Source organism: Lottia gigantea (assembly GCF_000327385.1).
Source record: "Lottia gigantea unplaced genomic scaffold LOTGIsca_28, whole genome shotgun sequence".
Lineage (NCBI taxonomy): Eukaryota > Metazoa > Mollusca > Gastropoda > Lottiidae > Lottia > Lottia gigantea.
In genome coordinates, this window is record NW_008708898.1 from 1300162 (window position 1) to 1372250 (window position 72089).

Below are 72089 nucleotides of genomic sequence, written 5' to 3' on the forward strand. Positions count from 1 at the left end.
CTTTATATTGTGTTTATCGAGAAAATAATTGAATTACTGTTTAAAAGACAATATTGAATATAATATTAAAGTTTTATTTTTGTTATGATTGATAGTTTATAAGAGCAAATCAGAAGATTGACGCGTTTATACTAAGTCAAGGGCAATAACTCCGGCACAGTTCTTCCTATTGTTATCAAATGCGAACTTGACCAAGATCTCATCAATATAGACATGCATACCAAGTAACAAGAAATGTGAACGGACAGGGGCGACGGCAATATACGTCAACATTTCCATGTGTGCCTATAAAAAGAAAATTTGCAGCAAAGCAAAAGAAAAGAACATCTTTGCTTTTTCTGAATCCTGGTAACATATCAATATTGTCGAATCGCTGGATACATCGAAGGTTATATTATATAAATTTATTATGATAAGGTGGGTGTATGTTTGGACACTTCTCAAACCATTCGAAGTTTTATAGTGGAAATTATTTCAATTCAACACATCTTTCAGATATCTTGAGAGCCATTATCACCCTATCATTTAGTAATTTTCTTATTTTAAGTGGAGCAATTCTATTTAAAACAAACGAGGCGTTTAACATCTGGTTTCTCTCGAATAGAAAAATAAATCGTTTTTCTACGCATTCTGCTTAATATCAAATCTTTAATCTGAATCTAATCGATGGCTTTACCTTGACAACTGACGACTTGGACGATATAATTATATTCTTCAAATCATTGAGAGTTTACACTTGAACTAGTTTACTGTTTAAATGTTATTTTCCATTTAATATAATTCTATCTGCGTTTTGTATTAATCCGAACCTTTTTTTTTTTTTTTTTTTCTTTTGCAAGTCCCGTACACGTACAATTTCCATAAATCTCTTTGAAAAAGATCATTCTGAAGGTTAACGACCAACTAACTTAGATTATGTAAAGGGTAATGCCCCTAGGAGATCACCCGTATGATAATCAAATTAAGGTGCAAACTTTGGACTAGGTTACCCTTGTATGTCAGAAATATAGCACATTAAAACTACCGTTTTAGCTTTTGGGACACAACAGTTCATTTATGAGAATCAAGCAAAAACAGTTCAGACATGGTCGTTTTGAAATGGTAATAAATGAATGTAATCTTGTGTAACTCCTGAGAAAATTTATACCAATAGACATACTTGCAGACTCTAAACTGAATGAAGTATTTTAATCACAAAAATGAATCATAAACGGCATGTATGTCTCGATATGTGTGTCATTCCAAGGAAAAATCATTTTACGGGATTGTAAAGAGGTTTTTTTTTATTATTGATAATAGCATCAATTTGACCCTTTCTAATTTTCAATCGAACGTCTGTGGTTTCTGCAATTCCACTAAAACTGTGTTTGATAACGTCACTAATGTCAAATCTGCTCTCTCAGATAAGGACCTTTTCGTATCACCAGCTTGACATTTATTTATTTCTACCTTAGGCAGTGGATATGGCGATTTGGATGAGTCCCTCTTTTGCTATGTTACCTGTTAATTGTGCTTCGTCAAAGGTGTACGATTGTCTATTTTCTATAATGGTGCCCGAATTTTAATCCAAGTTTTACCATTTTATTTATGCGAAACAAACCCAGGGTTATTCAAACATTGAAATGACGTCAGAACAGAGTAGCTTCTTTTTGGCATACCTATCTCACTATTCCATATTTCATGGGCATATTAATGTTGTTATTAGTTCACACTTTGAAATCTAAAATATTTTGTTTTATTTGACAGCATTCCAACATATGTTAGGCTATTAAATATATAGTTTAGATAGATAAATTTTAGACACGTCAAAATTGTTAAAAAGTTATTTGATATTCTGTTGCCATTATTTAAAGACAAACGAAAGTATAAGTTCACACTTTCAAATCATTATGCTTTTATTCCACTTCCAGCTTCCCTCGTGTAGGTTCTCATGATTCGCACAAATATTCGATACATAATTCATAAAGTCATGACAAAAATAACTCAATTCAAATTCAAATTAATTATCCGAAAAGCAATGTCCTATAGTAAAAATTAAGAAACGTTGTCATTAACTGTTTTATTTATAAAAGATTAATATATATTTTACATTGTTTATACAATATCCCATCCTTCATCAGCCATAAACCATAAATATCTACATATCGCATGAAATAAATAAAAACTTTTCTTCACTATCATGAAAATGTATTCGTACAAAGTTTAGATTAAAAACAATTTTGAAATGTCACGTAAATTATCTCGTCAACATTCAAAAAATATCTATATGTGATTCTGAAATATTTTATTTACATTACATTTCTTGTCTCGAACATTTGAACCAATGATATATATTCTTCTACAATTTCTTTGAAAATTCAGAAGAATACTTTTCTCTTAAGGCTAGCGCACTCGAGAGCTCTCAGCTGAGCAAAATTTCATTCGTGCCTCTCAGCTCAGCTCGTAGCTCTCGTGTGCGCGGAGTTTACGTACGGTTTTTTTCATTCGAGGCGTTAAGGAAATTATCTGTCGTGTTTGCTAATTTTTTCCTCGAATAAAAAATACCTTACCGGGTACCCACTCGAAAACTCTTAGCTTTCAACTTTGAACTAGGGCGCATGCGCTAGCATGTGATCAAACAAAAATGGCAACGCCCATATCGAGTTTGTATCTGAAGCAATTATCGAAGACAAGTTGTTGGACGTATGGCCGGAATATCCGTGCCTGTACGCAACAACAAAAGAAGAATTAAAATTTCTTCATATTATGAATCATTCGAAGGGTTGTCGACGTCCGACATTTTGTTTAAGTCACGTGATCTAGTTATTTTTAGACGTCTATTACTCGACACCCCGTTTACGAAAGCTCTAAGCTTAGCGTGCGCGGGGAAACCGACGAAAGCTGCGAGCTGAGCTGGGAGACACGAATGAAATTTTGCTCAGCTGGGAGCTCTCGTGTGCGCTAGCCTTAACGTTTCTTAACAGCATAATAGTGTACACACAAAATCCACCAAAGCGTAACAACTTTTCTATAGTGAGCTAGCCATCACAAAAACTAATTCATGCCTTCATGGCGATAACTGATTCAAAATGAAACTGATTCATACGAAACACTGATCCTTGACAAACGTATTGTTTTCACAATTTCGAGTATGCATTAGGCTTTTGATCATTGCGCAATGTTTTTATTTGCAAAGCTTGCATTGGCTTTACAATCACTTTGCAATGCCTGATTTTATTCCTTTCTTAATGAAATTAAAGCTGGAAAATATGTTATATCTAATTACGATGAAACTTGAAGGCGGATATAAGGTGATTTTTTACTTCTTTCATGTTTAATTTTGTAATTTTAGTTTACCTGCCAGGTGGAATTACGATTAATTAGAGTAAAAAGTGAAATTTAATAGAACACGAGGCTGTTGTGGAATTAAAAGAGGATGATTAATCTTATCAAAATAAAGTTTTATTCCATCTTTACCGATTTCTGAAAATTCGGCAAATATGGATTGAAAAACACTCAGTTTAAGGCAGGGATTTCTCTAATTGTTTATACTTTATGTACTTTTAGCACGATTTTCATAGTATCTCTGTCAAAACAATACAGATTACTTTTTTATTTGATCTAAACGAAATAAAGTTATCTCTTCGGTTGTTTGGTTTGAAACAAAAACAATTTAAATTCAGTAATCTGTAAGAAAAAAACCAGAAGTGTACGACCCTTGTTCATAAATATAGGACCCTTGTTCATAAATATTGGACCCTTGTTCATAAATATAAGGCCCTGTTCATAAATATAGGGCCCTTGTTCATAAATATAGAACCCTTGTACATAAATATAGGACCCTTGTACACAAATATAGGACCCTTGTTCATAAATATAGGACCCTTGTTCATAAATATAGAACCCACGCTCATAAATATAGGACCCTTGTTCATAAATATAGGATCCTTGTTGGCAAATATAAGACCCCTGTTCATAAATATAGGACCTTTGTTAATAAATATAGAACCTTTGTTAATAAATATAGGACCTTGTACATAAATATAGGACCCTTGTTAAGTTATATAAACTAATATCCCATTGATAAATTTTTATATATATTATATACTGGACCGTTTTTGAGGCTATATTACCAAAAACTATCGATTTCGTTCTGTCTATAATCAAACAATTGCGGTCTGTAGGTCAATACCATATATTGGTAATTCTTATATTGAAGATGATTTAACAGTCACACAAACATTTTTCTCTTTTATTTCCCCTTGTAGTAAAGCAAGTTTAAAAGGAAGCCATTTGGCGGGTTTACTTTCTGTTGTTTGTTTATTTGTGCCAGGCAATGCCATTTTTTTTATTTGATACAAAGCAGTTTCACAGCGTTTGCCTCCGTTACATTTTGTTTTCCAGACATGGCACAGTTGGATATATTTCATTTCCGAAAAAGCGGAAAGCGGCTAGAAATTTTCAACGTTATTGACTAAAGCTGTCAACAAGTGTGCCGGGTATAATATTGATTGATCATGGCTCAATCATATCGCCATTATTACACAAGGTAGTTCAATATCTGACTTTAACATCTATCTGCTCAGCTTGTTACAAATCTGTAACATCTGTAAACAGTCTATCAATATGTATGAAAAAGATTTAACAATTATTGATGCTACGTCACAAAACAGTTTCTTCTGTAAAAGCAGGCTGGAAAAACGTGAAGCATATATCTCATTGAGATGCATCCTATTGAGGATAATTTCAATAGGTTTCATTCACTTAATAAACCATATCCACCAGAGATATCATAGTTCTCAAGTCATTTTTGCTCGTCTCCGAATCTCTTCAACATTGAAACGTGCATTTTTGGTCTATGGTGTTGCAGTGAATCGGAGAACCAGAACTATTCAGAGCAAAATAGTCACGAGAGAAAAATATTCCTTGGATATTACGCTGCAGGTAAATCTGGCAATTAACCAAACGTGATCCATGAGATTTTATAGCTGAAGATTCCATTAACAGGCAAAACAAAACTTAAAGAATGACAGTTCGCATATATTTAATTCTGAGTATATTTTAAGCATTTTAATTAGAACCCTTATCATCATTACCATCTTCAGGACGGAAATTTATGTCTCTCTTGTGAAGCAGATAGAAATAAAATAGAATTTAAATGAGAACTCGCTATCATTTGTCATCGGCATATCAACTGTTTTTATGCTATGCACTATTTATAATCATTTTAATGGAGATAAGGTTATCAATCTGAAGTAATAATTTAGAAAGAAGTTGAAATTCCTGCGTATAAAAAAGGTTTTTCTTGTTATTTCTAAACATTGGCTAATGATGTATTAAAAAACGCAGTAATATATTTTCATCAAAATGAATAGAGTTTGACACCTTACTGTTTTCAGTAGAGTAGTCAATCAAAGCCCAATGCATATGGCGTCACATAAGTGATCAAGCAGCTTTCTTGTCACTTTGCGCCTTGGTTTGTCAACCAATATTCTACATACTGGAGAAAATAATCTTGAGGTCATAAATAGCCAGCACCTTTTCTCTGGGAAGAAAGGTTAATTGATGCAGGGTATATTCACTGAGATCCCTCAGGAGTTTTTGTTTTAGAGATATTTTAATCTGTGTTCATTATTCTGAGCTCCGAGGTCTTTTCGTTATTGTTCGGTACTGAACTAAACCTGGAAGCGGTCAAGTTAATTTATGGAAATCCCATAAGTTAAAAAATATCTCCCTTAAATTTTCTATTGATATGCACCATGCAATTACTTCTACATTCAGTATTTATAAAAGATCAGCAAACCATAATGCGTGTGAACAGACAAATACTGTTCATTACCATGCTAAGAAGGCACAGATAATACAGGATTTACCCATCGATTCAGTGGACACCGAATATCAACTTTATCGATTCACGTAATCTTTTTTCTAGAACGGTACAACCAAAAGCACAGAATGATTATTTTTTATGGTCGTTTTTCAAATGATGACAATCCACACAGTTCAATATATTATTGGGTCTTAATTCCCTTTACCCATTGGTTTAGGTTTTAGCCACCTGTCATACGACTGTTGATTCCCCAATAAATATCATAAAACATAATTTGCCAATCTTTCATTTTTTACATCGATAAAACTGTATTGATGAGTTTGTCCAAGATCAATAAAAACATTTAGTATTAATGATCATTGTTTCTATTGTCTGTCTATTAATATAATAACCTCAATACATAACGTTTAACACTTTATCTCGATCGCAAATAACTCCCCATCAAACATCCATTACAATGGCCCGGTTATTCCCGTCGGTATACTCAATAATATTGATGTTATGTAGGTCGATGTTGCCTACAGTGTTGATTTTATCCAGTTCGATACATGAAGATTTTTTCAGTAACCAGTCCACAATGTCGCTAAGGATTTTAGGTTCACATATTCGAAGTTTCCAGGTTTCACGTCATTTCTCATATTGTCGAGGTTTCCAAGGTTCACAATGTAATCAATATCGAGGTTTTCAAAGTATACTCACTTCATTCGCGATGTCGAGGTTTTCAAGGTTCACATTACTACAATGTCGATGTTTTGAGGTTAATGTTACTCGCGATGTCGAAATTTTTATGGTTCAAATTCCTTACAATGTCGAGGTTTTTAAGGCTAACTTTGCAATATCGAGGTTTTAAAGGTTCATATTGCTCACATGTTTTAGGTCACATTGCTTGCTGTGTTGGGGTGTTCAAGGTTGACATTGCTTTGCAATGCAGTCTGTCTGTATGTACGCTAGTATTACTGACAACGCCAAGCTGATCATTATCGATAAATAACAATGTCAAATACCGGACTCTGTCTGAATGTACTTTAGGTATACTTATACCATGCAACTAGATGGGTTTACTAATTAAGGAAATCTGTGTATAACCTATCTTAGCACCTTCCCTGTTGTCACCTAATACCTAAATAAATCTACCCAAGATGTTACTTTTCAAGTACATGAAGGTGACGAAAGGGCAGTGTCAGATCGATCACTGGGGCTCTAAAAATATTAGATACCCCCCCCCCCCCCCCCCCCCTCCGTCCCCTGCTCCTTAACTAGGTAATTACTTACGGGGTGACATCTCTGATCTAGTATAAACTCATTAATTACAACTTTGTTTCAGGAGTAGGAGTTGCCTCTTTTCAGGCTATTTAAAACAATGCAAAAACAAAAATGCCAGAATGGTTTCTGATAGCCGATGTCAATTTTTAATCGATCGAAATCATATTTTCCATTCATCAGTAACAATACATTAACCGACTGGAATGTTGAATCAATTTGTAGAACTTACTTTATGATAGAGTTACCTCCCATTATCTCCTAACTAATTACAAACATCGGAATTTTTCTCAAATTTTCTATGAAGTTATTGAAACTAAACTATTGTTTTCAATATTTCTGATGATTATTGATAATAAAAAGTGACAATAGATTATATTTACCAATAGGAAAGATATCTATTTATGGATCTTCGTGAGAGTGAATTTTTCTATAGTAATATTATTGTTTATCTTCATGTAGATTTCTAGACAAGGAAGTTGATATGGATTTATATATATATATATATAAGTACCCATTGATTCTTGTGTACAATACCTGAACTGGTTTACCTTTATTCTTTGAACAGTTTATGTGTGTGTCTTAAAACTAGGTAGAATAGAAACGCAGATCACTTGCACTATTTAGCAACAGCATAGACTTCTTTAGGAAGATTAACAGATTCAGTGGCAGAGTGTATGGGCATGGTGTGCCGTGTTTGTGACACCCACCCCGATAGTTATGATAATGTAAAATTGAACATCTGTATTTCTACTTTATCTATCAAAAAATCTCCGTTTTTTTTATGTCTTGAATTTTTTGGCCCTTTATAAATTATACTTCGGAAGCCTTTGCTGCTGTCGATCGCTTTGGTATGTTTTATCTTGTATGAGTGAAGCAGAGTTTTGCATTCAGCTTTTACTTGTTATAGTTAGTTGACTTTCGATCTAGAAATATTATTGCTAACATTGATTATGTACCCTTAACTGAAAAGGCTATTCAGCCAGCTAAGGTACAACATAAAGACACAGTACTGAATAAACATATTGATAATATAAATAGAAAATGACAGAGAAAATAGATATTTTCGTCTTGGTTTAATTTAGCCTATTATTATAGTTAGTTGGGCGTGGAGGAATCGGAAATTTTACAATTATCAATAATATTTAATTAATAAAAGAGAGAAAGAACACGAATATATCGTGTTTGTGTACAATACTCTAGATTAGATACTGGTTTTTCTGTAATTTGAGAGGTTATTAACTGGCATGGAGCAGAATTTTAATTCATAGTGCTGTTGATATAATAAACATGCTGATAATGATAAGATCGGATAGTACGTCATGATCACAGGTAAGGTCGAGTTTGTTCAAATCTTTTAAAATTGTGAACGTTTAAGGATAACGCAGTTGGTACAGGACGTTCCAATACAGACTGCTACATTTTATTTGTATGTACAGATTTGAATTTAATTCACTGTTATTTCCATCAGTTATAATCGCTTTGGAAAGAACACCATCATAGGTAAGATTATTACTCAGGTCCTTTGAAATTGAGAACGTTTAAAGATTACAACGTATAAGAGATTAATGTACTGTCATTTATTTCAGTTACATTCACATAGGAAATAACAGGATCACATAGATAGAGTAAGATAGATTATTAATCAGGTCTTTTCAAACATGAAATCAAACCTTTCAAGATCATGTATGTTGTACTTGATTTAAATGAATTTTATGATATATTATACTGACCATGCATTTCGCGTCCAATTAATATTTAAACCAAATTTAGTGTCACCGATTCTTATTCTGAAGCTGGAAGGTCGGAACTGTGGATACTCTTTCGATATATAACGCGAATTTGGCATTTTCTCATCTGGTGGATCTAAGTCATTTGTACAGGTGATCATATTACTGTGCTAATGCTCAGTTTATATGCGTAGCTGGACTGGATTCGTGGAAAATAGTTTCTAATGTCAGTAACATGGAATGTAGAATAGTGACAGTCATGTAAGCTTAAAGTCAATCTACAGTGATGGAAGAGAATGAATTTGATTAAAAAAAAACGTCAATTACATTACAATAAGATAATTAGAAAGAAGGATACAGTTTATAACGTGATTCCCCACTATTATTCTACAAACATCACTATAAGTCTTAGTAAGGCAATTAACTGGCGTAATTTCATGTGATATATCCCATCCATCTTTTGCAACCTGATATTTTATGTGTCACTCTTGATTCTGTCATTTTAGGAATCAAAGAGAACAGACATTCTTTTGAACTTGAGAGTCGAAATCTAACATATTTATAAAGATTGGAGCTTCATTTATATTATCATAGAAATTATTATGTATTAAAAAATAACTCTTCCGAAGCATACATCTGATTGTGTATGTGAACATGGTGCTCCACAGACCACGTAGCAAGTGTTATACACAGATTTGTTCTATTTATTTTCAATGAAATTGCTCACAGTTGCAGATCGCAAAATTGATCGGGTTGGGTACGTCTGCAACTAATATTCGTTAGATTCTATCAAGAAATAAATCTCTATTTATTTATAGTTCTATTTGTATGAGTTTCTCGCAGCATTATGGATGACCTCCTTGTTCGCTGACAACTTCCACGTTGAATGTAAAAAGTTTTTGACACTGAAGCCATGGTTTCGTCGACAACAACACGCAAAGTATAGCGAGAGTTGCTTGACATCCTCAACCTTAAATAGAAAAAGAAATAAATAAATCAACATCTTTACTGGAATTTGATTTAAAAATCTAATGTTTAGCTATCGATTTTCCGCCATTGTTTTCATACTAACAAGGTAGATTTTTTAAACTTGTTCAACTGTCGGCATAATGTTTACTATGTTTTTGTTTCCTTAATGGAAATCTACTCCATGATTTGCAGCCATAAAAATTGTATTTTCAACAAAGTGACGATTAAGAGCTAATCAAAAATTATTGATACATGGTTTGGTATTTAACTTCTGCTATTCAAAACTATGACATAAAGAAATAAGACTTAAGGTCATGTATGATAATTTTAGGTGACGTCATACATCTGAAATGCCTTATTGGAAACACATCGACCCGAACTTAATGACTTTTCAAACTGCGGGAACAGATATATACTTACATGTTATATAGACATTATAGTCATTTTAACTTGCAATAGAATAAGTTTTCAAATGCATATCAGTTAATGTATCTACTTAAAATCTGTCGCAGTTCTTGGCAATTTATCCCTTACTCATATCAGAAATACCTATTCTGCAAATGCCAGAATGATGAGAAAAGCAATAAAATACAAGATAAGCTATTTAGTATTGAGCTGATTGTAATCTTAGTAATTAATTTCAAATTGCATCAGGTCTGAATGATAAATTGAATCTTATCCCCCAGATCGCGATTAGTGTACCTTGTGACACAGAATAGCGTGATGGTACGTAATATTGTATCAATTGTCTCACCACAGATATTAAAAACTCTACGTCGTTTTTCATTAAATGAATGTGATACATAACGAAAGTCTTAATGGAATTTCATGACTGCGATGCAGTTTATATGAGAAACTTACCTTGTAAGGTCAGGGTCGATTTGAATTAACCTCAATTCAGATGTATGGCGATAGACATGGGCGACCGAAAAATATCCCGATAACTGGTATAAAGTTATGTAAGGACATGGGCGACAAATCTTTCAACCCAAAACCTATCTTATGCTTTATATATGGTGCAATACTGTGTGGAATAATTTCAGTGAGAAACGTAGATAACATCAGGGGCGATAAATCTTGGTTTGATTGATAGATTGTCAATATTTCGTTTCTTCCCAGAAAATGTATTTATTTTTAATGCGCTGCTTTGTTTCATGATATCGTCGACTTATCTTGACGATCTATCTGGATAAGCTGATAATGAATTATTGTAATTTATCTTCTGATAGGTTCCAACTTTTTTTTTACATTTTAAAGATTATTGTTTCCTTATACAATATAATGAAAATCACGTTCATGTCATAAAAAATATTATTACCGATTTCGTACTTCTGAATTTCGCAATTCGTTTAAAGTAATGTCGTAATTTATCAGATACGATACATGATTATGATAAGAGATAAGGAGAGGAAATCAGAACTGTTTTCTAAGTAAATTGGCAATATAGGTGGAAAAACTTGATACACGTTAGTAGGTTGTAAATGACCATAGTGGCGCTTAATAAACAAATTCTTTAATCGCCTCCAATCAAATGGTTTACCTTCTTAATGTATAAATTTAAGAAATGTCGATTTGGTTTTCATATATGACTTTAATCTCAGAACTAGGTAGCCTCCATCTGAAATATGAAAACGAAATAGTATGTTTTGACTATTGCTTTAAAACCGACACCGAACTTTAGTTGTCCTTGATAACTAACAAGCATACTTTTAAAAATCAAACACCAATGACAATTCTGATTCCCATAAGATTATAGGACTTCGATGTCAAAAATTACCACTGTCGGTGTAAACAAATGAAAATATAGTAATTTTACTCAACGTAATTTAAACAGGAAACGAAAGAAAAAGTTAACCTTTGATTTGAAATTTGCCTTGCAGTTAGAGACAGTTTAATCTTTTAAAGAAACAGACGGAATCAGATGTTTTATTTGCTTTTTTTCTATATTTGAATACGTAGCGTTATATTCTTTATAAAATTTGTCTTCCTTTTGAACGTTTTCCAACCTACGTAGATTTTGTCTTTTAGCTCTATATAAATTCTTTTGAAATATACTGCAAGTATCAGTAGGCCTTCTTAATATTGTAAACTCTTTTTTATGGCGCCAACCTATATCTTTATTCGCACGAAAACTTATTGAATCTAAACGTTATTCATTCCCTCCACAGACAACTTATTGTAGACCAAATCGATCAGAGGGAGTTATTATGTATAAACTTTCAACTCATTAAATTTCAATATTTTTTTCCGCCGACAAAAACTAGATAAAACCATTCTTTCTTATTTCAATGTTACCTAGTTTGTTTTAAATCTCCCCGGAGACGCGGAGTAATTTATTTTCGTTCAATATAAAACAAATCAAAATGTCAGGTCTGGTATTACTTTCTCGTTCAACAAAAAACTCAATTCTATAAGCAAATCATAAAAATCTTATTTAGATACAGTTATACTGGCTGAAACTTTGAGACTTTTTGAATTATTAAGTTACATTACGAATTGACTGTGGTCTCCTATTTTGTAGGTCTCTTGAAGAGGTGGGGATATAAAATCCAGATTTGAGTTTAGAACATGCAATTGCTCTATTACATAATAAACTAGTTTAAGTAATTCATTTGAAATTGTCGAGAAATTGAATCTGCATGTTACATATTCTCTCTGAAGTTCAACAGATATCATAATTAGTCCCAAGAAATCCTTGGTTATCGATTATGTCACGGACACTGCCGTCACCAAATCAGTAAGTAACTGTTGTTACCTAAAGTCACATATGAGCAAAATTCTCTTTTTCTTCTAAGAAAATCTAAGACAATAGATTATCCAAGATGGAAGAAAAGTATCAATTTAGTCAAGTTTTCAACTACTTACTTTACTACTACTATTGTATTTCTCTTGTAATAAATCTTTCTTCTTTCTAAAATTGCAATCATATAAATTAATCACTAAAACTGAAATATTATTTTACTGAAAGTTTAAAAATGGTAGAAATGGTGTTTCAGGAACCTGCCATTTCTAGGTCAGTAATGATGTGTGGGTATAGACCTACTAAAGTGATATCTTTTATTCAACCTCGTGTGGGAATATGCTAAAAGACTATGCCAAAGATTTCAAACGCATACCAGTTAATAAAAATAGCTTACTCATTCGCCTACATTTTATAACTGGAAGTTCCGGGAAATAAAACGTTTAAAACCTATAATGCAGGGTTTGTCACTGTCAGTAACAATTTATCAAACCAAATATATCAGCAGATAAGTTTGTTTGAAACTTGCTAAGTAATCTTGTCTTTCGGTGATATAATTTTATTTGCCGCGGTGGTGGTGTTTCCTCTTATTTCTGAGACGTGTAATAAAATTGTAGCCGTAAAAGATATTGACAAAGTGTAAAATTTGATGTTCTTACCGAACTGTATATATCATGTTTTAATACTGTACGATCAATGTTCAGTGTATTAGTTAATCCCCATTTATTACCATCTCATCTCGCTTCTCATTGATTTCTTTTCCAGCTCAACTCTACACTTGAATTAAATACACACCACGATGTCGGGAACTCCACCGAAGAAGGACTCACATATTCCAAGAGTTCCGCTTATCCAAGCGGACAGTGATTCGTCGATAGATGAAGAAGACTCGTCGGACGATTCACATAAACTCTTCACCCCGATGTCATCACCATTGTTTCGTCGTGCCGGCAGTGTGACAGACATATCTCAAGGACAGTACTCTACATCTACAGTGAAAGACGAAATACCATCATGCAAGAAAAGTTCTGCAACAAACCTTAGTGCCTCGACAGTGCCAGACAAATATTCCACGTTAGCATCGCCGAATCTCCAAAGGTCTGATTCTGTGAAATATTGTAAACCAGCCAATGGGAGCGCTCACCGATCGGCTGCTCATCCAATGGGGCACTCGACACCGCCTAGAGCTTCTCGCCGCGTGCCAAGTTTAAAACTAAAGAGACTAAACTTATCAACGAAACAGGACAGCTGTACAGAAACGACTATGCCGTGTTTGCAATCCGGAACGGCTAATCCGTCTATCACAATAACTTTAGATTCGGATAGTGATTCGGTGTACAGTGATTATCTCAGTCCGGAGATTAATTATAAAAATGACGTTCGTGTACAGTTCATAGGTGACGATACAAGTTTATATGGAACGCCTAAAGAGGAGCTTCTCCCGCCTTCTCAAGAAACGAACAATGCTGTTGAAATTAAGCCAAGTCCAACCAGTTATTTAAAGGACCAAATTTTATATTTCTTTCAACCATCTGATAATAAACTAGCAATGAAGTTATTTGGAAATAAGAATGCATTACTTAAAGAGAAAATGCGACATAAAAGGGTTGGAAATTGGGTTATACATCCGTGTAGTAATTTCAGGTAAGGCTGTTTTATTACTTCTAGAACAGGTCTGAGTTTATTTTATATGTTTATATTATAAAGTTTTAACATTACCTATCTGATATATTACATTCCAACACCACCTATATATGATACACACCATACTGCTTCTATTCTTTACTTTCAGTTTAGTTTTTAAGTCTCACTTAACATCTATCCCCAAGATAACTTCGTATTGCTTTAATATTTTCAAAACTTCACTACACTCTGATATGCATTTCAAATTCCATTCAGAATCATAGAATTCGAATTCTCAACATCAATTTGGAATAGTACACATGCAAAGTCCTCAACCTAACATACTAAAAACCGCTTGCTCACAGAACAACCATAACGAAAAACGTGTGAAGATATCTCCTCTATAAACATCTTAACTGAAGAAGGCAAAATTTTAACTATTTCTTAGCAACGTTGTCAATGCATTACCTTTATTGAACGACGGAAATTAAGAAGACGACATCATGCAAGTCAATGTAATCAAACAATATTTACTTTATAAAAACAGGATGTGTTACTTCAAAATAACAAACACAGGCTTAGCAACATCAATATAGTTTTTAAAGGCATATAAATTAAATCAACATGTGTATTAACAATGTTATCGTGTACATTTGTACAGTTTGGAGGAATTAAACATCCGTATGACTTTTTATATTAAATTGTCAACTAGAAGTCTAACAAGCTAATTGGAATTCAGATGTCAGCACACTTTAAATCTTACTTATTAATACCAATTACCCAACAAGCTCTAAAAGTAAGGAATTCCAAGATAGCATAACGCTCACCCTTAGTAATTGCTGCCGAATGAAGAGTTCTATCTCTAAGAAATAATTTACTACAAGTAATTAAACGACACACAGTCAATAATTGATACAGGTCCTAAAAGTGCACGTCATTTCGGTGTTAATGGTTATGGAAATGTCGACTTGGCTAATTAATCGTATTCCGAAATATGTACATTATTATGCTATTCTTCGCAATTAAAACGTAATCATGCAATTATTATCTAATTTCAAGATATTGAGAAAACTTACTCATGCACCTCGAGATGAAAACACATATCTGATAAAATATGTTGGTGATTTGAGTGCTCCCATCGAGTCCAGATTTGTCGATGTGTTTCGACTCATTGCGTTTAAGTAGCTTCTAAGTACACATTCAAATTCTTTAGATTTGCCATGGATAGATTTCTGTAAAAATAGATTTTATATCTTATAAATATTGATATTTAGTTCTCGACCAAATGGTCATCTACATATATGATTGGAAATAAGGTATTAGTGTCTTGAACTTGAATTCGTAATCTGTAGTACGCCATATCGTAGCCTGGGACCTTGTTCATAACTGTCCACCAAAACGTTAGAATGACGTACTAGGTTTGAGATAGTTAATGCAATCAAGGCACAAATGGCGAGTTGTTCATTCAAGCAGAATTTGTTTTATCATAAACATCACTTCTAAATAAAAAGTAAAAACTGGACAGTAAACTGGATAATGAAAAGGTTAAATACATATATTATAGTTATTAAAAAAAAATATTATATAAAATAATTCCTAAATTATGATAGTCTGCATATTTCAACTCGAAAAGTTTACCGTAATGACTCATTATTATGGTCTAATGAATATACAAATGGAGATCGAACGAGATGGTTCTGTCCTGCTCCGTTAGCCTTTGGCGATATATTCATATCGGATATTTAAAACTTCCTGAGCATTTTCAGACTAGTGTTATCTAACTAAGGAACCAAAATGTACGCCACTCACATAACGAAATACAAATGATATAGTTTGAATAAAACATGTCTATAAATTCTGATCAGTTCACTCTTCATTTCCTGATCTACGTATCTTACATTAACTATCACGTGACTCGTCTGACCAACAATCTAAGACATTTGACATTCTGTTATTCCATGTTGCTCTTAATTAAAGATAATGGCCAATCAAACATTTGCTTGACCATGGACTGACAGGCTGAGATACAGAGGAGATCTATAAAAACTTCTTGTTTAATACATGACGTACATGACGACAGTTGTATAGTGTAAAATGTCAATATCGCAGACAACATAAATCGCGGTCTCTCAAAACGTCTTTGGTACGAACACGTGATATTGTGTGATTTGTGTTCTTTTGGATTCATGGCTTAATTACCTCTTAAAGATGGGTTCCCTTATTTTCATTAATGAAAATGAAAATGTTAATACTTATATGAATAGAAAGTAGTGGTGTTCTAATGGTTTAGAAAAATAAACTAAATTAGTAAAGAATTACGAGCAGATATTTTCTTGTATCCACGTTATAGGGTTTTTCCGTCACTCTTACTGATGATGACCCAGGTTCTACAAATTGATCAGTCCCCCAGGAGAATAGTCATCCAGAATCGTCCCTCTACCATCATTATCTAAATCGTTTGTACTTATCTGTTGAATGAGTTTTTTTACGTTAAGAAAAGTATAATGTGTGGCACATGAAACGTAACAAAGAAATAAGTCGAACAATAATTATTTATTTAAAGTGATAAAGAATAAACAAATAATACAAACAATCTTCCTTACAATATGACACAACCACAAATAATACAGAAATGCTTCCAGCAAAGTCCTATCTAAAAAGTCCCCCTGCCAGCCTAGGGCATGGGTTCAAGAATTTTCTACAAAACAATAGTTACTTCTTTATTTGTATGGAATGTTCCAGAGTAGACCCGTATGATCTATGTTAGTTACTTAAATAGGTATAAATGTATTACATAACTATAGGTGTATACAGTAACTCATAATAGTTTAAAATTTCCTCGTTAAGTCTTATTTCCTAGTGCACTATATCCCTCATCAGTATCGTACCCAGGTTATTATAATACCTACACACCCTCTGCACCCTCACAATGTGTGATCTTTAAATTTGCACCATCATATCCCCTTTCTCTGTATACCAAATAATTTTCATGCTCATAAAATTCCCCGTCGTATTGTGACTTGTGATTAATGTGAGTTTGAAGTTCCGCCATCATACCGCCTCCCTCTGCAACATGGTTTACCCTATCTTACACCTTTTGTGATATAGTTTCCCTATCATCTCCCCTATACAGCATGAATTACAAGTTTCCATTATCTATTGTATCTATTGAAAGTATATAACTAGCTCTAATCTATATTAAGTTCTGAATGGATAGTTAAAGGTTAACATGTAGCAATCAATATTTTATGATATAAAAACAGCACAAGCTTTTAAATCTACAATATCACTGTCTATTCATATAACATAAGTTTTCTTGTAGAACAATGGCGATGTGTTCGACACGTTATTCTAGAATGGAGTGGTTTAATTTTAACTATTCCAGAAACACTCACGCCATACATTCCGAAATATGAAGCTTACAGAAATATTAAGGGTTAACAATGAGGGCGGAGGTCGTTATAATGCGTACAATTTCTGCATGAACACTGATGATGTGTTCTTTGGTCAATTTAATTGTTGTTTTATTGGTTTATGAACACAGACCAGTGCTGAAAATTGTGCTCCTTTTTTGATTTTTGACGTGCATAACCTGTTACTCACGGAGCCTAGTGACGCAAACGACTGGACGCCTTCCGAAACCCTTATCTCGACCTATACCAGGATCGAACCCAGGAAAGCGAACATGCAAGCATTTACCTGAGCAAGTAAATTGTCCTTTGTGCTCTATTTGGAACCATGATAATGTAATCATAAGTATAGAAATGGTTTCACAATTTACATTCAGATGTGTGTCTACACTACTTATTGTTTTTGTGTTTGATTTCCATGTTCTAAATTCTCAAGTATTAAAATTTCAAGATATGGAATGACTCCGAGGTATGAGATGTCTTGGCAAAACAAACATTAAATTTTTAATGAGATTTTTTTTCTTTTAATAAAATGATTCACAATGTCCCTGGTTTTAAAGATACATACCGCTTTCGTTTAAGGTGTTCACAATTTCAATCCGTCCAATATAAGACGAAGTAAACTAACCACAGACAACAACAAAACGCAAACTAGAGCAAAAAAAGTGTAAACAATGACAAAGTAAACACAAACAAGATAAATAATATTAATATGATATCGAAATTTTAAAATAGATGGTGTTGTTACTCACCGATCAAATATTTCAGGTTCAATTTTAACAAATATCACCTTACAAACAACAGTTTAAACAATTGAAAAAGGTTGAGTAGTAGTTGAGTAGTCTGGCATCTGAAAAGGCACTTGTGCAACTGATGAAGGCATGACTAGAAAAACAGCGGCAAATGCTTCCAAGAATTCTTTTGGTATGTACTACGAACACCTTTTACCTATTTTTGAAGCCAATCTGATAGGCGTCTTTTTAAATCCAACAAACATTTGACGGCTATGGATGAACTTTATGTTCTCGATTTAACTATTTACTTTTATTTTACCACCAAGAAGGAAATTTCCAGCTGATGTTTAGGTGGGAGGATTGAACAATGTTAAACGTCATATTTCTTACAATATCACGTCATTGTAGATGGACAGTTCTCGCCCACTTTCCCACGCAAACAGTGCAAGTTTCTTTTTGGTGGGGTCTAGCAAATCTAAAACGTCTAAATCAATTTAGTGATAAAATATAATAGTAAATTATGTCAAAGCGAGTGACAGACTAAGTGTTACTTTAACCCTGCAATCTTGTGATAAAATTCATTGGATATCGACTTTTTTATCGATTTGAGCATTCTCAATTGAAATTTAATGTTAAATGAACGTCGCAAATCGAGTAGATTGAGAAAAGAAACTGTGAACTCTATCGGAAATAAGCCCCCAAACCCAGCACTTTTCTCATAATGAGCAATTTTCTAGTCCTAATTGGCACTTTTATATAATAAATAATTTCTCATCTGGAGTATTGAGAATGGAATGTAAAAACTAGTTTACTGTCTTGATTCAATAAAGAAGGATTTACTTTCCAATTTCAATTCTCCCTTCAACCATTGCTTCGTACATTTACTTTACTTATTTAATTTTCTCTGATTTTCTGCTAAACACTCCAGACAATAATGTACAAATAAGAAGCATAACAATTGTTTGATTTTCTAGTCAGAAATAGCATGATATAAATGCAGCGTTGTTGTATAATTCGCTTGATCACGACCGAATTATAAATATATACAAAATTATGACGTATACTAACCCTAGGTCTTATTCTTTTAAAAAGCGTTCAAATTTTGTGGTAAAATCAAATATTAATTCTAAGAACGAAATGATGGGAAATAATATACATTTGAGAAATTCGCCGTTCTATATACCAGTTATATACTTTTTAATGAAAGCATGTTCGCGTTATACTCTTCCACTTGACGTTGACGTACACTTATCAGTGAAACCATAACAATAACCTTCTTCCAACTCAGGTTTAAAGACTGAACAGCCGATGCGTGAGGAATCAGTAATGGAAGAATGACTTTTTTTATTTAAAAAATCAATTTCATGTTCACTCAAAATTGGAACAAATTTAAAAAAATTTTATAATTACGGTTGATTTTAAATTGAGTTTCTAATGTCATTGGAACGCTCTGGAATTTCATTAAAACCAAAAAAAGCAATAGCAATCTAAAGACGGAATTACAGAGACAATATCCAAGACTAAAATAAAAATATATACTAGCAATCCTCATTAATATTATATTGATGATGGTCTGATTTTTAATTCCCTGTAGTATTCATTAAAGACAGTTTGTTCATGATAATCGATGGACACTATCTTGCACGTGTGCGAAGTAACATGGACATGGGGATTTGATAATTCAGCTCAACTTCGATGAAGTATAATGCCTATTAACATTTCATGTCTACTCTTAGAATCTTAACCTTGGCCAACAAGATTCCAGTGGATTCACCTGGTATCATATCTATACAACAGAATTTATAAAAATGATTATCAATAAAACAACACGGAATTATTTTAAAACGCTTGAAATTATTTATTAGCGTTTTTCAATAATTACTTAGTTTTATAGAATGGTTATGACATCAAGTTAGTCTACTACGTTCATTGTAAGAGGAAGTATTCCTTTAATTATAGATTGAGATTGAAATTTGGGTAGATTTACACGTGGGTTGTTGACCTATGCGTTTGAACCATCAATGTGTTGTGTTGACTGGGTTCTAGAAGTTTCAATGACGTGAGTTGCACAGGAAATCCAACATGAAATTATGCTAATGTTATAAACGAGCCATGAATAATTGATATTGGCCATTACCACGAAATAGTCAAGTTTGGAATTCTCATCGAGGGTCTATCCTCGAATACTTTAACATGACTGCTTGCAATAAATTAGTAATTTTTTACCTGTCTGAAAGCCTATATTTCCATTTGCATTGATGAAACCATGAGCTCTATTGAAAAACTGTCGTCTCTGAAATCATTATTTACTTATTAACGAATTGACCAATATATTTATGTAAGCAGTTAACCCGTTCTACCCATGCACGAGCTTCACACGCTGCAACCTTCAAGGTAGATATATGTTAAAGGTTTCGATGGTTGAAAAACTTTAAAATGAGTCCCCTCGTAGCTCCAGTAAGGTTGAACTCTTATCAGAATTGTGACATCGAACTTCATTAACGATTCCTGTATCAGAAGTATCGGTGTTCAGATTGTGACACGTTAGGAATAAAACGACAATTCACCTTGAAGTCTCATTCTCAGTACTGAATGTCTCAGATACTTGAACATCGTTTATAGACAAAGATGTAATGAGTTAAACGGTCAATTTTGATATGGATTTTAATTTACCGAAAAAATTACGAGCAATCAGTTGCTCATTAAACCACACCATTTCTCTGGTGTGTTTGTAAATGATAATGTAATTGTGGAAATTGTACGTGGGAGTTTCCCTATGGAACAATAAGTTTGAAACAAGTCTAGCCATAATTATTGTATTTCCCGATTACAACCAACTTAATGCTTGTAAACTATGACCAAGAAATTCAAAGAAATGCTCCGTATTATTGCGGATCATTAATTATATTTATGAAACAACATTCACTAGATTAGGTTCTGAATTGTTCCATTAGATTCTTCAAGGATCTAAACTTCTTGTTTGTAAACGTAAATATCCTTTAATGGCCTACATACCAGAAACCACGAAGTTAACAATAAAGGCTCAAGTAGACCTTTAACCCTCATATTAAACGAAATTTAATTTTGGATTTTTGTGAAAAAGTATTAGAATAATGATACCGTGTAGTCCAGTAGAGCGTATCGTGGAATATGAAGTTAAAATCGTCTAGACTAAAATCAGATTACGGTCATGTAACAATGATTTTCGAGTGTCAGCCATATCAATTCTGATGGCGTTAGATTATGCTGAATTCCATGGCCAGTCTGAGAATCTCCGTCATGGTTTGGTTCATCATTGCCTTGTTGACTAGGTCAATGGACAGTTTTTATTTCAGAATTTAATGTTGAGAATAAAGGCGTCTGTACTCGGTCACATAATTCAAACTTGAACACAACTTTGAAACAAATCACCGGTGTTAAAAGGTTTAACAATATTAACATGACAAGTGCTGACCTGAACTATGCTTAAACTCAATATACGAAGGACGTAACGTTCAAATAGAATTGTTAACGGTGCTGTCAATTGATCATACGAGTATAAACACTAAAATGATAGAAATAGGTCTTTCTTTTTAACTCCTTAATGTGACTCATTTCAAGTTGATACAGATCTATTGAATAGAATTGTCATTTGTTTCAGGTTGCCTACTCAATGTTAAAATGTCTAGGAAATGAGTGAAACAATTTTAAAATTGTTGAAAGTTTAAAATAATAACAAAGAGAAAACAGACATTATCACAATTTACAAGACTGAAGTTTATGAGCTGAAAGATAAATATCAGTATAGGTGTTACTTGTTGAATGTCACCGAGGGTTTTACTTCATATCATCAAAAACAAATTTATACAATACAAGTGAGAAAAATTACGTATTCATAGCTCAATACTGTCCAATAAAAATTCCCCCTTCTGTCTTGGTAGTTAAATTTCAGCCAATCAAAACAAATCGCTCGTTATGACGCTTTGTTTGCGAACCTAAACAAATCGAAAGCAGCATGCCATTCCATATCTTGTTTACTGTGGACGGTACAGAATTAAGTATGATTTTCGGTAAAGAATTAAAACCGAGACAAAACCAAAGAATGTTTTATTTTCGCTTCAAACTGGTGGCGGAAAAGCGATGTTTGTTTACATGACTTCATTACCGATCTGATTGGTCAGATTCAAATAGCACCAATCTCATTTCCACCATAAGACCATGTCAAAATCCGTATTCGTGATACGATGTATTTCAAGTATGTGTTCGTGGTTCAATTCCAGTTGTGATCACTCTTTGTAACACTTTGTTCATACTAATACTGAAATATACAATGACTAAATTGTGTTCAGTTTACCATATCCCGATCGAATCTACTATAATAAATGCACAAACTGTAAGCATTAAATTAACTTTCCAATTTATTGATTTTCATAGATAATTGTTTTGATTTCTTGATTTTGAAGTTTTAAATCGAAGTAACTGAAGTTAAATAATATGACATTTGAAACAATCAATGTGAATAGTTCACTGTATTATTAATTGTCATTACCGTTTCATATTTCACAATATCACAAAATACCACGACTATAAATATAATAAGGGTATTACTGTTTTACTATTAATCATGGGAAAGAGAACAATTTATACAATGAACAGATAATGAAATCAATCGAAAATTGCTTTATCGTTTCTTTCTTTGATTGGAACGTGTCAAAAATATTTATGATGCGATTTGTAGGTCGGTTTATATGCATACCTTTACCCCGGGGAGTATGCATATAGTACTTTACTGCAGGTAGTGGAGGCAGTTGTATGCTATCTGTAACATCACCATGGAAGTCTTTGTTACTATTTGTACAAAAAGCCAATAGCTTGCGTTTGAGAACAAAGCTTGTAACATTGCATTTAAAAAATGTCAGTGAAAAGTTTAATGCAAAAGGTTGGCTTGGATGAAATAATATGAAAGTGAATAACTTCCATGATAATGGTATATTTATAAAATGCGTAATGTGCGCATTAGATCATCTCTTCCTGGTCTTTATCATATTATACTTTATAATTTGTCATGCTCACAACCCATTAACTTTTACTTGTAATAAAACTTGTAAATCATCTATCTGGAGACTTCCTGACATTTGTTAAGCTGCTCTAATGGAATTTGTCAGATGACACACACCGGAGGTATAGATCCTTGAATCAAGAATCCCCCCCCCCCCCCTACCCCCCCATAGTGGAAGACTAAAACAACGGTCGTTAGGAAATCCGGAAGTAAATGATTGAAATGATCTTGTACACTTGGTTTCAAGATACGAAAATATTGCACAAACGTGTTGTAAACATGATTTGTCAGTCGTACGTCTTATGATTTAATGCAAACAAATGCCTTCACTTGCGAAGAAGCGTATCATGATGATGTTGTCTTCTCCTATTAGGAAAACTTATACGGAAAATGTGGTATTCCTTCTTGGCATCGCGGTATATCATTAAGGGTAGATTGAATATAAATAATGCCGATGCACCAGACATATTATTAAAGGTCATCTAAGGCTTTGTTCGATTCATATCTCGCCTAATTATTACACCGGAAGTTAACTTGGGGATTACAATCTCTACTTTTCAATCTGAATCAGAATTTCCGGATTAATCTCCTACCTTAGTGGAATCTGATGAAACCTATTCAGTAAAACATGTGGACAAGAATGAAGTGTTGGTCCTCTGATTACATAAACCCAACCAGTAACGATTGCAATCAACTAGGATCTCTTTATTCCATCCGTCATTAAGAAAATATCATCGACTTTCCCATTCCCTTGTTAATTGCTAACTAGCTCGATTATTTAACACATGTCCACGATTCGATTAGTTTTAACTTTTCAATGTATTTCAATGGACTGTCTAAAACCTTTTAACGAGTCCCTTGGAATCTATAACATTCCTCTTTGCCAATCGCTGATTCAGAACATAGCTTGTGAAGTTCCAAATTGGACCTAATCTGATGTTTGCAGACGACAAATTCACAGCAGAATTGTGAAGATGTATTCGAACATTATGTCATTTTTCTCCATGTCGAGTCATTATGCGACATGTCAATGCCATCAACTTTACTTGGTATCACGGAATGTCACGTTTACATTTAGGTTTCTATAAAGCTCCTTGGTTTACATCATGTCAGTGTTATGGTATTTCATGATTACTTCAATCCAATGCCATGTCACTTTATACAATTAAGGTTATTCCATATTTTTCAATACTTCATGTTTACTTTATGTCATTATTAACACCATTTCTAAAGTAACTCATTCAAATAGCAATACCCCCCCCCCCCCCCCATCCCCCCATTTCTACTTTGACTGTAAGGAGTATCAACATTTCCACCCCTATGTTTCCCAGATCCGCTTCTATTTCGGTTACATCAGAGGTTTCGGAATGAATCTAGAAATGGCTCCATATTGACAAAAAAGATTATGTTTAATGAAGTTTTTGTGATGCCATTTATAACAGTTTATTTTAACTATTCAGCTAGATAATTACTGTCGACATCATTAAAATATAGCCGTGAAACAAACAGTTAGTTTACATTAGCCTAGTTTGTGTATTATTAGGCAGAGGTCTGGTAACGATCTATGTACAATTGTTTACACAATGTTCTACATGTACCTTTCTTATTGGTCAATTCTCAAGAATCCTTGCTATCGGCAGTTTTCAAGCAGCCATCTCATGTTTTCTAGACAGTTCACATTCAAGATTCTGAATTCTGGAAGGGAGAAGGATTGACTTAATTATTTAAACATATCACAAGTTTGAATGTAATATACTCGTTGACGTAGTGTAAGAATTTAGTATTTAACCCACTAGCAACATGAACATTATTTTGACTCTGAGGAGGAATACCATCCAGAATAAAATTCAAACTAATACAATACAGTGGTAGCAGCATATAAAATATTCATAAATAAAATATTCATTAAAAAAAGAATTCCACGATCTGTAACTTTGTGAATATTATTCCTTTTTATCCATCAAATTAATTCCACCCATTTCTCCAAATTGTCAGCTTAACCATTTTAGGTGCGATAGAAACCAGACATTAATGTTATTTAATCAAATTAACTGGAAGTTATTTAGTTCTCTACTTCTGTGTGATGACATCTTCTACAATAATCTTAGTCGAGATATTCCCATATATCTTTGTCAAAATACTATTAAATTTTAGTGTGTTAGTTTTAATTACTCGTGGCTGTATTTCAGATCTTTACTTCGAGGTATAAGATATTTCAAGAGCACCTCGAATTTAACAATTCGACAAAGGACTTTAGTCTATCGTTTTCCACCATTACGATTATCTTGTGGAAGCACGGTCACACGCAATATTTCACTCAAGACTCTAATCGGTATAAGATATTTCAAGAGCACCTCGAATTTAAGAAGTTCATTAACCCTTTTACTGCACCCATGTACACTTAGCCTACTCTTCTGTCTGCATATCGAGATCTGATTCTACTGGTTATGGTTTCTAGAGATAATCATTCATCGTGTACTCAGTTGATGTTCCATTCGTCCAGATAAAATGAAATAAAATCGGCCAAACTCTTTGCAAAGACCTTTCCCTACTAGCAGCTAAAGGTGTAGGCACACGAACGGTCTTGGTCGGAGATTTTTGTCGCCGACTAGTCTTGTCAAGAGTTTCAACGACTTGGACGGGCACACGAGGAGACAAAGGACTTTAGTCTATCGTTTTCCACCATTACGATTATCTTGTGGAAGCACGGTCACACGCAATATTTCACTCAAGACTCTAATCGGTATAAGATATTTCAAAAGCACCTCGAATTTAAGAAGTTCATTAACCCTTTTACTGCACCCATGTACACTTAGCCTACTCTACTGTCTGCATATCGAGATCTGATTCTACTGGTTATGGTTTCTAGAGATAATCATTCATTGTGTACTCAGTTGAAGCAGGGCACACGCAATATTTCACTCAAGACTCTAATCCAAGACAAATATCTCCGACCAAGACCGCTCGTGCGCCCGCACCTTAAATAGGGATCAACATTTTCATTATATTTCATTACAACACGCAGCACTCGCTTAGCCCAATAAGGACGTAAAATAACATTCAATTTGAATTATGGATTTTCCATTGTCCTTATTATTCATTTCTTCTTGATATATCGAGAAAATGAAGGCCTTTATTCGAAATTAACTTACAGTTGGTAGCAATTCTGAGTGTCACTTGTCTTATTGCGTTACAGGTCTGTTATGCTATTTTCTGTATTATCACGGGATTGAGTTTTTCCAGATAGTGTGTTGATTTTAAACAAATTACTTTAACAGATCTGAATTTATTTAACTTCGACTTTTACTTTGATGAATGCTACATGGGGATCAGCTTAGTCTGAATTCGGTCACTTCCTCTTGTTAATAGGTGAAACACTTTTACTCTGTTGACTCTTGTGAATGTTATTATAAATTATGTCTTGAAATGCAAATATCTCCCTGACAACCTTTAGACATCTTCTGACATTAAATGATGTATTTCTGGGCAGTTTAGGTTAATTGCCATGCAGAATGCGATTAAGGAAATTTTTTAGGACAGTAATGAGAATGCCTACTCGCTTCTATAGGTTTAAGCTTGTGAGATCTCTGTTTATTGTCTCCTCGCAGCAAGAAGCCTTCTCCATGTCATTCACTCCTAACTGAATCAAGGGGAGAACAGCTTGAAAAGCTGTAATCTAGGACTTTTCTGGGATCAAACCGCAAACGTCACTCGTTTTTTTACCACAATCTATCATTCTTCGGAGAATTGGTGATAGAGATATAAGAATGAGATGAAAGAGATGTTAGACCAGATAATGAAGCAATGATACTAATTATTCAACTATGAACTAATTAACGTGATTGTTATTCATTAATCAGCTAATGCTATAGACACCGGATTTTGAAAGCATCTATGGTCACTGTAGTAACTGTAGATTCACTACTTAGATACTGTTGGCCTCGTCCTTGACTACTGTCTTCTTTCTAGTGCAAAAAGGAAGGACATAAAACTCCTTCCATTTTTTCCTTATTTGGAACACATCTCAATGTCCAAAGTGAACATTAAAAGATTACCTCTGTCAAGACATGTGCTTCAGTTATTGCATGCATGTGATAGTATCGGCAGGATTCTGTATTAAACCCCTCAGTTCATATAATGTGAATTAGGAGAGGTGGTGTGTTTGCTTCATTGAAACAGACATTGCGACTAATATGTCTCCAAGTGTTAAATAATAAATGGTATTCTGTTTTATAAAAGGCTTTGGTGACATGATCACGAGAGTCAATGGTTCTTTCTTACCACATATCTGTAAAGATTTCGTAATGGCCAACATTCTTTAGGAAGCTGACCTATCGATGCCGTGAGCTCGCACTGAGTTAAATATCTAGAGTTTCAGAAATTCCTGCAAATCTCTGAGTAACCAACGGTGAACGGTCTAATTGGTGTAATCTTGTACTTATTTTATCAGTTATCAGCCAAAGCAAGGAATCTTAACAACTTTGGTCTGTTTGATATAAGATGGATTTTATTACGGCAGTGAATTTCCCTACATCAAAGTCAAGACTGAGTATAAATTGGAAAGGAAAAAAACCTATTAATTGTGTTATTAAGTAAGATCAAAGGTAAAGTAAAGGTATAGGAGTATATTATTGTTAGATTAGTAAATATATATATTAGGTATGACCTGGACTGTGTAGATATTAATGACCGCCTGTAGACTTCATTACTTCGTCTATTGACAGGTGCGTGATCACATGATTTACGCCTCAGGTAATGATATCACTCTGGTTCCCTGGTTACACCTAACACATCTGATTACTTGATCGACAAAACATTCAAATTAACCAATTAATTCCTAATAAGTCATGCACTTAATTTCTATATGATAGAGAATTTCTGCAAATCCCCAATATTTATTTTTAATCATTAAAGTACAAATAAATCTTTTAACCAACATTACAATATTATACTCCTTAACTTTACCATTGATATCTCTTAATAACACGTGAGCTACTATATTGAAAGATCCCCTGTCGGCTTGAATTCGAAAAGGTTTGGAAATTGTCTTATATTACTGTTCATTTCGTTCATATCTGCATATATGTATATGCTAATCATCGTTGGTAAATGGGGCTGATTAGGTTAAATATTTAAATCATACACCTCACTTTCGATACCGAAACGACAACCAGACAGAAGAACAACTTGAGGCATACATCTATCAAACAAACAAAAAATATGACAGCAAACAATCACGAAGCATTTTTGCATGTATTGTCAAACGAATCAAATTGATATTTTTGTTTTTGTGTCAATACAAAGTAAAAAAAAATAATAGTTGGTTTATGGATTTTATAATACTTTGCTATTTCTTTTCAAGTTTGTGAAAGAGAAAAGCATACAACATACAAATGAACACTAATTTGTAAGAACCTAGACAAATCGTATAATCTATAACCTAAGGGCACCCGACATTCCGAAAGAGATGTTTGTCCTAAAAAAAAACGTCCAATTCATTCTAAATGTATACAAGTAAAGTCTTCGGATGATACCTTCGGATTTGTCAAACGGGATGTATTGGTCCTGAGGAGATGACATGTAGCTTCATAATAAAACTCACCAAGGTTTTCTTTCTAGTGGACAGCCCAGACTCGTTCCTTCGGCCGAGGCTTCGCTAGATAGAAGATAGGAACAGTTGAAATATCGTTATAGCCTCGTAACACCGGAAATGCTTCTTTACTGAGCTACTATGGCGACGGAAAATTGGCTTAGAGCATGTTAATGTCGCCATCAGCGTGGTGTAAGCGTGAAGGAAGCTTCAGATGTCGTACGTTGCGCGCCATTGTTGCCAATAATCATCGTTCAGATCGAATTAGGAATATCTTTATACCAGCGTCGTAAAATCTCCATAAACGCAAAATGAAGTACGCCAAGCCTGTGATTTGAATGAAAACGCGCCATGGGAACGCAATATGGTGGCATAAGTTGGAAGTTGATAGCGAATTTTAAGTCCAATGTGACGAGGCTATTAATCCATTCATGTGCGCCAATAATTACATGACGAGACATTTGTCTAAGAGTCATAGATTAATACATACTCTTCGCACTAATTTGGCCAGCAAGAGAAATACAACTCACAAAATAAATTTGATTCTATGATTTTATGATTCCCGTCTGAAATAAATTCCGGTTTTTGTCAGCTTAATTTCCTTGCAGTGATTCTTGAGCACGTGTTTCCTGGAACATAGCTCCAGTCGTAAACATATATTTAGGCGTCTGTGGTGATATAATTACACAGTTTACAACGTTTGTGATTCGAAATCCACATATTGATTTTGGCATCCGAAATTCCAATGAGGTGTACCTGGTAGATTAGTGTCTCGCCTCAGCAGCTTTCAGTCCAAATTTTGATATAGAAACAAACGTAGATATCAAGGTAAAACGTTAATGTTTCCATTTACTCTTGAAGACCGACATTTTATAGTCACCATTGTCTCAATTTATTTATACTATTTTTGTGGATTTGAATTAATGAATGAAAAAGATAGTTACAGCCTTCATTCAATTCTTCTTTCAATTAATGGACGTCCGCCATCAACCTTTACATAGTACATAACTTCCTAATAAATTTAAACCAAATCAGTGAAAGCCGGTATTAAACCTTTAGTCTTCTAATGGACTGACTTAATGAAGTGAAAGACCAAGAGCCAGTAATTTGTATAAGGCCGTTTGTTTATATGACTTATGGTGGCTTAATCCAGTCGACAGCAATAGGTGGCCGATTACATTCTATGAAGGAAAGCTCTGCATGGATGGTTTGCGAACATGGTGCCCTAATAATATCAATAGCCTTACGCCATCTAACCCCGAGGCTGTGCTCGAAATCTTTCTTAAATTCTTTAGATTCATCACCAAATCACAAAAATAATAACTTCAGCAGATGTCACTAGCGTAAAGGGTTGCTCATTATTCTGAAAAACCTTACACCAAATCAAGTGGATGTTCTTAAATGACTATATCACGAGGCTTGATATCAATCCTTCGAAAACTAACAGCAAAGTCTGCTGGAGATATAGTTTATAACAAGGAGTAAGCAACACGTATTCAATATGTTGACGTCCAATCTACAGATTGTCTTCTCGATAAAACAGTAGTTGATACTTTAGAAACTAATATTTTCAAATATAAAACTTCCGTAAGAAATGGTAGTATTGAGCCGGTGTTCGAAATCTTTTTTCTAAATTTCTTTGTAGATAACTTTTGCAAATGTCACTAGCGCGAAAAATTGCATATTATTCTGATGAATCCTATACCAAAATTGAAGTGGTTGGTCTCAAAAGAGCATATCGAAGTCTGTAAGAATGGATGTCGATCCTTCGAAAACAACCAAACATGAAAATCTGCTGAAGATTTAGTTTATAACATTGAGTTGCTAGAGATTGACATCTTAATAAAACACTAGTTGTTATCATAGAAACTAATATTTTCAAATTTATAACTTCTGTAGGAAAAGGTAGTATTGAGATAGGTTTGATGTTGTACGTGTCACTCAATGTCACTATAACACAGATCTTCATAAGAAACTGCTATAGTTTTGACAATTACATCTAAATTATAGAATATAATTTAATTTTACATGATTCCTGTCTGTAAATAATGTTCATTATTTCGAATTTTCTTTCTTTAGATGCATGTAAATCAAATTTTTCAAGGTTTCTTGAGCTGATAACTCAGTTCGCGTTGCCGTAAGCCAAACGAATCTGAGGACCTATATTTATTTAATCTATCGGTCTTCTTCAATTCCCAGGAAGATTTTATTCAAATTATTTTTAGTTTATTATTGCGACAGTGCAAGGTACAGTTGAAGGTTGGTGGTATGTACAACCATTTAAATAGGCATAGATGATGATAAAGCTTATACATTTACTACTCTCAAAGGTAACATTACAGTTTTGAAGCAGCAACGTCTATCTGCCATGATCGGCAATGATCAACAGACAACAGATACTGCCATCGGTTCATTTCGCAAATCGTTCGAAAGATTCTCCAATAAGCCAGACCCGTCTCTTCATATGTAACTGGAGATACTACAAAAAATATTAGTGTTGCCTCGTTGTTCTGGAACAAGATTCCTTTCTGTGCCTTACATGGCGTGGAACCTCTGCAATTTTCTTTGTTTCGAATTGATGTATAATTTCAATGGACTAAAATAAATGACAGTACTTAAAAAGGAAATGAAAAAAAAAAACATTCCACTTGTCACAATGCACTCATGGATGACCTTTCTTCACTTCTTCTTTCTACACAATCGTACTAATTACCTCAAAATAATACTGAAAAATATTTATTTATTTATAACCTAGGGTTTTGTACTACAACCTTCAGATATCGACCACAAAAATCTTCTATTTGTTTTGTCATAAAATTCGCTTAAATTTATCAGATTTAAATTGCCCTTGGTTTAATGAAAATATTGGAATATTGGATTCTTTCTGCTAATTTTGTTGTTTTATGCTTGGTGTTAATGCGTTACAGATTACACACAATTATTTTGTTCTTCTCAAATATTTATTTTTATTCATATATATTTACTCGATGCCGTTCTAATATCTTCTAGTTGAAGGCATTTTTCCTTTGATAACAGGATTTCAAAAGAAAAGCAAGGTTCAGATAACCCTACTGGTCTCGATTAGCTATCGATTTATGCAATGAGGCCAGTGTGAAATGGGAATTAATTTATATTTGCCTTTATCAACAAAATATTATCAGTATAGTCTGGTGCCTGACGAGTTTGGCCAAAACAGTTGCAAAAAGAATGTCGATTTTGCGAAAAACTCCAAACTTGTTCTTGTTACTATTTTTTATGAGAATTATAATAATACAATATAATGAGTTGAGATGGGAAATTGGAATAAACCCTCTTCACGTACTTCAGATCGTCACATTACAAAACGTTAAATCAAGTGGGTCCATAAGAATTTCCCCAGACGTTGTCAATGACTAGCATAAGAGTTCGTTTATTTATCTTTCTCACTAGGTCAGAATCAAAATCACAGCAATTTGTCTGATTAGTTTGGCGATGTGGAAAAATTATCTAAAATGAATCAATTTCTAGTTTTTATTCGACTGCCTTCTGTCATTATCGTTTCATTTTCTGTCTGAAAGAAACATTCTGAACCGAACACAGATCGGTTGATATAGCTTGATGAACATTTTCCACAAGCTTCGTTACAAGATGGTATGATGTTTGTTTTGTAAAGGTTGATCTGACTGAAGCGGACTGTGCGTTTTGGGAAAATAATGTTGAGGAAAAGGTAGAAAGTAATGTCATAGCGAGGATCTTTAATTTAATTGGGATGGGGGGGGGGGGGGGGGGGTTGAGCTATTTAAACCCGGTGACTGGCAGGATTTGAAATCATCTGAAGATTAAACGAATTTAGGTTACTGCAGCATTTGGTAGAATCTGCTTAATCACAGGATACCTAGTGTTAGGGTGTATTGAGACGAGTCTCAATGAAAGCACTTGCCCCCTCCCCTAACTAACTTCAGCCTTCTTTTTACATCTGAGTTATGCTCTTAAGATCAGTTTGAAATTCTGCGACAAGGTATGTGTCAATTCATTATACTTATATGGTATACTGCCTCTAAAATCTATGATTGAACCCATATTATTTGTCTTCTGGTAGCATGTGATAGATGTCAGTTTATTCTATTAGAATCACAGGCTTATTGTACCATTAACATGATTGATGTAGTTCTGTTGTTCGGAATACCATGAAGATAATTGAAATCATCTAATCAAACTAATTTTTATGTTAAGTTCCAAAGCACTTAGAAACCTGAATTTCACACCATTATAGACTATTAACATCATCTTAGCTCTGTGATTTCTATACGACAGATCTCCTTGTTAGGGCTTTTTACTGTATTACATTTCAAGTCTGAATTCAATATGTTCAATGAAGCCTTTTAAGTGACGTCCTTGTCATGTATTGAGAAACTTCTAAGAAGTCTATTTGTTTGGTAGATTTACTTAAACATCTCTTAATGTCTAAGATATTTCTTTTCTCAATCATTTCAAGGCAGCTATTTCATAACTTTTATTAAATATACGTTGACGTCACTTACCCTTCCTGTTCAAAGTTAATTAAGGTTTGATATGACATATATGATAATTATAATTACTATATCCTTATATATATATATTGACGACACAGAACTGTCTGAATGATGTCACTTCCATCTAAAACGCAAATGAAATGAATGGAATTTTACGTCCTACTTTTCTGCACTTAATTTGGCTGATGAATAAGGGCAAAGGTATGAGAATTTGGTTGGGAAATTAGCCTTTTTCGATTTCTAACTGAAAAGGGTCTTCAACGTGCACAGCCTGTAGCTCATTGCCCTACTAACCTGCATCACTGACAAGGGGGAACCGGTTTGAAAAATCCGAAGGTGATGGTCGTATAAGGCCAATAAAGTTAATATATGGTCAATTACTCAATCGTTAGCATCGATATACAGGAGGGAAATTGTCACAACTGATCGTTGATCTTTGCATCAATGCATCTGGGTGCCTTCATGATAGTTCTATGCAGAGATCCAAAAAAGGCATATATTGTGCAGAACCTTTCGAAAATGTAACCAACAAAAGGGGAATCGCCAACCTCACTTTTTAACATAAGGTCGGTTATTTTCAAAAAGTATTTCGTGAAGTCATCCAATTCATCTTAGCTTATGAAAAATATAATTACAGTAGCTCAAAGCAAATCACTCAAGTACAAAGAAATCTTTGAATAACTTTGATTCCTTATTTATCTTTTATAAAATCAAAGGGATTCAGTGCTAGGGTGTCAATAGGACAAATAATATAGAACAGCAATTTCAAAGGAAAGACTCACTTTTATGTAATTTTAATTAAAAGAGAACAGGACCACAATCAGGAAGATATTACTTTATTTTGATTGGTGTATGCATCTTGCTCTGCCTAGTGGCACAATTCTTTGAGATCTTTTTCTCTCTGTTCTGGAAATGTCGATGATTCTCTGAATTGACACTATTTTAAATATCAAGGTAACAATACGAGTAGATTATGGTGGGTTTATTTGATTTTTACCTGCAATTCTTATCTGTTTGACATTTTTTATCTTCTTTTAATTTCCTCTTCAACTAATACAATCTACCTGTCGAGATTAAAGCTTTCTTCTACTCTGACATGTAATTCTCTCTTGCAAGGCAAGGAATCTTTGTAAAAAGTTCAAATTTAAAATTTCCTTAAGGAATACACTATTATATCCACTAATTTTTATGTGGGCTAAATTACAATCTGAACATTGTGTGGAAGAGATTTGAATTGAAGCTAAGTGATGTCTTAGGTGAAAGGACGGATTAAGACGGCAACTCCTGGCCTACGCTATAACCTATTAAGCAACGTTCAACGGTGCACAGTCAATCGGAAAGAGAAAGCACCTAGTTGTACGAAAACCTAATATAGGTATCGAGAGTTTTATAATCTTTTCAGGTGTATTTTACTTCCCTGTTCAGTCAGTTCGCTTATTAATATACGTACAGCCAGCATAGCTGGGACTGTTGCAATAATTATACATGTAATATCAGCAGGGATGGATTCTGAACATTTTTCAAACCTCTATTGCTTCAGAGTAGTAAGGATATTTTTATCACAATGATACATTTGGCGTTGCCGTCTTCATTAAATGGAGCAGAATTAGAGGGTTCATTGATTACAACATTGTGTTTGTCAGTATAATGTCTGTTATAATGTATCGTCTATGATGTCTTATTTCAATCTGGTATATAGTAATCTGACGACTGTTGGAATAAGATTAGGGACTGTATGGTAGACACAGATAAAACTTATATTGTTGACTTGAATTTACAAGTTATTTATATCGATCATAATTCGTCTATAGTTTTCAACTTCAAGTGGCAGCAACCCAATTACAACCAATGTCTGAGATGTGTCTTCATCTCTTATATTTTCTTTACCAATATTCTTTATTTTCTCTCAATATTTACTCAGTTTCATCTCTTATCGCCATTTATCAACCAAAAATCATTTTATTTGTCCGACGAAGTCTGGCAGTAATCCCTGATCATTTCAATTTGACATAAAGCCCAGTCTTGTTTATATAGGTCGATTATTTTCATCGTTTTAGTACAAAAGTTTAATTAATTTCCCTTTTAAAAGATTTTTTTTTTTATTTCTCGGGATTTTAATATATTTCATTAGTCTTTAAATTTGACTTATATTTCAAACAATTTTGAACGTTGTCGACATGGTCGCCGTCTGAAGTTGTCAACATTAGAAATATAATACATCGAATTGAATAACGTGTTTGCTGTAGATCGTACATCAGTCTAATTATTTCACTATCCAGACTGTGTTCGAACAGGATGAAGAAATTGGCTATATTTAACTATGGAATAGAAATGTGAGCTAGATTGCAATGGGATTTTTTTTTTTTTTAAATTATTTGATTTAATTTTTTGGCTTAAAATCCCATATTCCAAGAACAGAAATCGAACGGCTTTTTTAAAGTTTTTGTATTTTTAAATCAAAACATCAAAAGGTGATAGGAGAGCCAAAGTTTCAGGATTCATAAAGAAAAATACAGGTTCAGGAACATCTAAAAAGCATTATCCAGATCTTGACTAATTCTGGGTAGTAACTGACAACGAAACCGTTCTGCTAAAGAAGAATAGAGACTAAAAAAGGTTTCTGTGTGCAAAGTAACAATTAATTGAATTTGAGACATTTTAAACACGCTAAATATGAATATCAATATTGTACAGGTTTTATATAAGATACATTATTCTAATCTAAATGTCACTGGAAATAGTTCTTCACCACTTCTATCATATTATTTCATTAAGTTTTTTATCTGTTCCAATCCTTTAGAGACACTTTATTCTATTCCCAAAACATGTTAAGCATTGAAAAGCGAATAAATGCAATTATACATAGAAGAGAATGGGTTAAAAACACGAGAAAGTGTCGAATAGATTAGATTGATGGTATTTGTATGAGTTGATGTAGAGAAAAAAGATAGTTCATCTATTATCATTTATTTAATAACATATCTGAAGAAGGGAAAGCCAAATGAAATATGATTCACATAATAGATAAGTCGTGATAAGAAAACTAAATGTCATGAAAGTGATTGACCTATTTTATAACATATTATTATTATAGGATCGGAATGGATCCACCCCCGCAACTAACATATCTGGGCATATAACTCGCGATTGTCCAATTGTCGCCTATCTCGCGTGTTAATTACTAGACTGTCATGGCATGGTATGTTGTTCCCCTTCCTTTTTCATCAATGATGAAATAATATATTAATTATGCATGCACCGTCATCGAATTTCAAGAAATAACTGATGATCCATCACTACTAAACGTATGTTCAGGAAATCAATTCTCAGCAATTCCCTGAGAGCTTGTGTGACAGGGTGTATTTTGTGCTTTGAAGTCTCTAACACAGACGTTTGGTCCCTGAGAAATAGCTACATAGGGACGGTTATTGGTTATATAACTAATAGGAATAAATTATTTCTGGTATAGTTATATTTGGTTTATATATTTTATTAAATGTTGTAATTAAGTTAGCTTCTTGAATTTAGTTTTGATAGGTGTTTTAACTTATGTCGTGGTTTTGATATATAATTTGTAAGTATACAAAAAAGGGTTGGAGTAAGTACTAATTATTTGTAATTGTTTGTTGGCAGTTGAGTAGGAAAGAATATGGTTGTATAGTGAAACGAGGTTGTTTATCACATGGGGTAATCAATTGTTTTGTGGTTGGTTTCAATAAATCTATCAGGTTACCTCGTGCATTTTTCTATTGGTTAAACACGAATACCAAATAGTATAAAGCGTACAGTGGTTACAAGAGCCCAGTACCCACATGTGAAATAGCTGAGGTACGGCAGTTAATTGGGGCGATTAGTATCTGCAACACTTGCTTTATACAAGTTTAACTGTACTTACTGCTTGCCGAATATAAAATTGCTCATAAAACTACGGCATAACAACTCTTAACAAAAGAAATATGAAAACAAGACCTTTATTGCAAAGGTTAAGTCATAAAGGAAGAATTTTGATGCGTGAATATGGCATCGATTCTGTTGAAATATTTCAAATATTTAAAAATTAAAACTGATATGAAAATATATGAGATGAAGAGGTATTTAGTAATAGGCAATTTGCCAGTGATATTTTAAGGTGTAAAAAAGTTTGACATTTCATGGAATCCTAGTAACGACTTCTCACAATTGTCAACAACAGCTTAATTATATCATATAAAAAAAACTGTACATCGCATATTTTGTATCATCTTCGTCACGTCACGTCAGATCAGTGCATAGAGGTAAAGCTGTGAGTTACAGACTCTGAACGTTAGACTCATTTGAATCATTAAAATTCAATGCACATTGTTAATCATGTGTCTTAAAAATATGTGCCCCGTGTACGCGTCAGCTTGTTATATCTCAATAATGATATCTGCAATGGTATCTATTGCCAGGGCTCCAATTTGAATAAACAATATAAGGACAATCTCAACCGATGAACTGTGGTTTGTTTGCAGTATTTGATAAATAATTTGGACTATCTATAAGATATTCGAATGACATTGTGAGTCTATTTACTGATACAATCTAACATTTTGCTGTAAGGACATTGTGAAGAGGTTAAATTTATTTCGTTGTCATGCACTCGAGAATTCACCTTCATTTCGTTTCTTTATTCAATTACAGTTTCTATTCTACAATTGCTGACAAGGACAATGTTTTCAAACTCTTAATCGTTATTGCAGTAAATAGAGTTATAATACTTTAAGCTTAGTATATTGAGAGCACAAACAAATGTTCTATTTCCGATAGCTCCCAGCTATCACGCCACTTCATGAAGAGTTTCTCCCATATAGCATGTCAACTACAAATTTACCATTTTAGAAAACTATTAGTTAATAATTGATTACAAACGATAGACATCATTAATGACGACTTGAAGACCGACAGCACTTGAAAATAGCTTTATATTTCCTAATATACAACAACTGGAACATTTTCATCAAAGTCATCATCGTACCTTTAAACAGACTTACTTTGTCAAAATTCGATACACTATATTTGTAGAACGACAATTTTGTAGAATAATCCTAGCAACATTTGCGAGTTTGACGGCATCTGAAATTTAGATCAGTGATCAATACATATAACTCTGCTAATGAAAATCTGTTCACCATTTTACTGGATGAAAAATATTTCGGTAATATATCCCTCAATAAACTTGCTATCAATTGTTTTTCTACATGGATTAATGAGTTATTAAATTAATGCTTGGTGTGGATTGGTCATACATAGTAGTCAATTCATTACCCTCCACACAGTCGCTATACTCATATACCGGCATGCACAGAAGTCCGGCTGAAAATTGGTATGTTGCAAAAAGGTCCTATCAGTTACACAAAAAGTTAATACCTTCGTTTCATATACAGAAAGGAGTGTCTTATAAATAATGTATCTAACGTATAATTTGCTTGAATGTAATGATCATATTACGACCTTATACAAACCTATCATTAGTTGAAATATTACCACTCAGCTAATATAAATAGTTATCAGAACATTGGCCCCTCTGATTTGCCTGTCATGCTGGCAGCAAATGTCAATGGTTATATACAGATATATTTAGGATGTCGATAAACTTTTATCACTACTATTAAATACAACTGGTCAAAAACCAAACTATGTGCTATATAACTATGTTATAAACAGATATATATATCAAATCCTTTCCCATAAACCTTGTATAACAAAATCCTGAGTAAGAATTAATTAATGATCTGCCCTGCACTTTTCCAAATAAAAAGTTAAAATATGTTTTGATCATTAAACTTGGAAAATGATTTCAACTGTCGACACTGATAACAGACCGGAGGAATCCGCTGTCTAATAGGATCTAGCACTGCAATAAAAGAACCAAATTTAGAAGAATAATTTGAAAGTTGAATGTCAACTGGTATTTTGAAGAGATTTCGTGTGGTTTTATAGTTTATTTATATCTATCAAACGCCGTCAAATGATTCTTTTGTCTGAAAATACTGGAATTAAGAATGAGAAATTAGGTCAAATGTCTGTGGCATGATTAAATACCGGAAGCAATAATAAAAGCATTGTGAAAAAGCCTGGCAACGCGGTTAATGTACCACGATTTACTGCATTAAAAAAAGCGTTTCTGTAACTGGCTACATGGTATTATGTTTGACAGTTTGTGCACAATCTTGGCTTATATCTGCTGTATGCCTATAAGTTTTTTGTTAATACCAATATTCAGTATATCGCCCATATTTAATTGAAGTTCTTACAGTTCCTGTCTGTATTGATAGTTACTATTGAGTATTTATTTCAGTTCAGGTTTTTATACATAAGTCGTCTCTCTTCTGTAAATTTCTGCGATGATTTTGTGACATCACGATTAAAAAAAATGATTAGTCTAAATGTTAGACTTGCTTTCAGTCTTTTTTTGGTTCAAGTTTCCTATTCCTTCCGTATTTAACGACTGAGTGAATTCTGAGGACTAGTTTACAAACTACTCTCTGTAGCCATTGTCTCACAATTCTTAGGCATATCATTGTTGAAATTCAATTGCGAAATGCGTAAAAAAAGAAATTAATTTATAATAAAATTCAGATGATCTTCAAGACAAACTATTTAATGGTTTTGTCAATTTTCCAAAAAATGTTCGTGGCATGACAATACATTGACAAAAATAGAGCTCAAGACATATTTCTTTCCAAATCCATATCCGAGTACACACAATCACAAACCGCTTGTTAAAATCCAGTTTTATATGGTTGCTTATACCGGCCCTGTTGACAAGTAATAAAGCTATGTTTAATTATATTAATCTGACAGTAAGTTGATTATATTGATAAGTTAGTATATAGTATACAGCAATTAATTCTCGTAGTATTTGTAGAAGGAGCCACTTAAATCTGTTCACAGCTCTTCAACACATTCCCTCTCTGACATTCCTTCTGTAATACTTTTAAACACTCTATCAGGTCGACATAGATTTTACCACTTTTGGTTAGGTACAAAGTCAGCATGTCAGGCATTTCCTTGTTAAAGTTCATTTCATTCTAGTCTAAAATCATATTCTTGATGTGTCGTTGTTGTGAAACAAATGTGTCGAATTTTCTCTCGTGTACACCAAACCTGATAGCTGCATAGCTAAATAATACTTGACAATTCTTAACGCTATGCTTTACACTATTGAATTTCAGCATGTAAATATCTATGCAACTGATTGAGCTTGAAGCTGACAATTAACCAGTATAGTAGCTAACAAGTTGTGTCCCAATCAGTTTAATGGATTTTTTTGTAAACATTTAATTAATTATCTAATGAATGCTCATGTGAAATAGATGAAGTTAAACGAATGAACGACATGCATAATCATACATAGTCCCTTTGCTTCATATTACAAACATTAGGATACAGACATTCTATGACTTTATATTGTAGAGGTATCGTGCGAGGTTATTGTTTTACAACAATACACAATGTAACTGTCTTGTGTCGGAATAACCTACAAAATGTTGGAAATATTCCAAAAAAAACAATCGATGAAATTGAAAATTACAGATTATGCAAATCAAAGTCTAAGTTTAGTTTTGTGTTCCTCAAAATGTTTACTATCTTCTTGATAACTGTGACAATAGTCGAGAACAGTCTGGACTTTTATTAGCATATTATTTACATTATCGATATGAATCTTTAGTGATCCTGATATGGTTGAGAAGCAAATTGCACACCCCCACATACAATACTAATAATACCATAAGATAAGCTTTGATATCTGTTAAAGTTCTTTACACTGGACCAGCAACTTAAAGTTATATTCTCCCACACAACAAAATCTTATATATGTACTGCTGTAAGAAGCGTCTTTGCTATACATCTATATAAGTGAAAACACAACAGTTTCCCACGGACTTAAATTGTTAATCCATCTGTTGATATGCTATAGTGTGTATTTACTTTGCTTGATAAAACTATAATCCGTCTATTGATAAATTGCAAATTTTTACCTTTTCTCTGAAATTTGAAAAATAATTACCTACTGAACGTAACTGAAGGGCTATATTACATATTTCACTTGAATTAGTTTTCAATCAGCACGCGGTTTCATCAAAGAAATTGGAAATGATTGAAGTTAAGGAAGTTTAGACATAGTGACTGATTAACATTTTCTGTATGACTGGTAGTTAAGAACTGGATACCTGACGAATGGTGAATGTTTAAATTGCACTTCCTGTTGGTGGAAAGCTATATGGGATAAGCAGCATTGTTATGTATATTTTCAACCGTGTTAAAGTACCATAAATATAATATGTAAAGATCTAAAAATATATCAAAGTAGACGACAATATAACGCTATAATCATTATGCTTAATGACAGGAATAATATCTCAAATATCAGTGAAGTAATATACGTGATATATTTTTCTTAATAAAGTGTATAAAAAGAAAGGCGTTAAATGGAAATTTTCATAGCGACATCCATCAACATAATTCAATACTGTACATTACATTTCAAGAGAAACGCACATGCCCCTTTGTGGATCTAGTATTACCTAAAATCGTTTCCATTATTTATTTCAAGGGGGCTGACTTTGGGTTTTCAATATATGTAAATAGTCTTCAGAAGAAATAATGTACACAAAACGCATAATTCCTTTAAAAATATCTCAAACCAGCAATTTCACTTTCTATGTCACAGAGTCTCAAGAAAAGACGACTAATCACTTTAACTCTCAAACGCGGATTATTCTGGACACACATGGATTTTAAGGTTCAAACATCGACTGTGAGCTGTGAGCATTATTACTGATTTGCTTAACTAAAACAAATTCCGTTTCTGAGATTAAGGTACGATTGGTCAAACGGATGGCGAACCAGTACCGTTAATCTACATATCAGTTTATGTATTCCGAAAGACGGAATATAGCTCGCCATCAAAAGCTCAATCATAAACTCAATCCAAGTCTACTTTAATGCCATAGATTCCAAGGACAATGTGAAATTACTAAAAAAAAATCCATAGAAATGCTAATTAAGTTATATAATGCGACGTTATCATTTCGAAATATTGAAGTTTTTTATTATTAATATAATGTAAAATATATTGCCAATTTATCACGAATAGAGAAATTAATTATTTTTACGATGACTAGAAATGAGACCTTGTTTTCTGTTCTCTTTTCCTTTTGTTATGAAAGTCGTAATTTAATATTGATATATTTTTATCAAGAGATCAGTCTCTCCACCAAGGTATTTGCTCACCTCACAGTAAATTTAAAGTTTGAATTTTCATTCTGAAGGTCGAGGCAGGTATCTGGCTTAAAGCTGTGGACCAAAAGAAAGCAAATAATCAAACGACTATAAAATGTACCTATTAGAATGAAAAACGAACATAAGTATCCTTTTAGGACGGAAAGTGATTAGATAATTAGATAACATACAATTTTTATGCATATGCTTACATTCTAGGAAGTAGGTACCAAATACCAGCCGATGACAAAGTTATATCTTTGCTAATAAGTAAGTCCGAAATGTGAAGATCATTAATGTTGGGTTAAACCCCAGGGCTTAGTGAATCACACAATATTGGCCAGTGTTTGAATTAAACTGATTGTTTTATACGCTGTTTAACTCCAGATTGCTATCAGTTTATTTTTTGGTAAATCAAGTTAATGTTAATATTTAGTGAATATTCCTAATCAACTTTTAATTGCCGGCATTACTTCACTAATTTGTTCGCACCTGCATATCTCATATCTGCTCTAAAGAAATTAATAAATATGGAATCAAGGTCACGTTTGATAAGCTTTCAACCAAAGTCTCAAACGATGTTTCCTTTTAACAATTTTCACATTGTTGTCATGAAAACTTCCAATTAAACGTAGACACCGGATGTTCTAAGGTCATAGATTAGAAAGTATTAACCGGAAGATCCATTTTTTAGCGTGTCACCGGAAGTAAAATTAACACACCTAAACCGGAAGAGGAGACAATGGTCGTCCGTTTTTAGACTAACATTTCAAAGGCAATAAATGAAGGAGCTGAAAAGGATTTCATAGCTATCAGCAGTAATGAAATGACACCAATACCATTAGAGGATCACTCAAAAGAATTAAAAATCCAGAAAGAGTAAGCACTTCTGGCATGTTAACTTGACCCGCCTATAGTATTTGGTTCTGAATGCGCATTTAGTGTTGATGACATGTTCTGTGATCGTGTAAATAATATTGTAACCTTAGAACATATCTCATTTTCTTGTGAAATCGTAGGATTTCATGAGTAGGCTGGTAGGTAATTATGTTTGGACGAACATGATAATTGAGCTACCGAAATAGATTTGAACCAACTCTTATTTCATGTTGTCGTGTTGGTAAAATAATACTTGAGACTTCAAATTTTGAGCTAACACCACATCACCACGAAAAAGCTGCTAAAACTCGCCTTAGCGATAGTTAAAAGTTAGTGATAGAGCAAGAACCATAAACGTCGGACTGAAAATTGGAATGGTGCAATCAATGCTATCAGTGTCCCCGATACACATTCTGTTGAGCAAACATCTTAATAAATAAACCATGTACTAACGAAAAACGAGATCCAAAACAACATTGGTATCAGCAAACGAACTTGAAATGAAGGACCCCCTTAACAATTGGTCAATTGCTCTGTATATTATTTCTTTATGTAAAACTATTGCTTGTGAATAATTTTGAAGTTGTCATTGTTAAGCTAAAAATATTGGGTCGGTTTTGTAACCATTTAATTAAATCTCGCTGTTCAGAGCTACAATGTTGAGGTACCTTCATTCTTACTCCTAATTCCATTGCGATAGACAAACACTTGATATTTGATATTACCAAATCATGGGTCGATGGTGTTTGAAACATATCCAATATATTAAGCTTTATAATCTTGACTATTGGTTTATAGTAATGAACGATGAATGAGTGATCATTGACTTTTCACAGCTTATTTCATTAATGTATGAAAAGAGCTGTGATGCGGTGTTTATGAATGGACCATTGTTAGTGATCTGATCAACGAGTATTGACGTAGAATAGAAAACTAGAGATTGGGAGGTTATATAGATGAGTTGTCATTGACTTGAAATCCAACAGAATGGTTGGTGTGGTTGATTAATAACCAATGAGTGATAGATGACCAGACATTGAATAAAGAATGAATAATGATGAAAGACTGTTGTAACGGGGTTGTAGATATTTGGGTTACTGATATCATACTGGACTTTAGTAGCATTTACCAGCCAACCGACTTAATGATTATATACACCACAGAGGGTGATAATAAATACACACGTACCAAACTTGCGTATTTACATTTTACGGTAGACACAGCAATTCATTACACAATTCTTTTGCACGCCGGTAGATAGTCTAATGGGGAATCTAAGACATGGAATAGGCAGGTTTTGTCTGATGCCATGACTTCATGAAACACTATGTATTTATCTTAGGAAAGTTCATTTCAGTTTGGAAATTGCTAACAAATCGCTCGATGTTTATCTCGTCCTAGCGTTTCAGGTCTATGTTAACCACCATTTTAAAAAGAGGGGTATGATATGTTTTGCAGCTTGGATAGTTTGTACTTTTGTTTCGACAAAGTAAGATGAGCCTTTGTCAATCTGGCCGAATTTTATAACATCTTGCAACATCTTATCAAAGTTTACTTCCATAATGTCAATGTCCAGAAGGTAATTGCATTGCTGTACATTGTTATTTTGTCATCCGTATGAATAAAATACATGTGCATACAATTCTTTCATATTTATCTCTTAACCCTTAAGGACCTCTATGGCTCGTCTTCACCAGGGCAGTAAAACGTGTAAACTTATAAGGACCAAAGATTTATTTTAATGTTAAAGGTTCATAACTACAAACTGTATATACCAGGTTTGTACAAGTCATATGGCCAAATAGGTTACATTTATTCTATCTATTTGATTTCGTGTAGAAAAATGTTTACCTATATAGAATCAATGAAAATATTTGAATACAAAAGGAGGTTTTATTTAGAATGAATACGATCTTATTCGATCATCATCATTTTGCATCTCTTTGTAAATCTGACATTTCTATTTATATTCGTGAAAGTTTCAAATTAAGCCATTTTACTGCAGTTATCAATATTCGATAAAGGTTAAATCATGTTCCGTTATGATAACATTGTAAAGCAATACTATTGAAGATAACAGATCCATGGTGGTCTAGAACACGTTTTGTTTGCATGATTCTCTCTCGGGTCACCTCGTTTGTTGTGATATAAAAACATAGCAACCTCTGAAGTCAATCTGTAATCGTCGACACTGTATATTGTATTTTGAATCTTAGAAAGCTCGCATTCAAAAATAATAGATTGTAAGATTTTATAACAAAAGTGAGAAGAGCATAAAGCATTTATTATACATCGGTAACACACATCTCTTATTGTGTCATTCCAATATCCATGCAACGTAAAGAAATACTGCAATTCCCTTTCCTCGTAAAATAGACATTTGTGTCTCAGTTCAGTTGTGTAAAAATATAGCAGCATATACATCTTTGACGGTGATGCGTGGACCGAAATTGAATTAAAACTATATATAGTCTATATTCCTTGACATTAAATGAAAAATTACTTGCTAATGACGCAAAGTTGTTTTAACGCCTTCCCACAACAATTGAACCTAGTTCCGAGCAACAGACAACCTTTTAACTTTTCATACCAGCATTAATGTCGGTTGGTGAATATTGGGTGCTACCCGTGGGTACATTTCAAATCACTCATTTAAAAACAGTTAAACGGTAGAAAAAAAAACAGCAACATATTATACATTGAAGTATTTCTAGTTGAAATTTGGGTCTGATCATTCTCATGGATCGTCAAAACGGGAATGCACCGCTTCTAATAACCATTGGGTGGAAGAAATAATTTTAAAACTTTTAAATTTCCTCACCAGTAGGATTTGTTGGTTTTACTGTTGATTTAAACTTGACATTGTCTCAATAGATTCTTACTTATTGATCATTCACACTTCTTACAGTTGGTTACCATTTCAATCGCTTTCTTCATCTCATTTCACCACAACTATTCTCTCGAAGGTTATAATCATTAAAGATCTACAACCACGTAGGATGTATCTTTGCTGGGGTTAAATTTGCACGCCGTCAGTGGTTGTGGTGGGTAATGTTCGTTTTAGAAAACTGTGGTAAAAGCTAAGAATCAGATTACCGTAAAAAAATTAATGTAACCGCCTCAACTATTTAAGTCTCCGATAGGTATGCTACAAAGTGACAATATGATCCTTATATATTGTATAACCTTGTGTCACTCTTCGTCTGGATGTGTCAACCCTATAATCCTTTAGGAGTCAACATACCTTGCAATTTTGATTTGGTTATTACATAGGTTAAAGACAGAAAGACTCTGAAAATGGCATGGTCACACCGTAAAATATATTCTGTTTAAACCATTTATGAGTTAACGTCGCATAAAGAATGTAAAGCTGAAGTTTGCCTTTCTTTTCATTCACAAACTTAGTAACCTAACTTTACATGGTTTCACACCATTAAGTGCTGAGTGGATCGATCAGTACATTAACTGTTTATGAGGAAAACTTTCCGTCTTGTTAAAATCTTGAGGTTTTTCCATGCATTCATTTCTTTTTCTTTCGCTGGTTTCTCAACAAATAATATCACAATTGTCATGTTTACGGCTATTTTTGGTCGAAGCCTTGAGCATATTTTACCACAGAAAAATCGTATACTTTTTTGCCTTTTGTTCTTTAAAATAATTAGGGATATTATGAAGATATAATTACAATAATTTACAATTGACAGTTTGTAACAGACCGAATATGCAGATGGAAATTTTAATTCATAACATTATGTGATTTCTAATATAAATAGTGAAAGGAATCTATGTGGACACAACATTACTCAAAATTCATAGAAGCGAGATCATGAGGATCCGATTAATCAGTACAGTATCAATTGTCCGAAAAAGCAGAAGAGCACAAGAGCAATACAGTATGCAAAGGATTAGTACGAATCCAAACAAAATGCCAATACATGGGCTACAGGAGAAACCCAAAAAGCGATTCGTGCAATGAATGGCAACAATGTAATTGTCTACCAATTGAGATGATAAGTTAAAGCAAAACGATGCAGAGATGTAGCTTTCAGTCCCTCGGGATACACATTTAAAGGCTGCGAAACCTCTCAGGAAGGCATTTACATATCTACCATTAACGCAAAAAGAATAGGAAAAATTTCGTAGACATGTAAAGGGAGACAATTTAAATTGTGCAGAGCCGTGAATTCAAAACCTAACGCAGAAAAGCCTGATAATTGGAAAGGAAAGAGACTCTGGAAACCCGAGGCATTTAATGGTAAGAATACTAAGTAGCGAAAACCAACAATATGAAGAAAAAGGATTAAGGTGAAACCTAATTGTTATTGACCAGCTTCTATAATCATGTTAATAATCTATAAATGGAATCTAATTTTCAGGAATCGCTTCCATCAAAGAAGTGGCATGTTTGGAGATGGAGGAGATTTTCTTTTCAATGTGAATTACCATGTAATTTATCGTGGGTCTAATACTTTTCTCAAATTAAATTGAGAAAGAAAATGGCGGTGTGTTTCTATTGTTAAATAAAGATGAGAATAGTTCAAGGATTTGATCAGATGGGGACAAAAAATGAATAATGACCATAGTCTGATCTGTATTGAAGCTTTTTAATGCCGGATGTGGCATCCTTCACAAGCTGAATTTTTGTTGAAGAAAGGTCTATCTATAGGAATGTTGCATGAAATTCGCAATTACTATCAGTTTTTGGATGTATTGGAAAATTCAAACTAAATTTGAGGTCATTAATGGAAACGTTCTTAAGAACCATGTCCCAAGTGGATAAGGAACGAAAATTTAGCAAGAACGAGAATTGTACCCTAAGATTATTTATACTTTCATTTGACCCAGGAATTCATTTCATCTTAAGAGTTAATGATTACAGTTTCCCTTTTCGTCAGATCACCTTTATCTCAAGACAAAGACAAATACGGTTGATTTGCTATCAGTACCTCTATAACTTGTCGCTTTTCTAGCATTCTCAAAAACAATAATTATTCGCTGTTCTCTTCCATCTTGCTGTCATCGAGTCTGCGGATCAATCTCATTTATCCAATCATTGAGTCTAAACGTATTCCTTACCTAATATGAATAGACAAGCTCGGTTGTTCCGGTGCAAATCAGTCGATATTCGTGGTGTTTTATCTGCTAATGAAAGTCTAGGGTTTAAATTACATAAACTTTTATTGCAAATGCATTTCTTCCTTCTTTATAAAGGACTGCTAATGGAAATTGATTTAAAAAGTATTGCATTTTTGATCATTTAGATGATGAATGTGGGTAGATTTGAAAAGAAAGTTCATAACGATTTTGAATGGTTAAAGTGGAAATTTGCCAACATTGCAAACTAGAATGATATGTTTAACAATTGATTTATGATTACGCTGCTTGAATTGGCAAACACGTAATAAAAATAATGTTGAATCCATATTTTTCTGTAACTAAAAACAACTGGGTGAATGAGCTCACCTAAAAGTAAAAGAACCCACAAACTGGGCGTAGCTCGCCTAGACAGATGGAAATCACTATATAACATTTGCAATCACTAACTAGTTAAAGATTTCAACAGTTAAGCAATCTGACCAATCTTTTAACACCATGCTTCTTAACCTGGGGTTCCTGTGAGCAAAAACCTAAAAGGCCTTACAGTATTTTTTAAATTTTTAATAAGGGGTAATAATTCGTGGCATTCAATTGTGCATAGGAATGGAGAGTGGGTACCGATGGTCCTTCTAACCTTTATCTAATGATTTTTTTATGTCTGTATTCATCTGGCAAGAATCACCCAGACAAACACAGGTTAACATGTGTCTCATACAACTATTATCAATTCAAATCGGTTTAAAACACGTTCTTGAAAATAGTGTATTGCTCTTAACTGTTTTGATTTGGGTTATTACAGCTCCTTGGTAGAGATCTTTATTAAACTGGAAAGCTCATTGCAATCCCCAGGTTATCGTTAAAAAATCGATCAATAAAGCATTTAGCAGGAAAATACCAGAAATATCTAGAAAATCAGAATAAGAGGAATGTTCTGATTAGAGAAATTGTCTGATGATGTTTCTATTAGTGCCAGAACTAATCATTTCATTGAATTAAGAAATTTAACACCAATTTCAGGCACATCTGGCAGCGATCATTTCAGTAATTAACATTTCTATTATATATCAATAACTAGAGATATAAAGAGTTACGGTCTGATCTAGGTCAATACATTCCAGATAATCATGCATTGTTGTCATTAATGCTAGTTTTAGATGATAGCTTTGACTTCATCCTTTGTTTTGCTAACTAGTTGAATATAAAGGTGTTGTTAGTAATACTTTTATTTTTGACAGTTTTTAAGGCAGTATTATAGTTCTTTACATGTTGTGTTCAAAATAATCAAGGAAGTCTTTATCTCAAATTTGAGAAAATGTAAATACTCAGATTCTATGTTCAAGTAGGCTAAGTATAATTTGCAAATCGGAAATTTGTTTATTGATATTTTTTAATTATATCTAAGTTCATTTTGCTAATAACCACTCCGACAATTCATATTATAAACACTTTTAAGGCCAATGAACTTCATTAAATGCAAATATACGGGTGTGTGTGTGACCTATTAAACTATTACTGATAAAACAAATACTAAACGTGAAACAATATTAGTCTACTGGATGCAATAGTCTCTGAACTCGGTTATGTTTGGTAATATCAATATTATCTAAACCTGTATAAATTTACAACTTTCTGAAAATTTACTAACCCTCGTAACTGTTACAGGCCAGACTTGAATCAGCATGTTTCAATGCATTTTTCTTCATTAGAGTGTAGCTTTCATGAAACATCTCTGCAAGTTATTCATAAGTTAATGTGAGATTTGGGAGCATATCTGGACACAATTTTCGCCAAGTAAAGTATCACATACATAAATTCGTGTACTTTTCCCACCATGTGGTTAGAGTAAGCTGACCATTTAGGTTACTGACTGTAAATTCTAAAATATCATTAAAGAAATGAACAGCATGAGAATGATTCCATGGCTGTATTGATATATTTAGTTTCAGACAAGGTGGAGAGAAAACACGCAAAATCAATACTGATCAATAGAAATTAATTCTTACTTGATTGCACAATCTAAAAACATGCCCGTCTACTCGTTTTTTAAAGGGGGTATTATACACAATTGCCAACCATCCATAAATAGGTATTATAGAATTCTATTGTTGATGGACAACAGTTTAGACAGAACTGCTTGTTAATACAAATAATTATTCCAGAAGTGAACAAATCCTCGCCAGAAATGAGAGGACTACAGAATAACTCGTACAAAGGACGGCAAAAATATGTTTCATGGTTATATTTACATATATATGATGATAATGCAATGTTTCCCGAGTAAAAAGTGGTGGACTTTTGTTTATCTGTAACAGTATAGAACTGAACGGTGCTACATTTACCTTATCTGGGATTTACATATAATCACAGAAGACTCCCTTTTGTAGCGCGTTACCTGTTCAAGCTTCTTTCTTTTTAATGATTATAATATGTGATATTTATAAGCATGCTTTTTGCATCTGTTCTGAAGCTATTTAAACGGCGGATGAGCGGCCAATAAAATTTGTTTTCTTGAAGTTCATAATGCGATGGCTATCTGAAATTCATATTGATTTTAAAAGTCGTTCCTCATCTTTACATCTGAAAAGTAACCTTCACACGTAATATAGTTCACCAGGGACAGCACAGTTTGTAGGTCAAGGATTTATTGTTGATTAATTGAACAATTTGAAAGTGGCATGTAACGTTAATGATATAGTAATGTGATAAATAGCGGGATATTCATTACACATATTACTCTATGTTATTTTATACAGTGACAGTGACACAATTATGTTCACTTGCTATTACTTTACTTCGTATTGCGTCTTTTAATTATCAGACACCATTTCTCATAAACTAAACCCAAAGTCAATACACTTTTTATGATAACACCCAGGACCACAGTATCATAAGAACTAAACGCAGTATTATGTACATTGACCATTGGCACTGGCTTCAAAATAATGAAAAAGCATGTCACCATTTCGTATATAGGTATGTCAGTTGTTTAAAATAAATGATCAACAAAATGTAATATGTAATATCATTCATTTATGTTAATACTTCATTTGCTTCGAAAAAACAATTTCACTATAAGGAGCAGTCTTATCTTTACTTTTAGGTGTTGATATATGTATTACAAACATACCAAAGTAATAGGCACATAATCCCGCTATAGAGTCATACAAGGAATTAAGATTATGCCGAAAAGCAGTAGGGTCAAACTGACACTGTGGCTCTACTCTGCAAGCTGTAAAACGTAACGAATTTACTTTTTTTATTTTCAGGTTTTATTGGGATCTGGTCATGTTGGTGCTGTTAATAGGGAACTTGATAATCCTTCCGGTTGCCATTTCTTTTTTCAACGATGATCTTAGTACACACTGGATAGTCTTTAATTGTATATCTGATACAGTTTTCTTTTTAGACATTATAATCAACTTTAGAACTGGTAAGTTGCATGCTTAATTCTCATACCACCCCCCCCCCTCCCCCTTCCTCCCCGCAGTAATGCTTCAGTCTGATTGAGTACATTATAATCGGGAGAGTAAACTTGGCATGTCTTTTCAAAAATACCAGCCAATGCAATTGTAGATATTGAGCTCAAAATTAGATTATCGTTTGAACACAAATTTTTAACTAATGCATTGGAAAAAGATAATAACTTGTTTTTCTGTGATAAAAAACTGTTTTGTTCTTCCTTTCCAGGTGTTATTCTCAATGATTTCGCAGATGAGATTATTCTAGATCCAAAACTGATAGCTAAACATTACATGAAAACCTGGTTCTTCTTAGATCTTTTAAGTTCCATACCAATGGATTATATATTTTTAATGTGGGACGCAGAAGCAGATTTTAGCCAGTTGTTCCATGCAGGTAGGGGATCAAGAAGAGGCTCTTCTTCCCCGTACTGGCAAGGTGATCATTCAAAAATATCTGTTACATTTCTATATAAGTGTAATATTAACCTTGTGTTTTAACATCTATTTAGGATATGGTGTTACATACACATTGAATTAGAATAGCTTGGTGCTTGGTTAGATATTCACTTCAATCAGATAACGATAAAAAAACGTATTTTCGCCACGGACCAACCCAAATCCATGGTAGTTTATATCCCAAATCAGCACACGCTCCTCCACTCACTTAGCAAATAGTCTTAATTTTGCACCATGCACTTTTGAATATTTTTCATATTAGCATGTTTTATAGGAAAGATTGAAATGCATAAACTCTTGCATGGTTACCAATTCCGGTCATTAACTGCCAAAATACGGTCGATAAGTCTACTGGTGTGAAGGTGTCTTCATTTTGTGTTGGTTGTTTTCTAAAAGCTGACAAGATAGTGAAAATTTGTGCCTAGTGTTGCATTGATGTAGCTATGTTCAAAACCAACACAAATTCTTAACGTTTCTTTCGGTTTAGGGGTGACAATTATTGGGAAGGTGAAAGGGTTTTTGATGTGTATATAATCAATTGTGACGTCTATGAAAATATAAAGTGTTGTAGCATGTGTAGTATATATTTGTCAATATTAGAATCTTATAAATTTCATCACCCATGAACTTTCTGAATGTATTTTCTCGGCTAAAACCTAATCTAACCAACCTCTGTTCCTTAAATGTACCCTCCTTTGTAGAACTTGACCCATTAGATTACCAAGTGGATTTAACCGACTTCTTCTAATAATATTTCGATTCATTCCTAAAAATTCCTATAATAACCTACAACCAAACTCAGAAATATCGCATTTTCAAAGTTAAAACTTCTACTAAATTATTGATAATTTCAATCATAAATGTATAAATAATTAATATTAACAATTAAAACATTCATTTCACTAATATAATGTTTGTTATTTCATTTTTTTGCAACATTTAAGCATAGGTTTTGATTTATTTGTAAAGACGTAGGTTTTGATTTATTTGTAAAAGCATAGGTTTTGATTTATTTGTAAAAGCATAGGTTTTGATTTATTTGTAAAAATGTAAAAACATAAAAAAGCAAATGTTTTGATTTATTTGTAAAGACGTAGGTTTTGATTTATTTGTAAAAGCATAGGTTTTGATTTATTTGTAAAAGCATAGGTTTTGATTTATTTGTAAAAGCATAGGTTTTGATTTATTTGTAAAGCTTTATGAGATGCGATATTTCTTTTAAGTAGTCTGCTGCGTTTTTTTTGCAAATAGATTGAATTCTTTTGAGATATTTCAAATAAAGCACAATCATTTTATTTGATTTCAGTTATTGAATTTTGGAAATATTTTGAATGATCGCCTAGCTGGCTACTTATTACTTTTTTTCTTCTTTCTTTATCTTTTCTTGCAATTTCTTTTATGTATTCTTTGTCAGTTATTGCTGTCCATATACTTAATGTTTCATTTTAGATAACATTCATTTGCTTTGCCGCAGACAGTACATAGGATTTGCATGGATCAGACTATAACGGTCGCTAAATTGCAGATTTGAATTATTTTTAATTTTCTTCATTCTTTGGTTGGAATGTGCCTGTTTGAAATTTGAAGCATTCACATTTAATTAACGGTAATATCTTTATTGATATTATATGTGACACTTTAATTAATGGTAGAAGTATTTATAATTTAATATGTAAATAATTTAACTAAAATAGGTAGAGCATTACGTATGTTACGACTGGTCAAACTTCTCAGTTTATTGAGACTGCTTCGATTATCTAGACTTGTAAGATATGTACAGCAATGGGAGGAGGTATGTGTATACATTTTTATATAATTTTAAATATGCAGAATGGTCAGATTATCTGGTTCTTAATATTTACATATTTCTACTGTATTTTCCGGCATATAGAAATAGGCAGATATAAATAAGCGCAAGTTATATATAGATATACTGTTTCTAACATTTGAGCATGTGAAACGTTAATAAATGTTAAAAATAGTATAGCCTGTGTGAAAGTGACAACTTTATCTTTTATCTATTTCCAGTTTTTAGCAATAGCCGGTAAATTTATGCGAATATTTAATTTGATATGTTTGATGTTTTTACTGGGTCATTGGAATGGATGTTTACAATTTTTGATACCTATGTTACAAGATTTTCCCAAAGATTGTTGGGTTTCTATAGAAGAATTACAAGTAAGTATTATGTTTGTATATTTAACGTTTGGTTTTTTGAAACCGTCTTCAAAATCGAGAAGTCTCAATAGGCTATAAGCCATCCAAAATAATGGAAAATTTATACCAAAAAATGGTATTTTTGATATCACGGATATTATTCAGAATGGAACGTGGTATGACATATGACATTTCAATCGCCCAATTAGTTTATATATTTTCCCCACATTTGGAATGTATATTGGAAATTCAAAACGTTACAGATTTTGATTCATTTGAAGTTGACGTAATTCCAATGTAGGTAAAACGGTATCACAGATTTGATTTAAAACATAGTGTTATCATTATGTATTTTATTATTGACATCATTGACCACACCATCCGAATTATCGGCCATATAATATGTAAGTTAGTGTTTAGATAATAGAAAAACTGTGATACCGTTAATTATTATCAGTTGAAGTCGTCGATATAATTTAAAACACTTCTAATTAACGGTATCCCTTTATTCTGTTATTTAGGCACCGGTGTATGGTCCAGAAAAGGGTAGAACATATAAACACAAGAATCTTAAGGTAATAGTCATTGATACGTATAACTGGCTTCGTTTTAAAAAACATGCAGAAATATTTGTTTTTAATCAACGTGAAATTCATTTTACTCTGCGACGACTGAAGATGCCATGATTTATTTCATTGTTTAATCTGAGTACATTAATCAGAATTACTATTTCATTTCAGGATGCTCATTGGGCAGAACAATATACATGGTCATTATTTAAGGCTCTTTCACACATGCTATGCATTGGTTATGGGAGATTCCCGCCACAAAATATGTCTGATACCTGGCTTACTATATTAAGTATGCTGAGTGGTGCAACTTGCTATGCATTATTTTTGGCCCATACCACAACATTGATTCAATCTTTTGATACATCGAGACGTTTATATAATGAGAAGGTAGATAAATTTTATACTTTCAACTTCAACATTTGTAAATATCCTAAGAATGACAGTATTAAAATCTATATGAAGTTTAATGCTATCGAAACATCCGATCTTTTCCAACAAGTAATTTGCAACAAAGTGAACTATATTATTATATAACCCGCAAAATAAAACGCCGTATGCCTGTCAAAACAAGCGAAATATAGTTGAACACTCGTTCTGGTATATTTCAGTTTAAACAAGTAGAAGAATATATGATCTATCGTAAATTACCGAGAAGTTTACGGCAGCGTATAACAGATTATTATGAACATCGGTACCAGGGTAAAATGTTTGACGAAGAAACTATTCACAGAGAATTAAACGAATGTTTGAGACAGGTAAGCAAACTGTTATAGCTTATGAGTCTGACAAGCCAGAAACACTCTTCATGATTTTGTTGCTCGCTCAGTGAAAACCACTATTTAACACACAAGCTCTCGCCAGATTATGGATGAAAGTCAAGCGAAAAAACAGCACGAAGCGAAACATGCAGATTTTCATTTTAATCAGATTTAACGATATTTCTTCAATATGAATTTGGAAGCACTATTATCTGAAGGCTTTAAGAGATAAACAACTGAATCTTTTTTTTTTATTACTCTTACAAATCATAAGTCTAGACAATTAATTCTACGTAAAAGCGAGTTTTGATTCCGGTAAAGAAGTAATGAATATATTTTATTGTATATTTCAAGAACTAATATCGTTTAAAAACAATCGGGTTGGAGACAGTATTGTTAGGTTTCTTTTTTAAATGTGTAGGCGTTCACGATGAATCAATGTTAACGTCGGGGTTGTCCAAATGAAGACATGAATTTGAATAAATCTGGAACTTGTATGAATCCGTAGGATATTGATTATGGTTTAAAGGCGGCTGTGGACAGCGTGGTTTTCGGGGACCACTTCATCCCAAATATTCTATTATTCATTATTTATATCATTATGATGCAGCTTGCTCTTGTGAAAAATTACCATCGCAAACTAAAGAGATGTGAGGTTCGACAGAAATGAAATGACATCAGGTGAACTATGTTTAGTTCAATACCACACTGGAGATTGTTTAGACAGGTCTCTGGTGTTCTTTCAATTTGAAAAATAAATGAGTTTTATTTGATCAACAAAGGTTTGGTTGTATAAACATGTCAGATCATAAGTCTTGGTTAAGTGAGGTGTAGAGATGTAGCTTATTTATAAATTGCTACATTCTGATGGAGATGAGGTCATTTTAACCACCATAGTGTATTGGGATGTGGTATCTGTGAACTTCCTGTTTAAATATACACCAAGGTTTCTAGAATATTCTTTATCGTTGGCATGGCTGTAGATTTGCAAGAGGTGCAGTTGGGTTACTACTTCTTCTAATTTATGAGATTCCTAGTTCTGAACAACACCGACTCTGAAGGGATGTCGTGGTTGATACCATTTGTGAAATCTGGAAGGTTGAAGTTTGACGATTTTCTGTCTAGCTCGTAGCCTTTCAGTTCAGCTTGAAATATGTTTGATAATTCTTGATCTTAAAGACGTGTGGATAGGCCTAATCTCGAAAAAAAGAGTTCATAAATTCATTTTCCTAATGAATTACATCCATATATATGGTATGATAGTTACGTAGAAAGTGTTGTCTGTTCACGTCACACATCAGAGATGACTTTCGGATAACCTAGACGGTATATTGTGAGAAAAGGTCTTGAAAGTTGTTGGTGGTTAAATATTAACGAAGTAAGGGTGGTAAGGTAACTGACGTGAAACTGACTGATCAACGGTTTGTTTATTGATCGAATCTTGAAGAGAAAACAAAAACACAGCTCACTTTTAAATAAATCACTTCTTATATTGATTAGATTGCGTGTAATATCTCCATAAAACCTATATTCCAGCGATCCTTTTTAAGCCACATTGGACTATTGGTAAATCAGTTGTTTTAAAGGAGAATTTGATATCGATATTATTTGTGTGAAACTGAAAACTGAGTTTTTGTCTGTAATGCATATCAAATTTAATTAGTTTTATATAGTTCTTTCACAAATTACCTCCATATATAGCTCTGGTTATTGAGTTCTAAAACTTTGTATGGAATCAATGAAAAGTTTCCTCAACAATTACTGGCAAGCGCACGAAACCATTAGAATCACATTGAATGTAGTGACTGCTTGATAGAGGAAATCCGCCTATTAATGGAAAGCCTGTCGATACCTACAGGAGAAGCGGGGACTTTTTAACTGAATTTTCTAACTCGGCATCTTTATTAGAGTCCTCATAGCCAATATACATAATATTTAGTACTATATCGTTAATTGTGCTGGTGTCCGCCGCGAGCCAATTGCCACTAAGTTCCTATCAAAACCATCATGTTTTCCATTTATTTTTGCGAACCTTATCGAACGATAAACATGATTAAATAGTATTATAGAGCAGTTGGGGATTTGGGTGGTCGGCTCAATTTACAATATGTTTGACGAGCACAGTTCATACCCAAATAATATATAATAATTTTTATTTACAGGAGGTGATAAACCACAACTGTCGAGCACTAGTGGCTTCGGTACCATTTTTTACCAATGCCGATCCCGAGTTTGTATCTGAGGTTGTAAGTAAGTTAGAATTTGAGGTTTACCAGAACGGTGATTATATAATAAAAGAAGGCACCATTGGAACTAAGATGTATTTTATACAAGAAGGAATAGTAGATATTATTACATCAGATAATGAAGTTGCTACAAGTCTTTCTGATGGATCTTATTTTGGAGGTAAATAGCTCATAACCAATGGGAACAAATTGTTCACCTTAGAAAATAACAATTTGAATACATATAACGATCTTGATATTGAAAATATATGCCTGAGTTAATAGTCTATTAATGTTCCGTAATTATTGAATCATCTAGCAGGGTACAGATTCAGAATGGACAAATCATCCCAAATCAAGGCATGTCTATCAATAGCTTCTATTTCTTACTTTCAGAAATTTGTTTATTAACGAATGCACGTCGTGTGGCCAGTGTTCGAGCTGAAACTTACGTGAATCTGTATTCTTTATCAGTTCACCATTTTAACGCTGTGTTAGATCGATATCCTGTTATGCGCAGAACTATGGAAAGTGTGGCTGCTGAAAGACTGACCAAAATCGGTAAAAATCCTAGCATCGTCAGTAGTCGTGCTGATTTAGAAGAAGATCAGAAATTAGTTAATGAAATTGTGATGGAATCCACCCCAATACCAACTAGTGCCAGTGAGGATGACGAGAAAGAGAGTGATGATAGCTCAGAAGGCAGTAAACCAAAAAAGAAATTCAAATTTGACTTTGGTTCAAAACTTCACAAAATCACCGAAGAAAAGAAATCAAAGTCTCGCGAAAATTTACGTGATCGTGATTTGATAGATTTTCATTCGGAACATAAATATACAAGTCATATCTGGGGAAAACTTCCCAAAGTTCCTTCTGGTCCGAATCTTTTCGGTTTGAAACCTCCCATAGCTGACAGGAAACGATCTGGTAGTGTTGGTGATGCTATAGGATTAGCTGCTAGTAAGCTACAAGAAGAGGATGAAGATCAAGATAAAGAGGATGATAAGAGGAGAGGAAGCTTCTTAGGCAGTAAAATATTAAAGGCATTTGAACCGACTAGACATTCGAGACCAAAACGATTAAAGGAAGTCAAGACTCCAAGCCACGAAGACCCACCTCCTAGTTTCGAATCTGTTATGAAAAATATGGACGCTGGTGGAGTGACATTTTTAGAACTTCCGGAAGATCCAGTCAAGCCTTCTCGAGATAAAGATTCTAGTGTTGTTAAAGACTCAAAACGATTAACAACAACTCCCAGTTTACACCAGAGACATAGTGCTAAAGAAGCACCATCTAAGAAAAGACGCAGTGCATCTTTGACGTCAAGCAATTCGTTAGATAGTCCTAGTACTAGCACCATTAAAGCTGTGATTACTGAAGTTCCTATAAGTTTAATAGCAAGAGACTTGTCTCTCAAAAAGGTTATGGACCCTAAGTCATTACGACCGCCACATATGAAAGAATCTGGTCATTTAACCCCCAAATCCCCCCTTACCAGAGGTCAAACTCATCCCAAAACGTACGTTAAACCGACTACATCTATACTTAAAGACACTAAAAAGGTTCAACCAATTACGAAGGAGGCTACTCAAGTTCCTAGTGTGGAAAAGAATCAAGTGACCCCCGAAAAAAGTGTAGACATATCTAAACCACCAAGTGAGGTGTCAAAATTAAGCAGTGTCTCTGAAACTGTTCCTATGATTAAGTTGACGGAAAGGAAAACCGTAACTACATCTGTGACATTAGAGCCCATACCACCGACAACTGCTGTCACGAAACTCTCTGAACCACATTCCTCAATTTCTGCCAACAAATCTTCTCCTTCTCCTCCTCCTTCATCCTCACAATCCTCCTCACCGGCAGTCATAGCTGTTCAGGAAACCAATAAGGAAGAAGGCCCAAAACTACGAACCGGAATACCAGTATCAGCAACAGCAACTAAAGCAGATAAGGATGTTACTCCTAATTCAACGACCGAGTCCCCAAAGACCACTACTCCAGAAGGTAAAACAAAATGAAGTGGATTATCATTTAGGCAAGCAGTACATTTCTTTGGAACATAAAGTGCACCGTTCAAGAGGTCACAAGATATCTTATAAATGCTGGTTTGCCTAGCTGTTAAGAAGATCTTGGATACCTTGCATCCCAATGGATAGATGGATCAGAGCAGGAATGTTTGTGTAGGAGAGATCGTAACTGTTCGACAATTGACTGTTGTAGATTCAAAATACAAAATCATTTGAACATCCTTGTCAGTTTCGTATTATATTCTGCAGCAGGTTTAGAGATAATATGAATTGAATTAGCCGTGATCAGAAATTGTCTTAAACTCTCTTGAATGTACACAGAAATACTAGAAATTAGAGGATCGATATAAAGAATAGCTGCTATTAGTAATTACCAAACCCTTTCAACAGAGTTACCATTTTTCATGTGTTCTTCAAATGTCCGAATGTTAAAAAGACTTTATATCTGTTGGTAATGGAAATTGATCAGGTCTTTCACGTCCTTTTTTGTAAAGGAATGGTCAAGTAATATTTAACATTGACACGTTACTCTCGAAAAAATGGGCCTCATGCTGCAGAATAGCAATGTAGCATAGATTGGAGCTGATCCAATAAATACATCCTGATATGATTTTTTTTACCTTGTGTATATTACGACGTTTCCTTATTAGGATAATAGATAATGGAATAGAACTAGATTTTCAATATCCTGTATATAAATATATATATAAGATGTATATATATTTTAGAAAAAGTATTTAGTATACAGCCAGAAATGATTTTAATATTGATAAGACTTTGAGTGAATGAATTGTGTGCTATTTTAGATGTTTTATGTTATATAGTATGGTATTTCAAGGATTATAGCGCAATATTTCTTACAAATTTTGATAGTTTTTCAAATTATTTATTATAAACTGATTTTAGTACGGCTGTAAATTTCGTTTCGGTGTTTTTTTCTATGAGTTACTGCGTACAGAATTCAAAACTGGATAAAGCGAACCGAATGATTAATCTTTTATAATCAGTTTGTTGTTTAGTATTAAATTTATTTTATTTCAAGGTGCAATGATTGTTTTGTGAAGTTTTATTTCTATTTAGAATATTTTATTGTAGATGTTATGTTTACTATCAGTCGTTCTGTTTATTTTAGTTATTCTGTTATTGTTATGTTCATATTAGAAGTAATTTTCATATAAGATAAATTTGTATTAGTTACATTTAGATGTAATATATTTGTCGACATATCATTTTTATATGATTAGATAAAGAATGATCGTGATCGTAATATGCAATATTATTAGAAGCTAAGGGTCAAGGAATGAATAATGTGAATTCCTCATTTTATAATTAGGCTTGATTCTATTATTGGTTATTAGCCAATTGAGTTTGTGTCCAGCATAGTTCTTGTGGTGCACAGAAAGTTTCTGTTAACGTAACACAATTTACAGCCAGGCGACGTTAATGTTGTATTACAAAGAGATATTCTTTGAATCTGTTGTCCAAAAAGTCAACTGTGGAATTTTAAAACATTCAGCTTTTCGGAAAAAACGAGAATTGCCGAACGACACTTTTCTTAAAATATTCGTCCAGAAAGCTAGAAACAAACCTTGTCAGCTAATAATAGAAGTATAAGCTTGACTTTTAAGATGATTATACATCATGCATTCAATTAAATATAATATCCCTGTTTATTGTATTCCAAATAAATCTGATAAGTGTTAAATACCATAGAAAGGTATCGATTGGAATTTTTAGCCTGCGATTCATAATTACAATTAAGGGTGGGTTGGATAAATTAGAATAGTGAAAATTATTTATATCTTTGCTAAGGCAAAGAACAGATTGTGAGATTTCCACCGCGTAACTAGTCTCTATAGCTCTGCTGGAAGTTTTGTTTAAGATTAAAATGAGATGGTTTCTACATTGCTAATAGTTTGTTAGTTTTCAATCATTTGTTCTTGTATCTTCTCATCACAATATCGGACTCAGAACAACGCTTGGGTAGGTGTGGTGTGTTGCTAAATCGAATCACGGTTTCTTTGAGTTTTGGATCCAGCTGTGCTATTGTATGCATGTTTACATAGCGTCGAGCAACACCAAGGCTAAGAATATATTTGCAGGGATAAAAAAAATATCCTAAACTGAACCAAAGGACAAATGTTTCCATTTCACTTTATGAACGAATTTTTGGCATTTCATTACTTCAGGAGGTTTGTTCTAGTCTGATCGAACATGGAAAGGATATACGTACCGAAAACTGATGGGAAGGTACAGAACATGTTATTTTGTTACTTATCTTTATATAATGTAGCCAGCTGTGATAATGATTTATAATAATAGTGTGATAGACTACAATAATAATGTAATAATAATGATGACAATAGTTGATGCCACTACCAACGAATCATGAGAATTCAACATGCACAACAAAAATTATGTTGTGAAAAAATTAATAAACAAAGCGTAACAAAATCATGTCTCGTTTCATTCTTTGACATCCTCACAAAGTAAGACGAGCACCAAAGTGTATCTTGGAGTACATACAATGTTTTATTGTTTTATTCCATTTCAGATAGCTCTTCTGAACACATTTCCGCCATGTGCCCTTATTTTATTTTCTTGTCGACCAAATTCAAAATGGCCACCATCCTCGATATTCCGAATACTCTTTTTGTCATAACTTTGCTTTTAGGCCACCAATAGACATATGTTAGGCGTCAAAATATGTGTTTTCTGGGTCAAGGACTTAATTTTTAACCCATGTGGACAGGTTATTATCGCGAAAATTAATACTTAGTAAGAATCGTCCCTTACATCGTAACCCATAACTTCGCATTTCACATTGATGAAAATGTCAGTAAAATAAATTAACAGTCCAACAACATCTCATACCATCTGTCCAAAACATCTCCACCAGCAGTCCAAAACATCACCCAATATCAGTCCATCAATAGTGCCTACTACTAGTTCTTCTACCTTCCATCAGTCCAAACATACAACATCTAATGTTAAACAGTCCAACAACATCCGTCGGCATCTCCCACTAACAGTCCCACAACTCAGTCCTACTTCTCAGTCCAACAACTTCTCCTACCTGTAGTCCCTCAACAACGCCTACTACCAGTCCTACCTCAAGTAGTTTGTTGAACTGGAGATGTTATGAAGGACTGGTAGTAGGATATGTTGTTAGACTGGTAGTATACAATGTTGTAAGACTAATATAAGAGGAGGTTGTTGGACTGGTGATATGCAATGTTGTAAGACTAGTATCAGAGGAGGTTGTTGGACTGGTGATATGCAATGTTGTAAGACTAGGATCAGGGGAGGTTGTTAGACTGGTAGTATGCAATGCTGTAAGACTAGTATCAGGGGAGGTTGTTGGACTGGTAGTATGCAATATTGTAAGACTAGGATCAGAGGAGGTTGTTGGACTGGTGATATGCAATGCTGTAAGACTAGTATCAGGGGAGGTTGTTGGACTGGTGATATGCAATGTTGTAAGACTAGTATCAGAGGAGGTTGTTGGACTGGTAGTATGCAATATTGTAAGACTAGGATCAGAGGAGGTTGTTGGACTGGTGATATGCAATGCTGTAAGACTAGTATCAGGGGAGGTTGTTGGACTGGTGATATGCAATGTTGTAAGACTAATATCAGAGGAGGTTGTTGGATTGGTAGTATGCAATGCTGTAAGACTAGTATCAGGGGAGGTTGTTGGACTGGTGATATGCAATGTTGTAAGACTAGTATCAGGGGAGGTTGTTGGACTGGTAGTATGCAATATTGTAAGACTAGTATCAGTGGAGGTTGTTGGACTGGTAGTATGCAATATTGTAAGACTAGGATCAGAGGAGGTTGTTGGACTGGTGATATGCAATGTTGCAAGACTAATATCAGAGGAGGTTGTTGGATTGGTAGTATGCAATGCTGTAAGACTAGTATCAGGGGAGGTTGTTGGACTGGTGATATGCAATGTTGCAAGACTAGTATCAGAGGAGGATGTTGGACTGGTGATATGCAATGCTGTAAGACTAGTATCAGGGGAGGTTGTTGGACTGGTGATATGCAATGTTGTAAGACTAGTATCAGAGGAGGTTGTTGGACTGGTGATATGCAATTCTGTAAGACTAGTATCAGGGGAGGTTGTTGGACTGGTAGTATGCAATATTGTAAGACTAGTATCAGAGGAGGTTGTTGGACTGGTAGAAGGGGGTGTTGTAAGGGGAACTGTTGTTGGACTTGTAGTTTAGGATGTTATTGTGTTGTTTATCATTAGGGGATGTTTAAGGACTGGTAGTACATCATGCATTCAATCGAATATAATGGCCTTGTATATTGTATTTCAAATAGATCTGATAGGTTTAAAATTACCATAGTCTCTATAGCTCTGCTGAAAGTTTTGTTATAGGGGATGTTGCGGGGCTGCTGGTAAGAGGTGTTGTAGGACGGTTTATTATAAGTACTAATATTTCTTTTGGGCACCAATAATGGCAAATTTACCAACAACAGAATTTATGAAAATATTATGTGGATAAAAGTTACAATGTGTAAAATTATACGGGACCTCTGACGATACATACTGAGTATTGAATGTTTGAATTTAATTTTCGCGATAATAATTTGTTCTTCAGTGCTTAAAAACCATTAATTCATTGACCAAGAAAACATAATTTTTGACACCAAAACTTCTATTGGTTCCCTAGAAGCAAAGTTATGACAGAAATAGTATTTGAAATATCGAGGTCGGTGGCCAATTTTAATTGGGTCCCTAAAAAAAATTTCCTCAAGAGTGCCAAAGTGGCACTAGGAGGAAATGTATTCAGAAGGGCTTTCTGAAGAAGAAAAAAATAAAACATTGTATGTTCCCAAAACATACTTTCATCAAAATCTGGTATTTAGCCACCAGACAAATGAGGATCAGGACAGAATCTATGAACAACTGGAATGCTAATGACTGCTGGTCGAGAGGCATCGACGGTAGAAAAAAGGTACTTGACGTCAATAGGATGTTGCTGCATGTGTTGCTGGTAGTCGGGTATTTTTTGCGACTTTGGTAGTATTTTTGATCGATTTTCTTACTTCAGCTGTATGTTTCTATACTAGAAACCATTAAAGGAATAACAATAAGCAATATTGTATTGTAGCCGGATTTTAATCACACAGACCCACAGAAGAATTAAGATTTTCAGACTCATAGTCGCTCTTAATACAACTCTACAGTAACAACTAAGATTGGATTACTTTTTAAACCAGTTTCAATTATCCTACAGTTAAATATCCAAATACATTTCATTTTAAGAATAGAGCCTGTCTTTCTACAAACGAAATTACAAAGAAATAACAGGAAATCATATCATGAGTCTGGAAGCAACCATCAAATATTGGTAAACAAGATATTATTTACTCGCCAACGCCAAACTAATCACGAACCAAATCTTAAAGATCTGAGGATTACTATAAGAAGCTAGAAATCCGTTTTCTTTATAACATTTCTTTAGAGTACATCCTGTACACTCCAGTTGGCAGGAAATCACATACAAACAGAAAAAACCCACATGATTAAAATCATGTTTTTCAAGGCTATAAATTGCAACAATTTCTTTTTATCCATTTCTTCAAGTTGGCTTTTCTCTTATTTTAATTGCTCTGATAATAATTAGAAATAAACAGCCAGTGAAAATGTTATTATCAATGGAACCTAAGATTTGATTATCTTTCTCACTGAAATCCGTTTTTAAAAGGAGAAGAATAAACAACAAATTATAACAAGGTTTTCTTGAAATCAGATCAGTTAAGCGTTTGATCTAGCGTTATGATATCGTTCTTTTTTTATTCTTAAGTCAATTCAGAGAATACACTTAAGAGATTGCAAAATGAATTCAGACAAATGAAAGGAGTTTAATATCCTACTTTCTATAGTGATTGGACTATTGAGGACAGGCAGCACCAATGGGGGCAATTTCTCAGATAAGCGATAAAAATTACCTTCCAACTGTCAGGGATCTATATCATGGACAAAGTGCTTAGTTTATTTTTTCACCAATCGTCAGAAACGGGAATTTAACAGACAATCAGTACTAGTGTTCACCGCTCACCGTCGAAATTGGAGCCTTCAAATTCATATGTGTCCAGAACTAAGAGTCGTCTCTTCTTAAGACACTGCCATATATAGAAAATACAGTTTGAGATATTTTTGAACGAATTATGCGATTTTTATACATTTCTGGTACTTTTGAAGACTATTTACGTATATTCAAGACTTAAATCAAACCCCCCAAAATGGCGCACCTGGCCCTTTAAATTTGGCCTCCAATGATAAGGGTTATACTTTCATACATACTTTAGAATTTTGCTTTTTTCAATTTCCAGATCAATCAACTGAACGCCCAATATCATCAGAGTGGAATTTAAAAATGAGGATGGAAATGAGCAACAAAACAGTATGGTCAGACAAAATGACAAAAGGGAGACAACCCATTCAATAGAAAGACAAAAAAAATATTCAATTTTTATCATTTATTCACAAAAAAATTAAAAATCACTCTACTGTGAACAAAATTATATCAAAATATTCTGGATTAATTAATCATGTTAGAACATTTCAGTTTTACAGCGATGTACACAGGACATCACTTGAATATTGTGTTGTATTTCAGATGGTGGTCATTATTGATGGAGAAGTTGAAGAAAAAACTCTTCCAAACAATTGATATAGCCTACATTGACCATTCCCATACACAACAAATATAATCATATAAAATAAATAATAATCAACAAATAAACCCTTAAATTATTTTGCGTATAGTGTGTTAGGTACATGTATATGTATCGTAGAGCAAATAGAAATGGGACTAGGAGACATAGTAAAACTTTGAGTAACAACATGTTTAGAGTTCTGTTTCGAACTTCTATGTTCTGTTATATGTATTTGTTGTTACTGTAATAATGGGAACAGAATTTACTAACTCAATCATACAGTATAGGTTATAAGAATTTCTACATAATAATTATAATGTAGTAAATCATCATCATAAATTTTTACCTTCATTGTCAAAATCATAAATAGGCCTACATATATCAATAGTAATACTGAACCAATGCTTGTGATAAACAGAAAGTGTTCATGTTCAAATTAAGATATGACAAAATTTTATTGCTGAGGGACCTTTCCATGACACCATTCTTTATTTTCTTTCCATGATGTGCTTTCATCTTCATATACTTCCTGTTTTAAATCATAAATAAATACTGTTTGATATTTATCAACATTCAAATCATTCAGTTCCAGAAATACAAATCTTTCAGAATATAAATTCTATAGTTCTATGTTCTTGGCTTAAACAGAACTTATTTGTCAAATATTTCTGAACCCTTTGCTAATTATAAACACTTTGATAAATGCATGTACTTGAAAGTGGGTGCCAAAGGTATAATTATATGTTCTTATTTTGTATTTACCTTTTTCCAGATAGGAACAATAGCTTTCAGTGTATCAATGGCAAACTGGAGAGCATCTAATGATTCCTTTCTATGAGGTGATGATATAGCAATAATAATACTGGCTTCTTTTATTGGTACTAAACTAGAATATACAACATATAAATATTTATAACTGATAAAACTAAATAGGAAAAATCCTTTAGCTTGTCCATTGACACGTATTATTCGAAATAAAAAATCTTAATTTTGGCTACACAGAAAGAACAGTACAATAGAATTTATCTCACCCTATTCTGTGAATCATTACAATGTTTTCAACTTTCCATTTCTCTCTAACCAACTGACAGATTTCTAACATTTTCTTTTTAGCCATAGGAATATAGGCTTCATATTCTAATCTGACAACCTTTTTACCATCAAAATTATCTCGAGTTGTACCTATATAGAGAAATCTATGCTGAGTTGAATTTAGTATTCCAGGCATAATACCCTTCATAGCTACAACAGACATTATAGTACTGGAATTCAGAGACGGTTTTGCTTAACTTTATTATCGAAAAGCTGCTTGCAAACTTATAAACTTGTATTAAAATGGCCTAGATGTACATTAAAATAAACTATCTAAAGCACATTTTAACATCAAGCAATAATTTGATAGCTAGACTATAATTATTGTCCTTATTCTGTTTTGGGAATGAAAACAACCTAATCTCACCTAGAAATGTAGATACAGCACCACAAGAAGGGGAAATAACCAAGTCTATAGTAGAGTTTACATCAATTTTCCCTTCAATAATATCAATATGATCCATTTCTGAATCACTCACTTAAAACAAATGAAATAAAAAAATTCAACATTGACAAAATCAGGGTTTCAATTTTAAAAACCATCAAAGTTAATTTCATGCAAACGAATGTCACATGATATCATTTATCAATTTCATCTCATTTGAAATCTTACATTGCTCTTTTACATCTCTTTCTAATTGTACAATAACTTATTATTGTTGGCATTTGTGTATAATTTGGCATTCATTTTGCAAGTCCCATCAGTATATTTAATTATTTATAGGTATCATGTATAAAGCTATTTCAAAATTATATGTGTTTACTTAGAATTTCTTTTTTTTCCTTTTTGTATTTCATTTGGTGTTTTCTTATGAAGAATTTCAAGTAAAACAAAAGGGAATTACATCTTTAACCATAAATAGCCATTTAGTTCCAGGTTAACCCATGCGTAAATATTAACTGCCAAATCAATATATAATGCAAAGAACCAATATTTACTTTTAACAAAACGCAATATCAATCAAAATGGCTCATTACCCTTTATTTATCTGTCAATATAAAAACTGAATTTCCCTCATCATTTCTAGATCTATCAGTATACTTTAACAAACAACACTCACAAAGTATGCAATCAAAGTTTTTCTCATTTGTACAAATATCTAATTAGTGAGCAAGTTTTTCTACTAAATAAAATACTTCTCACCTTTGATCTGAATTTGAGGAATTTTTAGCCTCGTTAATTTTAATTAGCCCCCACTAATTGGTGGAATCACTGCCAGTTCATCTCCTGTTTTTATTTCTACCATCTGATCATTGATTTCTAAATATTCTTCATTTAAAGATAAAACCAAATTCTCTCTTAGAGCAGTTAGACTGAAATTTCAATAATAAGTACCGGTAGTTCATTAATTTCCATACCAGTGAAGTTCTTCAGAGATCCAGGAGAAAAATATAAAAAAATTAGGAAATAGAAAGGTACAGAGGCAGATTTTACTATTTGAATTTGAAAGTCTTTTCCTATAAAGACATATTTTAATCCGTTAACCCAAATATTTAGTGGTTTTAGTCTAAAATGAAATAATAGGCCTACCACTGGTCAGAAAAATGGAAGTCTAGGATCTGTGGTTATTTAGCAACAAAAATTGTACAGTAGAAAAAAATCTGATTAAAATACAGATAATTTATTCTTTAGTTAACTAGACCAGCCATGATTCCAAAAATTGCATCAAAACAATACATTTCAACATGTCTTTTTTTCTTTTTGATTAAATAGATACCAAGCCTTTCAGACACATCAATTAAAAGTCTGTCTCATGTTGTTTTCTTACAAAAGAAAACTATCAACTACATGTACATACTACATGCATTAATTAAGTATTTCTCATCTATTTTGTTAAAACACATTCATTGAATAAAAGTAAAAAATGATTTAACAAACATACCCTGGGAAACTTTCAATCAAACTATGTAATAGGTCGTTTGAAGTTATTTTTGATCTCTGTGATAGAACTGTTTCTTTCAAACCAGCCAGTTCTCGACTTTTAGCAAAAAACAAAACTTTGATCTGTGAAAAAATGAATATTTGTGTAACTAATCTACTTTCTACAGCGCCCCTAAGGCGCAATTGTAAACATATTTATTTATTATTTCGTTTAAACGAAATAAAAAGATGGGTTAATTATTTCGTTTAAACGAAATAGATGAAATAATTAATTCGTTTAAACGAAATAAACATAGTGTATTTCGTTAAAACGAAATAATTATTTCATTTAAACAAATTAATTATTTATCGTTTATCGTTTAAATGAAATAATAAATAAATATGTTTACAATTGCGCCTTAGGGGCTCCGTAACTTTCCAATGATTATGCTATCAAAAGACATTAAAAATAGCTTTCTAAATCAGGCTTTTTTTTACATTTGTTGGGTCAAATTAAGTTCTGTAACCAGGAATGAATTGGTGCTGGGGTTCAGAATTTGAAGAAATAAAGGCTCAGAGAACTCATTTCTGACAGTTTTGAGCTGCTAAAACATATCTTAATCTATAGCCTATCTTTTTGATTTTGAACAAAGACACTGTAAATGAATCAATCTCTGCTGAACTAAAGACGGTTTTGCTGGGGCTTAATTCTCACTTTCTGATAATGGAACCTTGATTGATCGCTCACAGAATCTATGCCTTGATCGAAGTTTCTGTTTTTTAAAAAGCAGACATTTATCTACCAAAGTATTATTATATATAGATAGCCAGTTTATATAAAAAAAAAAACGCATCACTGAGATGAGTAACTGAAGTGAAATGTTTTTCAGGATGTCCCATATATAAGGAAAATTATACATTAAGCTTTTCTCTACTACAAGAGTTACAACACTGTCACATTTTCAGGTTTTCAAATAGCAAGTTCAAAACTTCAGTAGAAAAACTGATAAATAATAAGTTGTAAAACCTTTGTTTAAATCTGACCAAAAAAGACGAAAGTTGCAGGTGACAAAGGCATTCGTTAAAAACCGTGATATATCAAATCCATTTTCAGTTTTTACGCGTTACTTCACCATGAAATATCTTTGCACATTATTTATATTTGTCGATGTGGGTTCTGTTTTTACTTACACTGACTAATTCAGATTGTGCCATCGATAGAACATTACGCTAACGTCTTGTTTATGTTGTATCCATTGGCTAATCACTGCCTCTATACCATTTAGTATCCCGAAATCGATCTATTTGCGTAGTCTAGTAATATGGTACCTGCAAAACACTAACTCGTGATGAATTAATTAACAAGAGTTGTGTCCCTTACATCGTCAGTTTTTCTTGTAAAGCTATACTTTATGATGTGGTCGTATATTGTCGTCGCCACTGCCCGCCTATATCCGTCCGTCATTTGTCTTGTGAACGCAATAGAGACTACAGTTTATATCTGATCTTAATGAAATTTAGTGTGATCATTTATATTGATGAGATCTTGGCCAAGTTCGACTTTGGCGTTCTTTTGATGAAAGGTTTTTGAGTTATTGCTCTTGACTGAGGAAAATCCCGTAAAAATTTGTTTGTGAACACAATAGAGACTACAGTTTTCATCCGATTTATATGAAATTTGGTGTGATCATTTATAATGATGAGATCTTGGTCAAGTTCGAAGGTGACGATGAAAAGTTTTTGAGTTATTGCCCTTGACTTAGGGAAAACGCGTCATAATTATATATATAGCGAAATTAAAAAGAAATTTGGTGTGATCATCTTTTACAGTGAGATCTTAATCAAGTTTGAATTTGAAGATTTTTCGGAATTTGAGTTATGCATCACAATTTATTGGATCGTGAACGCTATTGAGGTGACAGTTTATGTCAAAATATTAGGCTATTAAATTTTGTGTGTTTGTTTATATCAACAATATCTTGCACAAATTCGATTTTTGGTATGATTTGACGCAGATTGGTGCCCCAGATATACTGAATATGTATCAGGGAAGTGTTTCACATCACATAATGGTGAATGCATAAAATGAAACTCGGGTTATTACCTTAATGGAACCTTTCCGAAAACCTTTACATATGGGTACAAAGACAAAGAAAAATTTCATTG

The 72089-nt window shown here is 33.3% G+C and overlaps 2 protein-coding genes across 2 annotated transcripts; one reads left to right on the forward strand and one right to left on the reverse strand.

Annotated features, from left to right (window-relative positions):
• Positions 1-13772: 13772 nt before the first annotated feature.
• Positions 13773-58897, forward strand: LOTGIDRAFT_118006 (hypothetical protein; the record flags this gene model as incomplete). Its single annotated transcript, XM_009056568.1, has 9 exons — positions 13773-14152; positions 51903-52066; positions 52324-52491; positions 54248-54351; positions 54582-54731; positions 55451-55669; positions 55891-56037; positions 58203-58446; positions 58662-58897. Coding segments are annotated over 9 exons (1812 nt in total), but the record flags the coding sequence as incomplete, so codon positions are not given.
• An 8557-nt stretch (positions 58898-67454) lies between these two features.
• LOTGIDRAFT_189273 (hypothetical protein) lies at positions 67455-71246 on the reverse strand (the record flags this gene model as incomplete). The annotated part of the gene is made up of 7 exons (XM_009056569.1): positions 71115-71246; positions 69946-70067; positions 69207-69376; positions 68430-68540; positions 68002-68152; positions 67733-67856; positions 67455-67499 (listed from the first exon to the last, which is right to left on the reverse strand). Coding segments are annotated over exons 4-7 (417 nt in total), but the record flags the coding sequence as incomplete, so codon positions are not given.
• Positions 71247-72089: the final 843 nt, after the last annotated feature.